Source organism: Eulemur rufifrons, chromosome 20, assembly GCF_041146395.1.
Source record: "Eulemur rufifrons isolate Redbay chromosome 20, OSU_ERuf_1, whole genome shotgun sequence".
NCBI lineage: Eukaryota > Metazoa > Chordata > Mammalia > Primates > Lemuridae > Eulemur > Eulemur rufifrons.
Genome location: NC_091002.1, coordinates 24555485 through 24623804, shown reverse-complemented (window position 1 = coordinate 24623804; position 68320 = coordinate 24555485). Strand labels below are relative to the sequence as shown.

The 68320-nt window shown below is 55.4% G+C and overlaps 3 protein-coding genes across 3 annotated transcripts; all 3 read left to right on the top strand.

Moving 5' to 3' along the window:
- Window positions 1–2811: 2811 nt before the first annotated feature.
- On the top strand, window positions 2812–14285 carry BPIFB6 (BPI fold containing family B member 6). Its single transcript, XM_069496248.1, has 15 exons — window positions 2812–2911; window positions 4166–4265; window positions 5330–5434; window positions 5911–6060; window positions 6229–6292; window positions 6766–6826; window positions 7597–7688; window positions 8148–8324; window positions 9369–9422; window positions 9800–9976; window positions 10704–10771; window positions 12278–12323; window positions 13113–13176; window positions 13556–13632; window positions 14253–14285. Exons 1-15 carry the CDS (start codon window positions 2812–2814, stop codon window positions 14283–14285), a joined length of 1368 nt encoding a protein of 455 aa, XP_069352349.1.
- Window positions 14286–21484: 7199 nt separating this feature from the next.
- On the top strand, window positions 21485–37364 carry BPIFB3 (BPI fold containing family B member 3). The gene is made up of 15 exons (XM_069496115.1): window positions 21485–21602; window positions 22550–22706; window positions 24722–24826; window positions 25211–25351; window positions 26589–26652; window positions 28108–28168; window positions 28917–29008; window positions 29141–29326; window positions 30963–31010; window positions 32827–32997; window positions 33783–33850; window positions 35042–35084; window positions 35882–35945; window positions 36470–36546; window positions 37335–37364. The coding sequence occupies exons 1-15, from the start codon at window positions 21491–21493 to the stop codon at window positions 37362–37364; spliced, it is 1419 nt and encodes a 472-aa protein (XP_069352216.1). The 5' UTR covers window positions 21485–21490.
- A 7610-nt stretch (window positions 37365–44974) lies between these two features.
- LOC138400797 (BPI fold-containing family B member 4) lies at window positions 44975–67153 on the top strand. The gene is made up of 16 exons (XM_069495879.1): window positions 44975–45080; window positions 46061–46123; window positions 46436–46949; window positions 47888–47992; window positions 48706–48849; window positions 49052–49115; window positions 49557–49617; window positions 50688–50779; window positions 52380–52583; window positions 54120–54173; window positions 56186–56356; window positions 58073–58140; window positions 59734–59776; window positions 61377–61440; window positions 63587–63663; window positions 66846–67153. The coding sequence occupies exons 1-16, from the start codon at window positions 44975–44977 to the stop codon at window positions 66867–66869; spliced, it is 1854 nt and encodes a 617-aa protein (XP_069351980.1). The 3' UTR covers window positions 66870–67153.
- The last annotated feature ends 1167 nt before the right edge of the window (window positions 67154–68320 follow it).

Below are 68320 nucleotides of genomic sequence, written 5' to 3'. Positions count from 1 at the left end.
TCGGCTCCAACATCCCCTGCTCAAGGGATCTCCCAGCTGTGACGGGAGCCCTGTTCTTCCATCCCTGCCCCGTCCCCCTGGTTCAGTGGCATCCCTCACCCTCAGGAGTGGCTGGCTCTGCGGTCGGTGACGTGCATGGCCCCTGCTCCCCCTTTGGGCTCCAGGAGCCCTCAGGGCAGGAGCCCAAACTGCTCTGTTCACTGAGGCAACCATAGCGCCCTGCACAGAACTGGCACACAGTAGGCACTCACTGCGTGTTTGTCAAGGAACGAATGCGTGTCCACTGTGTGCCCAGCCTTGTGGGAGGCACTGGGTCTAGGGCAGGGGCCAGTGTGAGCATGGATGCCTGCTCAGGCAGCCAGAGCCCGTCCCCAGCACCTGCCCTCCTGTGGTCACCGGGCTCCCTGGACACCCTTGTCCTCTGTGCTATTTACATTGGAACAAACTGAAGTGTCACGTGAGCGTCAGGTCTCCTGTTCTTTGGGCCTTTAGATGATTATCTGGGCCTTATTAAACCCTCAATTATCCAGGCAGCTAATCAGGCTCCCGAATATAAGGGCTTCCTCGTCTCAGGGTCGGGAGGCAGGGGTCGGTCATCTGCAGGACGTCCCCAAGCTGGTGTCAAGGTAAGGACAGTCCCCTACCTGTGGAACCCTCCCTAGAGAGTGTCTTATCCAGCACTGGCATTTTACAAGTAAGAAAACTGAGCAGGGAAGAGACTTGCCTGAGGTCACACAGCGAATGGGTGGCAGGGCCAGGGCTTGGATCTGTGATGTCCTGAGCCACGTGCTCCACACCTCACGGTTCCCCCTTCAGACGCTGCAGGACTTGGGAAAGGTCGAGGACACGGCAGAGCCAATGGGCCTCCTCGGGTTCCATCTGAGGCCAAGGGGACGCCAGGGAGGGAACACCCCAGCTGTGCTTTGTAGGAACTCAGCGCTGAGCTGGGCAGCCAGGGCCGGGGGCAGCCGGGAGCATGTGCCAGGCATAGGGAGGGAGGACGGGACTCCTGGAGGAGGAGGACATGAGCAAGGGATGGCAGTGGGGCGGCGGGAAACGCTCCCCATGGTGGGATGGATTATGCGCATGGTCGGGTTCAAACTGGGATCTTTGAGGCTGGGGGCAGTTGGGGTTGCGGGGGGCTTCCTGGAGGAGGAGGCAAGGGCTGAAGTTAGGACTTGAGGGATGAGCAGGTAATGGGTGGGTGGAGGGAAGGCGCTCCAACAGGGAGGGACAGCTCAGGCAAAGCACGGTCAGAAACAAAGCCCTGGCATTAACCGTTTGTCCCAGAAACTCCCACACGACCCTGTTACCCCAAGACACTGATTATTCCAAGAGGGCAAAACCCCCGCCCTGGGTGACCCCAGCGCCTGGCACGAGTTCTGGCCTGGGAATGGGGAGTCTGGAGTGATGCTCAGCGCCCCGCACTGTCAGATGGGGCTGGGGCTGGAGGAGGCCTTCACCAAGCCCCTCCCAGCGCTGTCATCTGGCACAGACCCCACAGCCCCTCTGCGGATGATCTTCAAAGACATTCTGCGCTGGGCGGTCACAGACACGACCACGTGCCAAAGCACACTCGTGTGTGTTCACGGGGTTGAGGAAGCTCTAAGATCTTTTATTTTTAAGCCCAGATAGATAGTTACAAATGGAACAGACGTGAGAGGTCACCCTTTCATTCAGTGAATATTCGTCAAAGGCTCTTTCTACTTGGGCAGGTTTCATCCTTTAGGTCTCAGCCTGGATGTCTCTGTGACCTTCTGTGACCACCTCATCCCATAGCCCGTTCCCTGGCTTCTCACTTGCCTTCCCCCTGACTGAGATTCAGGAGGAGCAGGGGTGTCTCTGCCACGGGCACCTTGCAGCCCGGTCTGCCCGGCATGTAGTAGGCACTCAGTAAATGCCAGGTGAATGAATGAATGAACACAGGCGTAGGCTTGGACTGTGACAGTGGGCGCACAGTAGGGGCCCACCTCGGTTTGTGGATTGGGGGAGCCCTCGGTGCCTGAGCCTCTGTTGGCGACAGTGCGGCCGGGACGCCCCTCCACACAGGCGCGGCTCCCGCGGGCCCCTCCTTCATTCTTTTCAGCCAAAGCTCAGGCCTGAAAGACACACTTGGCCCCTGGTTGGGAGAATTTTAGGTCTTGGTAAGTAGGAGGGAGGGATTCTGGGGGACAGGGGTGGGGTGGGGCTTTCCTGGGAACCTTGAGGGGTCTGGGGTGGGAGGTCCTCGTTCGGTTCACTAGTCACCGGCTGTGAGACCTCCTGTGGTGCCTCGGTTTCTCTATTGGTGAGCTGATGTCTCGAGGGGCCGTAAGAGGCTTGGAGTTGAGATTTCCGGCTGCACGTGGAGGTGAGGCAGAGATGGAGGAGCTGCTGGTGGCACTGGCTGCAGGGCCAGGCGGGGAACACAGGGCTCCCCACATCCACACTGCACTGGGGGCTCCCCGAATAAGGGGGGGGCTGGGGTTCTCTCTGTGGTCCCAGCACTGGGCCACGCTTGAACTCGTGAGAAACCGCAGCTGAATCCCGCCCCCACAACTGCAGGCTGGTCAGAACGCATCGTGCCCATGGGGTGTTCATGGCTTAGAGAGGGAAGTGACCTACTGGGGTGACCCCAAAGGCCCCAGGTTTAATCTGGATCCCCGAATCCCCTGGGAGAGGCAGTAACAATGTCTGCTGGAACGGCTGGAGTCCAGAGGCTCCGGACCCCCGACAACAGGAGGCTCAATCTGCCCCGAGATGGGAGGTCCCGAGGGGACCCAGGGCCTGCTGGGCTGCACCCAATTCAGGCCCCTTGGCACAGGTGGCGCCATGCTTCGGATCCTGTGTCTGGCACTCTGCAGCCTGCTGACCGGCACACGAGCTGACCCTGGGGCGCTGCTGCGGTTGGGCATGGACATCATGAACCGAGGTGAGCTTGTGGCTGGGCGTGGGGCCAGGAGGGGCGCACGGGGCAGGCAGTGGGTAGTCAATGATCATGGTTGTGTGGCCTTGAGCATCCTATGATCCACAGAATAAACTTATGTGCAATGTGTTATTACCATCCTCCCATTTTACAGTGGGAGGAAACTGAGGCCCAGAGAAAATGGGGTGACTTGCCCATGGTCTCCCCACAAGTTAGAGGCACAGCTGGAAATCCTGCTCCCTTGGAGTCTCTCCTTAGCCCTAATGTCAGGTGTTGGTGGCCACAGGTGGGCTGTGGGGGTGACAGACAAAGGTCAAATCCCAGCAACAACTTGCTGTGTGACCTCGGGCAAGTCGCTTGCCCTCTCTGTGTTGCCGTTCACTCATCTGTAAATGTAAAATGTAAAGAAATGTAAAACAGGGCAACCAGTTCTTCCTTGGGATCAAACAAAATGTGAGATTAAAATCCCCTGGGGGAACCTTAGTAAAATTGATTTTCTACCTCCACCCCCAAGTCCATGGCCACAAGGGAAATGGAGTCACATCTAGGCACAAAAGGCTAATGACAGTTCTGTCAGCTCAGTATTTGTCCCCTTTCTGGGCACTAGCTGTGACCATATGGAAGTGTTTCTGGCAGTGTCATCGGGGCTGGGGTCGCCAGGCGGGTGTGGGGGGAGAGAATCTCTCTGCCTCGGGTCCAGAATCTGCAGTTTAACAAGCTCCCAGAGGAGTCCCCAGTCCCCGGGGTCTGGGAGTGGCTGGCCCACAGGATAAAGCAACGCTCCAACCTGGCATTCGAGACCCCCATGATATGCCCCCTGCAAACTGCCCCAGCTGCCTGTCTTGTCTCCCCTGCCCTCCAGCCACGCCGAATGTCACAGTCTTCCTCACCTGCCGCCTTCTCCTGCCCTCACCCTTGTACTTGTGCCCTCTGCCTGGAGTGGGACCCTTTTTCTTTGCTTCCTGGGGAAAATTGCTATTCCCCCTTCACGGACCAACTGATATGTCACCTCCTCCTGGAAGCCTTCCCTGGCTCTTCCCTTCCTGGCCTAAATCCCACTTGTGGTTCCTACCGCTTGTCACTGTCGTTACTGGTGACTCTGGCTTCTCCAAGGAGGCTGGGGGAGGGCAGGGGCTGGGCATGACTCATCTGCGGGTCTGTGCCATCGCCCAGCCCAGGGTGGGACACGGTGACTGGAAGGGGCCTGGGATGCCTGAGCCCATCTCTCCACCTGAGTGTCTCTCTGGACCCCCACGGCAGAGGTCCAGAGTGCCATGGATGAGAGTCATATCCTGGAGAAGATGGCAGCTGAGGCAGGCAAGAAACAGCCGGGCATGAAACCGATCAAGGGCATCACCAAGTACGCAGGGGAGGGGCGGGGCTGGCGGTTCGGGCAGAGGGCGGTGGGGAAGGCTGTGCCCAGACCTGAGAAGGCCAGGTGAGAGAGCTGGCGCCGGCTGTGGGGCCTCCTCCCTGCCTCGTGCTGTCCTGCTATGTGACGTTGGGCAGGTCACTGCTTCTGCCCGGGCCTCCTCAGCCATCCCCTGGGGACAATTCTAGCCCTGTTGTGAGCAGGGTCATTTGAGAAGGAAGTAAGGTTGAAAAGTCAAACATCAACTCCCTACATGCAACATGAGCTCACTGTACGTGAAATTAAATGAAAACATCCTAAAATGGTGGAGCTGGAAAGGTATCAACAATCATCTAATGACAAGAGGAAATCGGTTCCTTTGCAAATGCCATGTGGGGTAGATTGGCAGGGGCTGCCTGGAATGATGCACTGGGAGGGATCTCAGCCACTATCCGGACTTAACGGGAAATAGAACTGTGATCAATTAGCAATGTCTGCCAAGTGCTCAGGATGGGCAAGTGGAGGTCAGTGTGCCACATCTTTGTCATCCTGGTTCTCAGTGGGGGTGACTTTGCCTCCAAGGGGACATTTGGCAATGTCTGCATTGTCACAGTTTGCAGGAGAGTGGGGAAGTGCTACTGCATCTAGTGAGTGCTACTGCATCTAGGTCAGATTTGCTACTAAACACCCCACCATGCACAGGACAGCCTCCCGCAACAAAGTATCCTGCCCCAAATGCTGATAGCGCCACTGTTGAGAAACCCTGATCTAAGCAAACCTCCACGTTTGTTGATGGGAAAATTGAGGCCCACGTAAGGGAAGGGAACAGTCCAAGGTCATACACAGTCAGTCAGGTGTCCCGTCTCCCATATGATGAGTGCTTTCTGTATACAAATTGGTTCAGGTCCAGCCTTTTGTTTGCACTTTTTCATGGTCCCCTGAGGCAGGCTTATCCCTGTGACATGGGATAGGAGTGTACCCAAGGCCCCTCAGCAAGGTGGTGGAGGAGTGGGTTGAGGCCCTGGGTCTCGCATGTTCAGTTCTCATTGCTGTGGACGCCTGTCCCCTCCCAGTTTGAAGGTGAAGGATGTCCAACTGCCCGTCATCACACTGAACTTTGTACCCGGAGTGGGCATCTTCCAGTGTGTGGCCACAGGCATGACCATCACTGGCAAGAGGTGAGTTTGGCAGCAGAGAGAAGGCAGAAAGAGAATGGCCTCCCTGTCTCACCCTCACATGCACATTTATTGAGTACCTACTGTGTACCATCTGGGTGCTATGATCTGAGGTGATGTAGACTTGGTTCCTACTTTTGATGGGAATCAGAGCTGGGCACAATCACAGACTCAGTGATTGGTCTAGGACAGAGGAAGCACTGGGTAGGTCAGTGGAGATCAGAAAAGATTTTGAGGAGGTGAGGACAGCTGAACAGGGTTTTGAAGGATGTGTAAGAGTTTGCCAAAGCAAGAGGGTGGGGAAAAGGCTGGTTGTTTGACCTTGGGCAGGTCTCACTCCTCCCCTTTTCTGTCCTGTGAGGGTGGTCCCCTCCCCTTCCCCCCCTCTCAGAGATGCTGAGATTGTGAGCAAGGAGGAGGCAGGGACAGTGGTCACGGTGGCAGAGCTGCCCACAATGCCTGCCTGCCCCACCCTCCAGCTTCATGGGAGGGAACATGGAGATCATCGTGGTCCTGAACATCACAGCCACCAACCGGCTGCTGCAGGACGAGGAGACAGGCCTCCCCATGTTCAAGAGCGAGGGCTGTGAGGTCATCCTGGTCAACGTGAAGACCAACCTGCCTAGCAAGTGAGGGGCTCTGGCTGGGGAGGAAGGCCGGTCCACATTGCTCCACTCCTAACATCCCACTTCCTGAGCCACTGACCTCCCCTTAACCACGTCCCTCCATGTCCTGTGCCTAAATTCCTGCCGCTGGTGCACCTGTTCGCCCATCCTCTGGTGCCTGTGTCCGTCTAGCATGCTGCCCAAGGTGGTCAACAAGTTCCTGGACAGCACCCTGCACAAAGTCCTCCCTGGCCTGGTGAGTGGCCCAGACAAAGCCTGCAGCCCTCGCGGCTGGGATGGCTTAGACCAGGGCTGGCAAGTGCACTTCCTTTTGGGTGCTGACCCTGATTGATTGCTAGTGGCTGGGAAGGGTTCTGAGGCTGTGGCTGGCTCAGTGGGAGAAAGCGCCATGATCATCTAGTGATGTCTGCCATGAGCACGGGAGGAGGGAATGACAGCCTGCATGTTACAGCTTGCCAGCCCTGCTTAGACGGCCAGTCCCTGGGGAATGAGTCCTCGCCGATTTGGCAGACTTTGATTCTGGTCAGGAGATCTGGATTCTGGTTCAGGCTCTGCTATGGACTTTCTGTGTGACGTGGGGCCTCAGTTTCCCCACCAGTCCCCATCCCAGCAAGGCTGTTGGGATTCCCCGTGGAAAACCATGCAGTTGTGCGGAGCGAGGCCCTCCACACAGTCACCCTCTCATCCCAGTGCCTTCTCTGCTTCCAGATGTGTCCAGCCATCGATGCGGTCCTGGTGTATGTGAACAGGAAGTGGGCCAACCTGAATGGTGAGTGTAGCCCCCGCCACACCTCGGCCCTACACGGGGACACCAGGATGGATGGATTTTGAGGCCCTGCTCCCCATTCCAATGCCTGCTTCCTGCCCAGCCTCGGGACTCAGGACCCTGAGGTCAGGGTGTCCGCCCCGCACTGTCCAGATGGGAAGCCCGAGGCCCTGAGGTCTTGAGGGGCTCTGGGTCCTCCCTCCCTGCCCCCACCCCTGGCTCCATCCAGCACCCCCAAACCCCAAGGACAGCAGCCACTCTGTGCTCTTCTGCAAACCTTGTGCCCCGAATTGTAATCCGATAGTGGCAATGCCCGATTCGCCTTTGCTGGGGGCATCTGCTGCTTCCATTTTGGGGTCCACAGGGCTCCCCAGTGTTGGGGAGAGGAAACGTCAATGTCTGGGGCTGAAGAAAACTCACTCATGTCCCCCACAGTGTGGCCTGGGAAAGCCACTTCCTCCTCCGAGCCTCAGTTTGCGCATCTGTAAAGCAGAGCTGATAACCCCACCCCCGCGGGTCTGTTGCGAGACCCAAGCCGTGACGGCCCGTGGAGAACTCTCACGCCCTGTGCCGGCAGCGCCATGTCATTTCCCGGGCTGGGCACTGTGGCCTCTGTCCTACAGATGAAGTTACAGAGGCCCAGAGATGCTAAGCAATTTGCCTCGGGTCACACGGAGGGCCGGGGTCAGGTGCGGCTGGCTGGCACGGGCTTCTCCGGGCTGCACCCAGGGTTGGCGACTCTCTGAGGGTTCCGGAACCTCCTTTTCGCACAGACCCTATGCCCGTGGGCCGGATGGGCACTGTCAAGTATGTCCTGACGTCCACACCCGTCACCACGGCCAGCTACATCCAAGTGGACTTTAGTGTAAGTGCCGGGGACCACCAGGGGGCTGGGGGCTCAGGCTCCCCGCCTGGGTGGGGGGTAGGTGGGGGGTAGGAGGCCCCTCAGGCCCCCACCAGGGTGTCCCCGGGCACCGGTCTCTCCCACTCTCTTCTCTGAACATAGACCTCGGGTGCCCAGCTGGTTTCTGGGGCTGCCAACTTCACACTTGTGTTTCCCCCAAGGCCGTTTGCTTCTCCTGACCAGGGGCTCCCCCAGTGGTTCATGACTTCATGACTGACTTCCTTTTCCTCTGAGGCCTCAGTCTACCCACCTGTACGCCGGGAGGGTTGGGCCACTGTGGCCTGCCCTGGCTCTGACAGTTAGTGACTTGCTGACCTGGGGCTTGCTGTGAGCCCCAGGGGGTTGGAGGACTGAGACGCCCCCCTGACCACAGGCCCTCGGGGGCCGAGGGTGAGTGTGTCCTTCCCGGCTGTCCCGCAGCCTGTGGTGCAGCAGCAAAAGGGCAAAGCCATCAAGCCTGCCGATGCTGGGGACGCCCTCCAGTTCCCCGAGGGTTACGCTGAGGGCTCGTCACAGCTGCTGCTCGCGGCCGCCTTCCTCACCGCAGAGCTCACCCTGCTGCAGAAGTCCTTTGATGTCGACATTCGGGATACGATGGTGAGCTGTCCAGGCCCACCCCCCGCTCTTCTGCCCCCGTAGTGACAGTCCCTGCCTACTTTGTCCACTCTGGGGATTATCCTGGGGTTGTGGGCGACACTAAGCCTGGGAGATGCCGGGACTGATTTGGGTTTCCATCATGTTTATCCCACCATCCACCATCCCTCTGTCCATGTAACCACCATCTACTTCTCCATACAACCAACCGCTCCTCAACCGACATCTCTAATGCCTTGGCCATCCATCACCTTCCTTTTATCCAATCACTCTCCACCCACCTATCCAGCTAGCTACCATGTATTCATGCCCTAGGTTCTAGCCTTCCAACTAGCATCCATCCATCCCACCATATCATCCACACAAGGTCTAGAACAGTGCCTGCCGTCGAATGAGTGAATCTATGCACCTGCCATTTACCATCCAAGCTCCCCTACACCCACCCAACTTTCCATTCCCCATCCTCCTAGTCATCTACTCATCTGTCCAATCATCCATCCCTATGTCCATCCACCCCACTGATCTATCCATTCATCCTCCCATCCATCCACTCACCAGCCATCCATGTATCTTCCCATCCAACCTCCCACCCCATCAATCCATTCATCTATTTTCCCATCCATTTATCACCCCATCCCACCATCTTCCCATCCACCCATCCTCCTCTTCATCATTCCTTTCATGCATCCACCTTCCATCCACCCATCCATCCTCCCACCCATTTTCCCATCCATCTATCTGTCCCTCCAGGAATCCATCCACCCTCACCCCCTCTCACCGATACATCCACCTATTCTCCCATCCATCTTCTTGCTTTTTCATCCAACAACATTTCTCAGCCTTTGACCTTGTGCTAAGACCTATGGGTGTTGGAATGTGTAGGATGTCGTCTGGGCTCCCCAGAAGCTCATTATCTAGTCAAGCACAGAGCAGTAAGTGCTGTATGAAGGGAGCCTCGGGGGGCACACACTGTCGAGTGAGAGGAGAGTTTGTTAGGCTGGGTCAGGGAGGACATCAGCGATCCTAACCTTGACTTTTGTTCTGTAGATTGGTGAGCTGCCCCCACAAACCACTGTGACGCTGGCTGGCTTCATCCCTGCAGTGAGTCCCAAATTCCCCATGACCACCGCTCCCTGCCCTGCCCTGTTGCCCTCTGGTCAAAGGGGAGGACTCGGGAGGCATCTTTTCAATGCCACGGGTCCCTCGTCCAATGTGGCAACACCTTGACTTCTCCATAAAGCACTCTTTGGGTCCGGCATAGAAAGAGTTCAACTTCTGTGCACTGTGCTTTCTGTGTTTAAGATAGAACAGCCAAATTGTGTGTTTTGTTCCTTTTATTTCCTGATCGACACATCCTGGCCTTTGTATGTTGTACTTCCTGTGTCCAAAGTAGAAATTACCTATTTCCACAAGGGACTCCTGATTTCAACTGAAGCCACCAGTCTAAGGACTGGCCCTAAGTCTCCTGGTTGCTGCAGGTAGCTGAGGCCTACCCCAAATCGAAGCCCTTGGTGACCAAGATCAGGATATACAAGCCTCCCAAGCTCACCCTGAATCCCGGCAAGAGCCTGCTTCACCTGCACGGCACCCTGGAGATGTCTGCTGCTCGGCGGCGGCGGGGCAAGGCTCCGGTGTCCCTCTTCGTCCTAGAAGCTGTGAGATCTGTTCCCCATTTGTTCCCAACCTCGTGGGTATTCGAGGCTGGAGAGTGGGATTTTAGTTGACAGTCAAGTCACAGATTGGAGGGTTCTTAGATAATCTCAGTTGCTGGTCCTAACCTCCCAGTCACTGTCACGATGTCTGATCCTTGGCTCTGCCATGGAGCCTTTGAAAGGCTGGCAAGACCAGCAAACCAAGGGTCTGTGGCCGAGTCCTGCCTTTCCATTTCCTCCCCCTCTCTCCCTCCAACAGTCATTAGCATCTGCAAAGGCAGTGCAGGGTTCACCGAGGGACTATGGGAGCCTAGAGATCCCAGATCCAGTTTGGGGAAATCACAGAGGACTTCCCAGAGGAAGTGATAGCTGGCTATGTTTTGAAGGTTGAGCAGAAGCTGGCCAGGGAAGGGGTTGATGTTGGGGAGGCTGGGGATGGAGGACAGCCCAGGCAGAGGTTATAGCATATGCGAAGGCCTGGAGCAAGAACACGGTGTATGCAGGGACCTACAATGCTGCCAGGTATTTGGGGGGTTGCTATCCTAGCCCAGGACAAGGAGGGATGAAGAGCCTGGGCTGGGTTCAATTCCCGAGGGTGGGAGGGGCAGAGAGGAGGACGCCTGCTTTGTCTTGGCAGTGGTGGTGGTGCTGAAGGGTGGTAAAGTCTCTGGCTTGCCCAGCCCTCATGGGGGGACCCACTGCCTTCTCTCTGCTCCCTCCCCAATGCCAGCACTTCAATCTGAAAGTCCAGTACTCAGTGCGGGAGAACCGGCTGCAGATGGCCACCTCTCTGGACAGGTAGGAGCCTGGTGCCCCAGGCTGCTGTCCCTGTACCGCTGCATGGGCATCCTTAACACACTTAGCTTCCTGCCCCAGCTCTCTCCCTGATCCTTCCACCACAGCCACTAGGCTGCTCTAGTCACTATCCCTACTATCCCTGCTCTAGAACCCACAATGGCTCCCCATTGCCTGCATGATCTTTTCTCAAATCTTAGTCTGGCACTAAAGATCTTTCTTAAATTCTTCCACTTCTACCCCTCACTCTTCCACTAGGCTCTTTCCCAGTGGGTCTGGTCATGGGCCCATGCACTCCTTTGCATTAATGGGCCTTTGCCCATGACATCCAAATGTCACCTGAGAGTCAGGGCCCAGCTGAAATGCCACCTCCTCCAGGAAGCCTTTCCTTATACCAAGAGCAGCTAACCTGTATGGGGCTCTCTCTATCTGTGAGGCACCGAGTATACACATTGTATTCATCATCCCACTTCATTCTTACACTCTGGGAGGAGGGTGCTATTAACATTCTAGCATTATATTCAGTCACTCATGAATTCTTGTATTTGCCTTAATGATTAATCTGACTCGTATTATGTCAGGATTCTTTCAGTTGCAAGAGACAGAATTCCACCTTTAGCTTAAGCCTCAAAGGGAAACTTTTGGCTCCTATAACTGAAGACTCTAGGGGTAGGTCTGCCTTCAGGCATGGTGGGATCCAGGCAGACAAAGTCCTCAAGAATCTGTCTCCCTCCTCCCCTTGCCTTTGCTCTCCACTTTGTTGGCTAAATTCTCAGGCAGCCTCTTCCTGCAGGGCAGGAGAGCATCCCAACAACAAGAGAAGCCTTTTGTCCAATGGTTCTGATGAAATTACCAAGGCCTGGGGCTAGCTTGGGTCACATGACCAATGCTGAGCCAATCACCATGCCTGAGAGATGGCCTGCTCTGATTGGCCAGGCCTGGGTCATATGCTCACCTTAGAGGCGCTGGGCTCAGCCCCACCTGGATGACTTGGGATGAGCGTGGAAAAATGGAGGGTCTGTTACTGGAGTAGCCAGAGGGGACAGGTAGAGCCGCCAGGTGCCCATCGCGTGGCCTGTCCGCTGCCAACATGCATTGGTGCCTACAGGAGGCTGTGTGGGCTCGGGGCGCAGGGCAAGGGGCTCCTACTCCGTGTCCTGGAGGATCTGAGACGGACCAGCTGGCTGTAAACCTCTGCATAGCCGGCCTTGGGCAGGAGCAGCAGACATGACTGGGGGTCCCACAGGGATGAGTCAGGACCAGTGAGAAGAGATCAGGCGAGTCTAGTGGTTTGAGCCGTGGGAAACAGAATGGGCCGAGATGAAGGTGGAACGTGTCCCGTCATGGGTAACATGCGAGCAGAGACTCACAAGCACCTGATCTGAAGCTGTAGGGACTCCTGATCGGGGAGGAGTTGGGGTGGGTGGGAGCCCCTTCTCCAGGGCCAGGGCCAGTGGCTCTGACCATTCTTTCCCCTCCACCCCCTGCCTTGCTCCCCCTCTCCCACAGATTACTGAGCCTTGCCCGGAAGTCCTCATCGATTGGCCCCTTCAATGTAAGTGTCCCAAGTGCTTCTGCCTGGGCTGGCTTGAGGGCAAGACTGGGCCCGTTTCCCTTGAGACTGCAGGAAGAGGCCCTGCAACGGAGGCAGGAGGAATCGGGCAAGGCCACTGGGAGGTTTGGGGCTCCTGTCCTGCTGTGTGAGCTAAGGAAGGTCCCTTAGCCTCTCTGGGTCCCTGTTTCCTTTTCTGGATAGAATCTGGACCTCTCCCTGGAGTGAAGTTAACAACATTGCCTTGGAGAGTGGCAGCCCGGGCTGGCCTTGGTAGGCCAAGCTGTTGTTTTTATTAGACTCCGCAGTTTCAGGGCCCAACACAGAACCTGGCCCCAGCAGGTGCTAAGAGTAGTAACAACAACAGCACTTACTCTGTGCTGTGTGCTTTATGCAAACTCGTTTCATCCTCACGGAAGGCTGTGAGTAGGCGCTGTTATATTTCACTGAGGGACAGAGAGCTAGGGTGGGAGGTACAGAGAGGTGGTGAGTGAATGATCAAAGCCACTGAGTTTTCTGTAGGAGCAGGAGTGGCGTCCGCAGAGCCACTTCTTGTCTCCTGCACCTTGACCCAAGACTCCAGGTGTCACCTGAACAGCGACTAAGCAGAGGCGAAGGGCACAACTCTTCGATGCTAGCTGGACAAACTGTTGATGTCTAACGTCAACTCCTCTGGTCCCCCGGCCTAGCCAGAGTGAGGGCCGAAAAGATTTGTTGAATTGGGTTGGACTGGATTGAATTGAGTTAAACGATGGAATGTGGATGTTCTCTCTCTCTCTTTCTCTCCCCCAGGAGAAGGAACTAAATGGCTTCATCACAGCTTATCTCCAGGAAGCCTACATCCCGGTCGTCAATGGTGAGGGCTCCACTTTGGTTTTACTGGTGCCAAGAAGCACTTGAAGCAAGAAGGGTGACCTCAGAGCCCCGTCGCTGGCTCCAGACAGGGGAGGCTCAAAGGAAGTAGATGATCATTGCCGAATCTTTGAGGCCAATGGAGTCTTACTGTCACCTGCTTGGGGACAATGGCCTCTCCCACCGTTTGGGCTCTGACTCTTGACCCCACATCATGAGTGAGATTACCTGGGATGTAAAAACATGCCAGAGCAGGGTTACTGGCCGTTTGCCTGCACAGCCGGCAGACATCACGAATCAATCAGTGCACTATTGCCCGCAACCCTGCTCCTCAGTCACCTGCAGGGCAGTCAGGCTGAGACGCCCCTTACTGTGTTTCTCAGATGCGCTCCAAGTTGGGCTCCCACTCCCGGACTTTGTGGCTATGAATTACAACCTGGCTCAGCTGGACATAGTGGAGGTGAGGGGCGGGGCTGGGGGAGGCCATGTCAATCAACACTTTCAGCCAATGGGTGATGAGCAAGAGCCTGCCTCTCTCAAACTGGAGGGAGTGGGGCTGGGGAGGGCCGGTGGCCATCAGTATAATCCTGCCAATCCGTGAGCAAGGCTGCCCCTCACAACCTTGGCCAGGGGTTCCACAGAAAGAAACTTGAACTCTGCTTCTCTCTTGCTCTGCTGCCTTGGGCAAATTACTTCGCCTCTCTATGCCTCCATTTTCCTGTGCTTAAAATGGGATGTTAATCTGGGCGTTGACCTCATAGAACTAGTATTATGATTCATTAAGCAAATTCACCTAAAGGCATACAATAAGTGCTCAATAAATATGAGCTTTTTATTGCATGCCATGCTTTGAGCTGGCAGGTAGGGGTGCTTGTGCCCACTTGACAGTTGAGAAAATTGAGGCCCAGAGAGGTGAAGGGACTTCCCCAGCATCACAAGGCGGGTCTACTTCAACCTTTGCTTAAACGTCACATTGGTTTCCAGTTCCTGGAGAGGGGCCCAGTTCCCTCCCATGCCTGTGCCTGGGTGGCCCTGATCATTGCTCCCCTATTCTCACCCTGGCCATTTGTCCCCTGCCAGAATGCCCTGGTGCTGGACTTGAGGCTGGACTGACCACGGCAGGACGCCCTGCCAGCCGCCCACCCACCACCGACCCGCACGATGGAGGAGCCCTGATTGGAGCCAGGTGGGCCCGGGCTGGGGCCTTGGCAATAAACAGGAGAAAGGCCCTTACAAACACGATGCTCCAGTCTCTTTGTTTGTAGTAAACTGGTGTGTGGCTTTTCTTCCCCTTTGGTGGATTTGGGGGTCTGGAAGGCATCTGGTCACAGCTGGGGGCGGCCGTGAGCACATGTTGAATTCCTGCCAAATGCCATGCTCAGGGCTTACTTGTCCCATCTCATTTAATCTACACAATAACCCGATGTTGTCATTCCCACTTTACAGATGAGGAAATCAAGGCACAAGAGGTCAACCCCCTCGTCCAAGGTCACACAGGTTAACAAGTGGCAAAACTCTTGCCACCTTAGCCATGTGACCCCAAATCTTGGTGACTTGAGGATGACTCTATTCACAGGGAGCCTGTGCCCCCAGGAGTTCTCCTCATGTCACCTCCTTAAATCCTCCAAACAGCTGAGAGAGATAAGGACTGTTCCCATTTCACAGATGAGATTGACTGAGGCTCAGAGAGGTGGGACGACTGGCTCGAGGCTACCTGGCAGGTCAGGGGCAGAGCTGGATTGGAGTGTGGGCTCTGGAGCCAGCCTGCTGGGGTTCCAATCCTGCCTCTGCCTCCTCGCTGCTGTGTGTCCCGGGCAAGTCACTTCACCAACCTGAGCCTCAGTTTCCTCACATGTAAAGTGGGCATGAGGGCAGTACCACCCCGGCAGGTTGTTGTGGGGTTTAAATGAAATCGTACAAAGTGCTTAGTGCGGTGCCTGTGCACAGTAAATGCCCTGCTGGTGTTGGCCGCAGGTGGGGTTTTGAGTCCGAGAGGGACGTGATCGGGTGTTTCTGTGTTGCAGTGTGGGAGGTGGCTGTGTGGCCCTGGGCCGGTGCGTGTGTCGGTGCGGGTGTGGGTGGGCAGGTGTCAGGGTACGCACGGCCCATGGCGCGGGCGGCCTGCAGGGAGGGTCTGCGCAGACACGCGGGGCCCGTGGAGGAAGACTGCACGGCGTCCGTCCCTGCCTGTGTCTGTGTGTCCCACTTCACCCGCAGGTAACCCGTCGAGGGGGTTTCCACGTCTCATGTTCACGTGACAGCCAGCGCCCTGACATTGGCACATCTGCCCCCCTCGCCTCCCCTGGGATTCACACGGATACTGTTCTTTAAAGTGACTCCTTTTTAAAGTAACTGTATGTTTACATGTCATCAAGTTAAAAATATATCTCAAAATAAATGTATTCTAAGTGGACCCTGAAAATCAGCATCATGTGCTAGAAGGTTAAAAAAAAAAACCCCACAACTTTGAAAAAAATACACATCGGGGTCTTCTATGATCAGTGGGTATCCCAGCCCTGGGAGTTATCGGGGTGGTGGCCGTGTGTCTGTGTGTCTGTGCACTGGTGTCTGCGTCCTGAATGTGTCTCTGTGGGCTGAGGCTTTGGATGTGGGGGGGTCTGTGTCTGGGCACAGGCGTGTGTCTGCAGGTGATGTGGGGTGGCCCGAGGCCTGGTCAGGCGCCTGTGGGGTCCTGGCAGGTTCACCCCGTCCTAGCCATGCCCAGACCGTGCCACAGAGAAGGGAGGGCCGTCCCTTGCCTCAGCCCGGGTGCCAGGGCCATGCCCTTGTCCCTCACCATCAGCCCTAATCCCGTCACCCATCATCTCCCGGCTCTGGGACAATGGCAGCCTTGAGGCAGACCTGGCAGGCACAGACAGACGCCTGGGTAATCCATGACCCTGGGCATGCCAGGGACGCCCTCCGCTCCCCCAGCCCTGCACTTGGATGTTCACACAGCGCACCTGTGGCTGGCGAAAGCTTTCCTGCCACCCTCCCCAGCCCCAGTGTGCAGACGGGGAAACCAAGGCATGTGCTGTTAGAGTCGGAAGGCCTGGGTTCTCGCCAGGCCTTGGGTACTGTGTGGCCTTGGACAAGGCATAGCTTCCCTCTGAACCTCAGTTTCCCCATCTGTGCAACGAGAAAGGGTGTGGATGCTCTGAACTCTAACCTGATTTCAACAATCTTTGAGTGGTGAGTTACTCTGGATTCACCCTGGGCAGAAAAGGGGGTCTGGGCCGGCGAGGGAGCCCTCCATGGTGACCCCACCTCTCAGAGAGCTACGACGGAAGTTCTGTCCCCCAGGCCACTGCTCACCTCCAAGACTCCCCCAGCCCTAGGTGGGGAGACAGAGGCTCGGAGAGATAAAGCGACCTGCCCAAGGCACATGGCGCACTTGGAGCTGGACTTGAACCCCGTCTGCCTGAGTCCAGTGTCTGCCTGAGTCCGAGTCTCTTCCTGGCTCCTTCACACCACACTCAGCAGTGGCATGCAGTGTCCTCCTTTAAAGACACTGATGCCCAAGGTCACAGGGCAAGAGGGGAGCAGAGCCAGGTCTCGGCTACTGACTCCTAGGGACCTGCCAGGCAGCCTGACCTGGGAAGAAGGAGACCGCACACCATTCCCCACACCTGTGTCCCCTCCCGTCCCCACCTGCCCTGCTTCTCCCTTCCCTGACCGCTTTCAGCCCAGGACCCTTGGGAAGGCCTCCCAGGGACAGCGCCATCCTCTGAATTTCTCGCACCCTTGGCCACCCTTCTTGACACCCCACAGTCCATTCCCAGGACATCTGTCCTCACAGCCAGGCCAGTCAGGTGAGGGTGGGCACCTTTAATATCAGTACGCTTTGCAGATGGGGAAACTGTGGCTCTGTAAGGCAAGTCACTCAATAGCAAGTGACAGAGCCAGGATTTGAACCCAGGAATTCCGGCTCCAGAGCCTTCACGCTGGGAGCTGAGGCCCAGGGGTATTTCTCCCCATCAAGTCCCTCCCCTGCCCTAGTGCCCTCCTTGGCTCCCATCGCCCTCGCCAGGGCTCTCAAAAGGGCTGCACATCACCGCGGCCCTGGACTTGTGCAACATGCCCCCCGCCCCGCCTGTGGAGTCGTGGTTGCCAAAGGAGGGGCCCGAAGATACACACCTTAATGACTCTCCTCCATGGGCCGGGCCAGTCCCTGGCTGTGGTGCATGAGGGGACATAGGGATGCCTGGGGAGCTGGTGGAGGTCAGGGTCCCCTGGGGGAGGGCGGGGGGCTGGAAGGAAGACAGGAGATGAGTCTGGCAAGAAACTAGGTAGCATTTTCCTCTCCTCCAAGAGGCTGGGCTGGGTGGTGGTTAGGGTGGTGTTAGAGTCAGGTGGCCCAGCTGGGCCTCGATATGTTCTTGGGTAAACAGCGTCCCTTTGCAAGATGGGGAAGTAACAACAGTACTGACCTCACGGGGTCCTTGTGGTGACTGGACGTGTTCACACCTGTCAGGTGCCTTGGACACATCTATTGTGCTCAATCAATGCCAGGTGCCAGCTTCCCCCCCCCCTTCAAGCAGATGCCTTACGAACACTGGGGATACCCGGCGCTGGCGAGGCTGCGGAGCGGCAGAGGTGACAATGTGCCATGACACGATCTCTGGGGAGAACCATGGCCGTAGCCAGCGCAGCTAACCGTGCGCACACACCGCCGTGCTCCAGCAACTCCGCTCCTAGCTCTTTACCCGAGAGATGAAAAAGAAAGACAAGAATGTTCATAGCGGCTTCGTTCCCAACAGCCGACACCTGGGAAGCCCAGCTGCCTAGACAGGAAATGGATGAACAAACTGTGGAGCATTTACAGAACGGATCAAAGAAGCACAAACCACCACCTTGCACAGCACGGGAATGGGTCTCACAGACGGGAGCGTGGAGGCCACGCACGCAAGAGCACACCCGAGATGCACTCACGTGACCCTCGGGACACACTGGACTCAGCCGTTGTGTTAGAGGTCAGGACAGTGGCTACCCCTGAGGGGCAGTGACCGGAGGGGATACGACGGGGGCTTCGGGGGCTCCACTTGTAAAAATTCACCGAGCCGTGCACTCGAGATCTGTGCCCCTTCCTATACATGTTTTATATTTCAATAAAAAGTTTAGTTTTTAAAATGTGTGGTGTGGTTGACTAACCCGCCCAGGGCCTGAAGTCAGCAGAATGACATTGCCGGGCTGGGGGTCCAGAGACTAGCGAGGTAAGCAAGGGGAACACCCCCCGCCTCCCATCTCACCTGGCAGGGCCTCACGTCCCGGTGCAGGAGATGCGGGAGACAGACCCACAGACACACAGAGACAGCCTGGCATGTCGTAGACGCCCAGAGGAGCTCAAAAGTGGCACCTCATACGGCTTGAAGGTCAGGGAGGCTTCCTGCAGGAGGAGGTGCCTGAACCGGTACCTTCAGAAGAAATGCACATAAAAGCCAAAGTCTGTAAGTTCATATAGTCACCTGCAGGGCCTCATCACACCCCTCCAGCCACACTGGCCTCCCTGCTGTCCCCAGAACACACCCCTGAGGGCCCTTGTGTGGGCCAGGTACCCATCTGACTCCGCCCTCTTCACCATCAGGTCTAGAGCACCCGCTCCGACACGAGGCCTTCCCTGTCCACCCGATTGCAGCCAGCACCCCTCCCACACTCTGCTTATTTTTGTCATTAGCTTCGGACTAACTGTGTCATGCGCTTTTATGTCCCCCCCAGAGATGCCTGCACAATAGCCACACAAGGGCAATCACGTGAAATGTAGCAGGTCCAAATTTTGGCGTGCTGTAAAATGGATTTTGCAAACTTGGTATGAGAAAAAGAAAGCAAAGTATCTCACGAATAGTTTCATGTTTGATTATATGCTAAATGTTCTTTCTACCTTTTTTAAAAATGTGGCTACTAGAAAATTTAAAATTGCATTGTAATTCTGCTGGTCGGCTCCTTCTGGGCAGGGGTTTCTTTTATTGATGGCAATATCCCCAGCATCTAGCAAACAGTAGGTGCTCCATAAATGCCTGCTGTAGAGTAAATGAATGAATTTCTCTTCACTGTCATCTGGACCAGCCTCAGAAAGGGAACTAAGCATCCTGCTCTGGAACGCTGGGGACCTGGGCCTTGGGAGGTGGGGGTGGAGCTGGTGGTCCTCCGCAAGTCCACCCAGGGTCCCTCTCCCCAGGCCTGTGGCCATCTCTAGGCCAGGCCTGTGCTGGGGGCAGGAGGGTCAGATGACCCCATCCTCCCATCCCTGGGCCTTCACTGGGGAAGGGTGGGGAGGGGTAGGGTAGATCTGTGTCCTTGGGGGTCTCTTGGGCAGCCCTGGAGGGGACCCAGTAGGTGGCTGAAGGGGGTGGCAGAGCCCTGCCCCCAGCTGGGGAGGTGGCTGCCGCTGCAGCCCCCGCACCTTCATCCCCAGCCCCGGGCACTGACCCGAGTCCCCCCACTCTCCCCCCAGAAGGAAGGCTTAGCCCAGGCCCTCGGGGAAAACCACAGTTTGCTTCTGACATGACACACTGATGGGTTCCTGGCAGCTGTGGCCCCTTTGTGTCCGCAGCTCTGCTATGGGCATATAAGTGCCGCCCCTGGGCTCAGGTGGGTGGAGGAACCGAGGGAGGCCGGGAACCCCCACTCGCCCCTTTGGAGCTGCAGGAACAAGCGGGTAAGGCAGCCTCTGGCAGCTCTGGCCTCGTCCTGAGCCCCACCACTGACCCTGCGACCTTCTGCTGCCCCATCTGAATAACGGGCACAGAAAGAATTCACCCCGGGAAGTGACTTGAGGGGACCTGGAGGGTAGTGGGAGAAGAAAAACCATTTATAGATCTGGGCTCAAAGAGGGGCAAAGCCTTGCTGTACAAGTTCACAATGGGGAGGGGTAGACAGGGGACAGAATCGTCCTTGGGACAGGGTTCGAGGGGTGCCCATTTTTCTCTGAGCCACAGAACCTGGCTGGCTTCTCATCGTGGGGTATTTCCTTCTGTAAGAGACCCGGAGGCCACAGGGAGCCACTCTGGGACAAGTCTCAGGGAAAGAAGACAGATGCAGCCAGGATTGCTGCTGGTCCCTATGGTGCCACATGGCACCTCTGCGCAAACGAGGAAAAGGGGCCCTCTTTGTGCAGACGCAGCCTGCGCCGGGGCAAACGGCAAGTGAAGTGCTGCTGGACTTCCCACCCCTGCGCCTCGGCAGGACCCCTTCCACACGCAACCACACACAGAGGCCCTGGACACAGTCCCTGCCCTCCTGGAGCCTACAGAGATGGCACATGGGGACACAAACACAGACTGCATAATTGCAAATTGTGATAGGCACCTTAAAGTAAGCATCCTGGGTGACGTTTAGTGACGGATGGGTTTCTTTAGGCAAGGTGAAGGAGGGAGGCCTCTCCAAGGAGGCAGGAACCGGAAAGATAAGGAGTCAGCCGTGCAAAAACCCAGGAGCAGCCTTCCTAATAGCAGGAACTGCATGTGCAAAGGCCCTGAGGTGGGCCCTGGTGTGTTCAAGGCTGAGCAGATCAAAGAGGCAGGCGGGGACTTCGTGGGTAACGGCAAGGAGCCTGAGTTTTACCGGAAGGGCAGTGGGGAGCCACGAAAGGGCTTAAGTGAGGGTGACAGGCAGGCATAGCTGGATGTGTGATTGGGAGGGCAGACAGGGACCCCCATAAAGAAAAATCCCACTTCATGAAACTAGCAAATTAGCCATTTTCCACCTGCCAACTCGTTCCCTTTTTCAACAACATTTGGGATGGAGGTGGGGAAAGAAGAGGGAGGTGGGGGAAGAAGAGACAGATGGGACGTGTCAAGTCTGTGTTGGATGTCCCCAATCAGATGGGGTGGGGGAACCTCTACAATGGCCTCCTGAGCCATGGGAAAGCAGGTCCAGGACACAGAGCTCCTGTCCCGCTGTCCTGGAAGGGAAGGCCCCGCTGCAGCTCTCGCTCTAGACACCCGGCCAGGCTCACTGGGCCGCAGAGGACTGACTTTTGAATCAGATGGGCTCAGGCTCAAACTCTGGCCCTGTCACCGATTAGCTCTGTGGTGTTAGTCAAGTCCCTGCCCCTCTCTCAGCCTCAGTTTTCCCATCTGTGAAATGGAATTCGATGAGGGAGCGGCTTGGGCAGTGCCTTGGAGGCTGAGTGCGTTGGGAGCTGCAGGGCACTGCGGCCTTGGGGAGGAGAGGGCTTCCCTGGGAGTGAAGCTGGACTCGGGCCGTGCCAGGTGGGCGGCAGGGAGGTGCCCGGGCTGATGGGATCAGGGAGGGGAAGGCTTGAGCACGGGAGTGTCTCAGAGGTCCTGCTTCCGCCCCTTCCAGCTGTGCAGCCAACGATGCTGGGCGTGTGGTCCCTGCTTCTGCTCTGGGGCCTGGCGACTCCGTGCCAGGGGCTGCTGGAGACCGTGGGCACGCTCGCACGGATCGACAAGGATGAACTTGGCAAAGGTGAGCCCGAGGTGGGCAGTCTGTGCGGGGTCCGCTGCAATGTCAATGACCCCATCCACATGCTTAGAGGATCTGCTTTAAGAAGAGATGGGAAAAGTTTGCGATTCTCAGCTGCTTAGAGACGATATTCCCCTGGGACGCTGGGAGGTGCGGGGTGCTCAGGAGGTTAAAGGTTTGTTTGCAGGCTGAGAGCTGGACTGGGTGACGTGGGCTGAGGCTGTGTGGGGACTGTGTGTGGCTCAGGGATAGGGACGGGTGGGCTTGAGGAGGTCCAGGGGAAGTTGCAGGCTGGTGTCTTTGTCCCACACTTCCGGGGTGGGGGAACTCTCCTTGGCATCGGTGCTACAGGGCCCAGTGGCCCTTGGTGACAGTCTCAGGGATGGAGTAGAGCAGCTGTGAATGGGAAATGTGTCACGGAGGCCACTCTGGCCTGCCCCCACCCCCACAGGGCGGTTCCTTCCCTTCTGCCCTTCCCACAGTCTGCACAGAGTCAGACCAGGGCTGTCCCAGAAGGGCAGGGGTCACCTCCTCCAGCTTGATCAAGCCTCTGGCGGCTACGAGCTCCCCCTCCTTTGCTCTCTTGGTGCTGCAGGGAAGCCCAGGATTGGGAGCCCAAGTTGTAATACTATTGGCCCTAAACCCAATTTGCTGTGTGACTCTGGGCAAGTCTCCGCCCCTCTCTGGGCCTCAGTTTCCCCATCTGTAAAACAAAGGGATTGTCATGGGATCACTCACTCATACCACAGATGCTTACTGAGTACCTCCCCCGTGCCCAGTGGTGAGTGTAAGAAGCTGTCATGGCTCAGTGGCTTCTACCATTTGAGTGTAACCTCTGGGTTAATTGCATTGAAAGAGAGGTCTACTCAAGCTCAGAGGAACAAGGCAGGTGCCATGGTCCTGGGGTGAGGTGGGGGTTTCTTACCTTGCTGTCTCTTCTCTCTCTGCAGCCATCCAGAACTCGCTGGTTGGGGGTCCCATTCTGCAGAACGTGCTGGGGACGGTCACATCTGTGAATCAGGGCCTCCTGGGCTTTGGAGGGCTGCTTGGAGGAGGTGGCCTGCTGGGCCATGGAGGGGTCTTTGGTGTTGTCAAGGAGCTCTCTGGGTGAGTCCGTCTCGAGGCCTTTTGAGCACTGCCTGCTGTGTGCAATACAGGAGCGCTTGTTTTGTCCTTCCTCCAGGGAATGGAGGGAAGCTTGACCCTTTTTAATTTGTTGGCAGCCAGTGAGGGTGGTGATCCAGGTCTGAAAATAGTGACTCCACTACATGCCTGGCAGAATGAGAATGGCAGCATGCCACTGGGATTGAGGTTTCCAGCTCTGGGGCCAATTCTAGTTACTCGCGGTGTGACTTGGGGCAGGTTACTCAGTCTCTCTGTGCTGATCCAGGTACCTGCATGGCTCCGTCCCTTCCCACCCCCCTCAGGAGTCTGCTTAAGAGAGCCCTGTCCTGACTGGCCCTGTCTGAGCCCCGCCCCCGCCTTCAAGTTCTCTGGGCGACATGTCACTCCCCTGCACACCACAAATGTTACGGGTTTGCTTTTGTCTCCCCCCCCCCCCCCGCCTGATTATAATCCCAGGAGGTGTAGAGTTTTTATCTGGGCTGTTCACTGCCGTGTTCCCAGTATCACAAATGGGCTTCACACATAACGGATGCTCAAAAGTGTATTTTTGATTGCACAAATGAGTGAAATCACACAATAGCTAACATGTGTCACTTACCAGCCACCCAGCCAGGGTTTCTGTGTCTGGCACTGTGCTATGCCCTGTGGATGGGTTATCTCACTCGCTTACCAACCGCAATGAACGGGTGAGGAGATTGCGGCCCCGGGCAGCGAAGGGCAAATGTGTCTGTGTGTTTAATCACAGGCCGGGGGACACCCGTCCATGGCTGGTGGAGAATCAGGGCAAGGTCAGAGGACAGGCCCCAGAGAAGGCTGAGACCCAGAGTATGGGGAAGGGTCACTGGACGGGAGGAAATGGGGTGCCGGGAGCAGAAGAGGGGGGAATGGCTGTCCACACATCTGGAAAGTGGGCTGGTGAGTGTTGATGCTGCTCTGCTCGAGGCCCACTGTGTGTCACTCTGTGGTAGGTACTGCCAACAGCCCCATTTTACAGATGGGGAAACTGAGGCACAGGATAGCATTGTGACGCCCAAGGTCACATAATCAGTCAGTGGCAGAGCTGGGGCTTGAACCATCTGGCTCGTAGAGGCTGCACTGTGAGCAGCTGCTCATGGGGCTGTTGCCAGGACAGTGGGCTCACGTGTGTCGAGCAGCTAAAACAGAGCCTGGCACACAGTGAGTGCTGGGTAAATACCATTATTGCTGTTATTACATTCAGTCTCCCTCCCGCTGTGCAGTCCCCTCTCTGGGTGAGACTGGGCTCTCAGACATGAACCTGACAGTGTCCCTGCCTCAAGGAGCCCCCAGTATGTGGAGGAGCCTCACAGCAACGATCCTGTGAGCTCAGGGCAGTGATGGGGGCAGCCCAGGCAGGGTGGGGAGCTGCTCAGAGGGCATCTGTCTGGGGCAGAAAACTAGGAAGGAAGGCTTCCTGGAGGAGGCAGACCCTAGCTGAAATCAGGAGAGCTGGGAGGAGTCAGCTTGCTGAAGGGGCTTGCAGAGTGGAAGGAAGGTCATGGGAAGGGTGTTCTAGACAGAGGGAACAGCCCGGGCAGAGACCCAGAGGACAGAGAAAGTAATGAACTTCTAGGAGCCAGGTTTGAGAATCCACTTGGGTTGTGTTTGTGTGAGTCTGGGGGAGTGTAGGTGGGGGGCAATGTCAAGGTCAGAAACCAAACCAGGGCTGAGGTCGTGGGGATAGGGTGGAGAAAAAAATTTAATTCATGGAGGCTCCAGTTAGGACGAGAATATTTATTGAGCATACACTGTATCAGATTCTGCACCTACATTACCTCACTTGTCTTTCCGACATTCCCATGAGGTGGGCACTAGTATTGCCCCACTTTACAGATGAGGAAACTGAGGCCCAGAGAAGTGAAGTAACTGGCCCAAGGGCTCAGTGGTTCTGTGGGTTCGAGGTGGGATCTGTCTGGGATGATCCGGGCACCAGGGGGGTGTCTGGGAGTGAGCAGTCGGCCCCGGGACTCCCATCCCAGGCTGAAGATTGAGGAACTCACGCTGCCAAAGGTGTCGCTGAAGCTGCTGCCGGGGTTCGGGGTGCAGCTGAGCCTGCACACCAAGGTGGGCCTGCATGGCTCTGGGTGAGTGTGCCCCCGGGACCTCTACCCTACTGCTTCCCACCCCACTCCACCGCCCCACTGGGAGCCCTGCTCTGTTGTCCCCCTACCCTATTTCCTCCCACCCTACTTCCTCCCCAAGGGACTCCCCATCCTCCTGCTTCCCCCCAGATCCCACCCTAGTACCTCTTCCAGGGGACCCCCACTCCATTGGCCGCCAAGGACTTCCATCTCACTCCCTCCAGACCCCTACCCCACTGCCTGGGGCTCCCCGGAGCGGTGGGGGAAGAGGGCGCAGGCAGAGACCTGCAAAATGAGGCAGGGAGGCGCGGGTGGGAAGAGGGGCGTGGCCTACCGGGGTGGGCGGGGCCTGGCAGCCTGGCCACGCCCCAGCGTCGCGTCTCGCAGCCCCCTGGGGGGCTTCCTGCAGCTCGCTGCGGAGGTGAACGTGTCGTCGCGGGTGGCGCTGGGCGTGAGCCCGCGGGGTACGCCCACCCTCATCCTCAAGCGCTGCAGCACGCTCCTGGGCCACATCAGCCTGCTCTCGGGGTGAGTCCACCTGGGCGTCTGGGGGTCTCCCCGGAGCGGCCGGCGGGACGTCCTGAACTGGGTCCAGAACGGCCCGGATAGAGCGGTCCGGGTTCATCTGGGGTCCCTCCATCTGTGGAATCTCAGTCCCTGCTCTCAGCACGCCAGAGACCCTGCTCTGCCTCAACTTGGTGTGTGACCCCAGGGGAGCCCCCTCCCCAGTCTGGGCCTCAGTGTCCCCACCTGCATAGGGAGGGGCTGAATTTGATGATTTGGAAGGCACTTTTACATCAGACTGCTCCTTGGGGCTGTTCAGGACATGGTGGCGCTCCCTACACTTGTGTTGAATTGTCACTTCCATGGGACAGTGGAGGCCTAGAGAGGGCAAGGGACTTGCCCAGGGTCACACACAGATCAGGCAGGGACGGGACTGGGCTGGTCTCTGACTAGGTCCAAGGCTCCTCCCAGCACTCTGCACCCAGCGGCAGCCGCACCTGCTTCACACCTGTGTCTCCCCCGTCAGCCTCTCCATCCCAGCCCCAGTCCCAGCCCTCTCCCGTCTTTGCTGGAAGGCTCTGAGCAGTGACAGGTCATGGGACAGCCCTGTGTTGGCTCCCGGGCATAGGGTGAATGCGGCTGCTCCTGTCTCCAGAAGGGCCTTGAGAAGGGGGTGCCAGCAGGGTCTCTGGGCTCCATCTTGCTCCCCTGGCTGGAGGGGGCCTTGGTGGGGGTGAAGCCCAGGACGGTGTTGGTGTCCTGTGGTTGTGGTCCTGGGGTTGCCGCCCCTTCCCCTGCATCCCCATGGTCTCCAAACAGTCCTGAGCCCATCTACACGCACTTCTCATGCTCAGGCCACCCTCATTCATCCATTCATTCATTCAACAAATATTTATTGACCTCCCCGACCCCCAGCCAGGTGCTGTTCTAGGCCCAAATATCACTTGTCTACAAATGTTAGGGGAGACAAAGGGGAAGACACTTATAGAGCACAGATTGTATACCAGACGCGCACACTCCCCTGTGATCTGGGCAGCAGCAACTGCATATGGCGGGCATTGTGCAGATGGGGAAACTGGAGCCGTCCCCTGGGTGCCATGGCGAGGTGCAGCCAGGGTTCAGCTCAGGTCTCCAAAGCCCCAGCCACCCCATCAGGAGAAGGGACAGGAGAAAGCCAGAGCCCCATTGCCCACCTGCCCCGCCACCTGGTGGAGCCGCCCCGACGCGGCAGCTGCACCCTCATGCGTCTCACTCTGCCCAGGCTGCTGCCCGCGCCACTCTTTGGGGTCGTGGAAGAGACGCTCTTCAAGGTGCTGCCGGGACTGGTGAGTGTGGGGGCAGAGGGCCAGCGTGCCCTCCCCAGGGGCTGTGGCCCTCCCCGCCAGTTTTGGGTAGAGCTGGGCGCCAGGCAGGATTAGGCTGTACTTCCCTTCCACGCCCTCCAGGTAATCCGGTCCTGGCCTGCTCCTGTGTCCCCAAGGTGCCGCCTGCCAGTCTGTGGGTGGGCTGGCACCATCCTCCCAGACCTTGGAGCCCAAGTGCACAGCTCCAGGGGGCCTGAGTGACCCGCTCCCACACCTGAGTCTTTCTCACCCTGTGCTCTATTTTTGCCACGTGTATTATTAATGACTTCATGTTCTTTAAATTAGCTTGAAACTAAAATCAGGTCACTTAATGATTTTAGAGTGAGCCCTGTGCTCTTGAGGAAGCCCATTTGGAAGAAGCTCTGCAGGGGGAGGGGCCCCTAGGCAGGGCCATCCCAGGCGGATTTCAACCACAGCGTGTGGGTGCCATTAAATCACAGCCCCTGACTTGGATCTCTGGGGCAATGGGCCGGAAGCTGAGTTTTGCGCAACACAAAGAGGTTTTTAAAATAAGAGTTCATTGCCAACATTTAGAGACTGAAGATTTCTCTTAAAAATCCGAATTTCTGGTTTCTCTTGTGCAACCAGCCACCCTGGCCGCCTGGCACCTCCCTCCTGCAGGTGGCAAACAGCTAGTGCCAAAGGGGGCCACCCCCACTGCCACCACAGCCCCCTGGTCCCCTCTTCCTATTTCTGTGACTTGCCAGACCCCAGGAGCCCTGGAGTTTGGGGCCGAAAGTTCAAACGCCATAGCCCTCTCTTGTCTCTCTGCAAGCGGCAGGTCACCTTTCTTCTCTGGCCCCAGCTGCAGAGCGAGGGCTGGATTGGGGACTGGGCCATCTCTGAGGCTCCCGTGTCAATGTGTGATGGGGCTTGGAGTCTGTGACTCCCAGACTCGGGACTCTGGAAGCCAAACCACCTGCTCCCTGTCCTCACAGCACAGGGTTTGCTGTAAGCACGAGGTGGTGTGTGCCGTGGACACCCGGCTCCAAGCCTGACTCTCCGGGTGGAGAGGAGGCACCCCCTGTGGGTCTTGATTCTAGGGCTCCCAGTTCCCACCTGGGATGGGGCGGTGTGACCTGGGAGGGAACTGCAGCCATCTTTGCCTGCTTAGGGGGAAGGCCTTGTCCACACGCCACAACTGGCCTCTGAAATGTGTCCCCCCCCCGTTCCCCCAGTAACCTTTGGGGTCCCTAATGGCGTTCATGTAACCAAGGGAAGCGGGCTTGGGGCCCCCTGAGCCCTCCAACACCTCCAGCTCCAGCCCCTCCCCTGCCTCCCACCAATGTGTCCCCATCTGTCTCCGCATTCTTCCTTGCCTCGGTCCCCAGCACCACCCAGCAAAGCATTCAGAGAAAACGCTGTGTCCCCTGCAGCAAGCTCCTGTCTTCCTGTAACATCTGTCTCCCCCGACAGCTGTGCCCCGTGGTGGACAGTGTGCTGGGCGTGGTGAATGAGCTCCTGGGGGCCGTGCTGAGTAAGTTGGGGCCATACCCCCCTCTCCTCCCCCTCCCTTGTTACCCCAATGGGGTGGGGGCACCTAGGGAAGTAGGAAGGGGCAGAATCCCAGGACCTCGCACTTCCTCCTCTCGGGGACAGGCTGCCGCTTTGAGGGGACCCAGTGGAGGAGCCTGGGCTGAGGGCAGTTCAGCAGGGCGTGGGGACCCAGAGCCGTCAGTTCTGCAAATGTTGGGTGCTGCAGGCCAACACGGAGCACCTGTGTGCACCTGGCCCTGAGAGAAACGGGAGGAAGATACTGTCATTACCTGGTCCAGAGAGCTTAAGTAAGGAGGCCAGGGCCCCACAGCCACAGCGGACCCCAGTCTCTCTGCGTCTTACGGAGGAGACCCGGGTGCCTTTTCTGCCCATAAAAGGGCTTTGGGAAAGTATAAAAAGGCATAACCGGGAACAGGATAGAAAACCTGGGGCAGAGGTGTCCACGTGTGGTGTTACGTAAGAGAGGCGGGCGGCAGTGTGTTAGTGGCATCAGCTCTGGAAAGCAGGTACGCTGGCTTTGCGCCCTGTGACGGTGTGGCCTTGGGCCGGTGACTTCCCCTGTCTGAGCCGCAGTTTCCCTGCCTGTAAAACGGAGGTGGCCGGAGTGCCCGAGTGGCCACTCAGCAGGGCAGCAGGCACTCAGCAGGCACTGCGTAAGTGGGAGCGGCGGCTACCGCTGTTGGAGCCTGGGCTCATGGGGTCTTTCTCTCCCGTCCCTTCCCACGCAGGCCTGGTGCCCCTTGGGGCTCTCGGGTCCGTGGAATTCTCCCTGGTCACCCTGCCTCTCATCTCCAACCAGTACATAGAGCTGGACATCAACGTGAGTGCCCGTGGGGCCCACTGCCGCTGGCGGTGGCAGGGGACATTGAGAAGGACGGACAGGGCATGCGGGGTCGAGGGGGTTGGGTGAGCAGCCCCGAACCGTCCTCGGCCCTGTTTCCTGCCCCTGCAGCCCATCGTGAAGAGTGTAGGTGGCGACATCATTGACTTCCCCAAACACCCTGTCCCAGTCAAAGTGCCCCCCAAGGAGGACCACACATCCCAGGTGACAGTGCCACTGTATCTCTTCAACACCGTGTTTGGGCTCCTGCAGGCCAATGGCGCCCTCAACATCGACATCACCCCTGAGCTGGTGAGTGTGGCACCTGGGGGAGCTGGGGCAGGGGCTCCCTGTCCCGCTGTGCCTGGGCAGAGCTGAGCTGACCTAGCCACATCATCACCACCGATCAGCCTTGCCGAGCCCGCTTCTCTATGATTATAATAGAGGAGTTACACTGCTGCTGCCCACTCCTGTACTTGGGGAGACATTGCTGGTGGATAATGGCCCTCTACTTGGTTAACCCTGAATGAGACCTCTGAATCCTCAACTCAGCACTCCAGGAACTCACTTTCCATTGGTCAGAACTAGCATATGAAATGTAGCCCACTTTCCACCCCGGCACCAGATGAGATCCTCTAGAGTCGAAGACCAATTTTATACTAAAATGTGAATGGCTAACATTCCACCACTTTCTCAAGAGCATATTTGAGTTGAAGAAAAGAAACTAGGGTTGGCCTGTACCAAAGGTCACTTGGACATTTATTGTGAAGCCTCTGGGACCTCCCTGCTACCATTGTGGCCCCTCTCACAGCCTGGTGGGTCTGGAAGTTCCAGCCCCTAGAAGCCCCAGCCAGAGGCACTTTCTTGATCTCAGCCCGTTCCAGAGGCAGTGAGCTCTGAGCTACTTGGACTCCCCACCTGTAGCTCAGGTCCAAGGGAGCAGAGGTTGGTCACTCACTCCTTGCAAGCGGGGATCAGAGCATGCTCCGAAGGCCTCTGGGAGGTTGGAACAGGGCCCTGAGGCAGGAAGCAGGTGTCTTCTGGCTGGGAGCAGTCATGGCCAGACAGAGACTCCGAGTGTAAGAACGTGACTGTCTGGGCAGCCTGTGGACATGGGTATGTATATCTGAACCTCAGAGCACACATGTCAGTGCTGTCCGCCCCCACGGTGTGTGCTGGTGAGTGTCTGGGAATCCTTCTCCCCGGAGACAGGGTGTCTGCGTGTTTATCCTGCGTGAACAGGTCTGTGCTGAGAAGTGGGTGCATCTGGTTCAGGGGGGTCTCAAACGTCAGTGCTCCGGAAGGCTGGGCTATCGTTGATTAGCGGCCTGGTCAGGCGGTAGCGAACTGGGGACCCTGTGCCCCATTTCTCAGGCAGCTGCCACTCAGCTACCCCAAGGGGAGAGGGTACAGGCCCAGTGTGACCAGATTTTCCAACTTTTTAGCCAGAAACCAGAAAATGTATATAAAGCCTCCTGATATATAAATACTAGAAAGAAATTCATAGTTTTTGAAAATACTGTTTTGGTAAAAGGCAGAAACGTCTGGGGTCAGATTCCGAGGGCCTCCAGATTGGGAGCTCTGGCAGAGCGATTAAAAGGTTCTGAGATTAGGCTGCCCAGGTTCAAATCCTGGTGCCACCATTTACCAGTCGTAGGACGCTGGGCAAGAGCTTCAGTATCTCCATCTGTAAAATGGGACAGTCGTAGCACGCATCTTTGAGCTATCGTGAAGGTGAAATGAGTGAATGCACACAAAGCCCTTAGCATGCGCCTGGCATGTAGTAAGTCAGTAATCACTGGCTGATAGGACAAACTTGGGTGTTTGCAGCGATACATGTGTGTAATTGGCAGGGGCGGGGGAGGGGTGGGCAACACTGTTCTGTGTGTGCCGAGGGATTCTTGTCCTGTGTCTGTGTTCACTAATACTCTCTCCCATTTGGTCTTGGGTCCAGGTTCCCGTCCCATTGACAACTACAGAGCTGGCTGCTTTGGTTCCTGAGGTGAGTGACCCTCTCATGGGCTTTGATCACTGTAGCTCTCTCCCAAGGAGCCTGAACAGACTCCAGAATCTTACTCAAATCAGCTTTCCAGGCAACTGCAACTGAATGTTGAATCCAAATTCACACTAAAATGTGAATGACTAATGCCTTATTCTTTCCGGATAGCAGATTTTGCCTAGAGAGGAAAGGACCAAGGTTTGTCTGCTCCAGAAGTCAACTGGGCATTTGTCCTATGGCCATTGCTTCTCTGGCAGGCAGGCAGGCAGGCAGAGGACAGGAGATTCTTTCCAGACTACTGAGCCTCCTCCCTCCCTCATCTGCCTTACTGCATCATAGTCTTCTCTGTCCCCAGAGAGAAGGCTCAGGGCACTGGTCTTGGAGAGGGAAGAAGAGGGAGAAGAGTTGGGGAGGTTTGACTAGTGGGCATTAGTACATGACTTCAGGGTCTGGCCTTGACTTTTCCATTCATTCAACTGGGTCTGGACCAGCCGATTTCCAGGTGTGAGACCATGAATTCTTACTAAAGTTGAAATGACTGCTACAAGCTCCTTATGTAACAGCAGATTCTGGTAGAGGTTGGAGAGAAGCCCAGAGGGCCTGGGCTCTTACCAGAGAGCATAGAGGGGGCAGCTGAGTTTGGGGGTGCAGTGGATAACTTCCGCAAGTCCTTGAAGGAGGTGATTCAAAGAAGCCTTGATGAACGAGGTGGCTAAAGGGCACTGGAGTCCCAGGGCAGGAACGAGCTTGGGGTTAGACATTTGGAAGAACTTCCTGAGGGCAGGAGTTGTAAGATGGTGGGAGGGACTTGGGGCAGGCAGAGGTGGCCAGCGCAGGGATCCCTGGCTGAGCAAGCCAGGCCTGTCCCTCCAGTGCAGGGGGGCTGGTCTGGCCTCTGGAGGCCAAAGCCTTTGATCTCCGCTTGCTGGCCTCGCAGGTCAGAGCCCAGCCCCGGCCCTGAGCCTGCTTCTGTGCCTTCAGGTGCTGTGAGCACATGCGGGTGGAATCGGTGACTCCCGTCCTCGTGATCCTGCAACTCGGGAGTCTGGCTGGAGTAACTGGTCCCCAAATCCCAGCACTCAGGTGTCCGGAGGGCCACACTTCCGTGTTCTAAGTTCATGTGATTCCATGGTCCCCATCACCTCTTTAATTCCATGGTGTTGTGATGATGAGACTCAGAATTTCTGGATTGCGTGATTCATTCAGGGGTCAACTAATATCACTGAGCACCTACTGTGTACCAGGACCCATTCTGGAACAGGGACATACCTGTACCTATGGCTGTACAAAGGGCAAATGGTGGAAACAGACAGAAGCCTCTGTATACAAGAGGCGGCCACTCTGCTGGGGTGACAAACAATGAAAATAAACAAGAAGATGAACAGTGTCAGAGGGACACTGGTTCCCTGGGGAAGACATTTCCAGGCAGAAGAAACAGCAAGTGCAAAGGCCCTGAGGCAGGTGGGAGGGACAGCCAAGGGGCCAGCGAGTCTGCACAGGGGAGAATGGGGACAGCAGCGGGAGGCGAGGAGGGGTGGAGAAGAGGGCAGGGATGATCACATGGGGCCTGTGGGCCTCGGCGAGGGTCCTGGCTCTGCATGAGACAGGGAGTCCGATTGGCAGTTCCGTGGGTTGGTGTCTCCCTATCTGAGCGTCAGCCTCGTGGGGGCCCAGACAGGCCTGTCTGGTTCACGCTGTAACCTCAGTGCCCGGCATGGTGCTGGTGCCCGGTACCTGCTTGGCGAGTGTTGACCAGCTGATTCTAATGCTGGGGCATCTAAGCTGCCCTCGTGCCCCTGCCCTGCCCCTGTTTCTCCAGGCCCTGGGGAAGCTGCCCCCAGGCCGGCACCTCCAGCTCTCGCTGTGGGTGAAGGAGGCGCCCACAGTCACGCTCCAGAACAAGAAGGCCTCGGTCTCCATCCCGGCCAACATCCACGTGCTGCCCTATGTCCCTCAAGGGACCCCCGAAGCCCTCTTCCAGCTAAATGGGGTGAGTGGCCAGGTGGGGAGGGTGGCACGCGGAATGGGCTGCCCTCTCCAGGCCTCGGGTGCCTTCCCCCCAGTTTCAGGGTGGGAGGCCCCACGTGACACAGCACAGGAAGCTCCTCCCCCACGATCTGGTCTGAGCCCTGAGCGCCCACCTTGGCTCCTGCCTGCCCCCTCCTTGCACGTCTGCCGGGCCTGTCGGCTTGTCCTCTGCTGCCTCGGGACCTTGGGAACGGCCCTGCATCCCCCCCACCCCCGACTCTGCACACACCTCCTCTGGGCCTAGGCAGGTCCCTCCCCTGCTCACTCCCTTCCCCACCTGCCCCTGGCCAAGCACCTGAGCCTGACACACAGCGCCCTCCTGCCTCGCCCTCTGCCCGCCGGTCCTTGCACCCTAAGCCTCAGTTACCCAGGCCTGGCAGGTCCTACCTCCCTGCCCTTGTTCGTGCAGGGTCTGCCTGCAGCACCGTCTCCCCCCTTGTCACCTCACTGGGGAAGCCACCCCTGCCGCACTGCAGGCTGCACTGAGGGCCGCTCCGAGCTCCCGCAGCCCTAGAGCGCCCTCTCATACAATCCCAGTTGCCCTAAACTTGAACACTCTGGTTCTAGAACACCAGAACCTTCCAATTACCTCCCCGGAGCCCAGCACAGCCCGTGGCACGCAGTAGGGCCCCAGCAAGGGTCAGTGGAGGGAACACAGAGCAGAAATCCACCTGCCGGCCGAGGCAGACCCGCCCTCCAGCTCCCTCTGCTGACTCGGGGGTAACCTCTGCTTGCTTTGCCCTGTAGGTTGTGACCCTAAGTGCCCAGCTGGCTCCCTCGGCCACCAAGCTGCACATCTCCCTGTCCCTGGAACGGTAAGTCGGGATCCTGGGGACAGGATCTGATTTCCATCTTTAGGGGCCACCTCCCACTTACTGAGCATCAACTAGGTTCTGGATGTTTTTCCAGCATCTTCTCTGCCTTCAGGACCTGCCAGGGAGGGGACAGTGTTGGCCCATTTTACCTGCAGCTGGGCTCACAGGAGCGGGCTGCAGAATGGGCTTCCTCTGCTGCCTCCGTCTGCTCAGAACCTGGCTCTGGAGCTAGACCTGCTGCCGGGGTGTGGAGCAGGCTTATGTGATCACTCCTGTGCTGTCAGCCCCAGAGGCCACCGCAGAGACAGCTGTCCTTGAGCGTTGCACATGCTTTGTTACTCACACAGACTTGTCACTTCTCTAATCTACCACCCTCACCCGTGTGGGAACTTGGCATCATGATAGTCTTAATGACCAAGAGGATGGTGTTGATGACAACCCTTCGCTATGCACGCCCGGCACTTTACAGTGTGCCAAGCACTCCGCGGGCCCCGCTCACACGGCGGGCTGGCCCCGGAAGCAGGTCTGCACTCGGGACCTGGGACTGTCCGTCCCTCCCCTGGTGGCAGGGGCTTTCCCAGGGGTCCCTGCGATCTGTCTGTCCTGAGCCACAGGCACCTAGTGCTCCCCTGACCCCGTGTCAGCATCCCCTCAGATCCTCAGGCTACTGCTGCCAGCGCACGGTCCCACTGCTGGCCCCTTGCTGACCTTGGCAGAGGGCCCTGCCCACCGCTCTGTGTGTCTCCAGTTCACGCCTCAGCCCTTTGGGAGAGAGAGACGCACACCCAGGCTCTAGCCCTGAAGCTCTGTTTGGGCCAGCTGTGATCCATCAGTGGATTGCTGCCTTTAATGAGCGCCTGCTGTATACAGGGCACTCTGTCCAGTGCCCAGTCGGGGGGAGGATCATTCCTCCAAGGGTTCAGCGACCTACCCAGGGTCAGACAGCTGGGGGTCAGAGGTGGTGGTCACGATGTTTCAGAAGGGAAGTTAGGTGCCTCCAGGTCCAGTTTACAGGTAGGAAAACCGAGCCCCTGAGTCATGGCTGGATAGAGGCAGAGCTGGGCCTGTAACCCTGTTTCCTGATCCTGGAGATCCATGGCTGGGACAGGCCGGGGTGGGTGGGAGGGGCAGGGCTGCTCTCAGCTGAGAGCGGGGCTGGGGGTCCCCCAACTTCTCTCTTCTCTCCGCCAGGCTCAGTGTCAAGCTGGCCTCCTCCTATTCCCGTGCCTTTGACGTAAGTTCCTGGGCAGGTGAGAAGCGTGGTGGCGGTGAGGGGCTTCGGGTGTTGGGGGGAAAGTGGTGGCCGTGAGTCGTGGGCCGTATGGCTGAGCTGGCCTCGGTCTGGGCCCTGCCCCCAGCAGCCAACATCCGGAGTGGGCACACGTCAGGGCACGTGTGTGCACGTGAGAGACAGTCACCTCAGGAAAGTGATTGTCACCATCTTCCACATCCTGGACCCTCACAAAGTTGTGAGTGTCTAGAACCTCACAAGGGTAGAAACTTCTGGAACTCCACATGAGGAATTGGAGGTCCTCATGTGGAATCCTGGTCCTCAGAAAGGTCCTGGAACTCAGAAAGTTCTGTTTCAGAGCCCACAGGGCCCTGAGGTTCCTGCTTCTCACAGAGTTCTGAGGTTTTGGGAATCTCACGATGGGCTTAGGTTCTAGAACATTCTAAGGGCCCCTAACCTGATAGGAATCTAAGGTCAGACCTCACAGAGTTCTTCTGGAGCTGGGCATATTTCCTTCCCTCTTCCTCAGGCACTGTCCCCTCCATGCCCCACAGGCTTTTCTTCTAGGAAGGCACCTCTTCCAAGCTCATGGGCCAAGGGGAAAGCCGGCCTAAATCACAGAGTCCCTTTCAGGGTCCCTAGTGGACAGTCCACCCCCGTGGGCCCTGTGCTCACCGAGAGCTGTGTCCACAGGCCTGGGGGAGGCCGGGGCAGCCAGGCCTCCGGATTTCCCTCCCGGGGAAGGGGGCGCTGCGCCCTGCGGGGCCACAGCTCCGAGCATCCTGTGTGCTCTGTTGCAGGCGTCCCGTTTAGAAGAATGGCTCAGTGACGCGGTCCGGGCGGTATACGTGCCGAAGCTCAACGGTATGGTGGCCTGTGCTATCCTCTTGGACACACGAAGTGTCTGAATGTGGGATTGTCTGTTGCCTCTCCCCATTGTTCTGATGGGGACACTGAGGCCAGAGAGGGGTTGATCCCCATTTGTAAGATGCAGAAACTGAGGCATCAATGTTTCCATTCAAACAATGTAGATTAGCGCCTACGTCATGCCTGGCACAGGGTCCCAAGAGCTAATCTGACCTGGATCCTGCCTTAATCTCCCACAATCCGGTGGAAAATAGTCGTATAAATAAATGATTAGACTATAGATGACCCAGAGTATTCAAGGGATTGACGGAACCTCTAGGAGTCTTTGCTGAGGGGAGTCACTGACAAAATACAGAAAAGGGACATATTTGTTCGGGTGTAAGAGGCTGAGTAGGAGTTTGCCAATAGGAAGCTGAGTCCCTAAGAAGAGAAATGGCTGGCTCAAGGAAAGTGGTGGAACAGGGTCAGCAGAGTCCAAGACCCCCCACATATCTTTGCTTTCAACTATTCCCTCTTCACAGTGGCCTTGGGTATTGGAATTCCCCTGCCTAAGATTCTCAATGTCAATTTTGCCAATTCGGATCTGGAGATCATAGAGGTGAGTTTCCCATGCTGATGTGGCCCACATGAGCCTTATGCGTGTCTCTGGAGAGCCCTGCTTGAAACTCATGAGAGGGATGCTCTGCCTCATCTTTTGGTCTGTCCCTGCACCATTTTCTAAGTTGCTCAGAGGATTACAAATTGGTAAATATGTGACAGGTGTGCTACCACTCCTTCATGACTTGCCCATGGCAGACATTGTCAATCAATCACAGAGTTCTTTCCTCTCGAATTCAGACACACATCTGGGCTGTAGAACGGAACCTCAGATTCACTCACAGAGTGGCAGTTCCCCTGGCCCAAGGGTAGCAAATACATGAGCCATCTCTCCCTTATCCCGTGCCTGTGGCAGACATGACTAATAGATTATGATACTTTTTCTTGCTGAATATTGGCACAGCCTCACAATCTAACCAGCACAACTTTGGGTCTTGGAATAGCTCTGAGCAATGGGCAGAGCAAAGAGTTTCATACCCATTTCTCAGATGAGGACCCAGGCTGAGGGAGGTCAAATTTCTGGCCCAAGGTCACACAGTAAGTTAGTGGCAGAAATAGCACTTGAACTTGAGTCTCTTAAGTCCTAAAGTCAGAACCTTTGTCCCACCCTGGATGTCATTTACCCATCATTCATCCTTTGTTCATTCATTCATTTCATGAGTGCCTGCTGTGTTCAGGTACAGTGCTAACCCCAGGGCGGGGGGACATAGATGGCTGCGAGATGGGGGTGTGACAGGGCTGTGGGGCACAGGACACAGAGGCCTGAGCGAGAGCTGCCGTTTCTTGCAGAACGCCGTTGTGCTGACCGTGGCATCCTGAGGCTGAGATGGCTGCCACCCCCCCTGTTGACTACCAGATGCGTCTGCCATTCTGCCTCAGTTTCTCTCCCAGCCTCTAGCCTGCGTTGGTGACAGTATAAGCACCCTGTGCACCCAGGTCCACCTGTGCCCTCCAGCCCTGCCGCTCTGCTCCCGTTTGGGGCTGGGAACCGCTGGACTGGCCGTAGAACTGCTTCAGAGAGGGCTCCGGGGCCTCAGTAGCGAGTCCTGAGTGTTCAATAAACCACTCCTCTGTCTCGGCCCTGGCTGCTGTGTTCCCCCGGCACATAGGAGCCGCCTCGCTCGGCCTCTGCCCCCAGGGCCCTCCCCAGCGCCAGGCAGGAGCTCCTGGAAGGTGAGGGGACTTGGGGCCTCGTCTTTGTAGCTTTGAGCCCCCAAGTGACCTTGTTGACTGGGGCAGCCTCTGTGTCCTGTCCTGCCTTCCTCGCCTCCCGGCCTCCAGCTCTCTGTGTCTCTCTCCGCTTCTCTCTCTGTTTCTCCAAGTGCCTCTGTCTTTCACCTGTCGCTCTGAGCCTGTCTGAGTCTGTGTTTCTCTCCGTCTCTGACTTTGGGACACTTACTAGAAGTGACATCGGAGCTGAATTCTGAAGGGTAAATAGGAGATTTCCGGGGAGAACGGGCGCCGGCACTCCAGGAAGCAAGGGTGGGTGCGGCTGGGCCCTGCCCCGGGAGGGCTCCCTGGTGGCTGCACATCAGGCTGGGACACTCCTCAGAAGAAACTGAAGCCGGGGCAGGGCCTGGCTGGCCCAAGGCCACACAGGGGCAGAGTTGGGACGAGAGGCTGGGGGTCCTGCCCCTGGTCCTGGCTCCTCCCCACTGCTCAAGGTGGGCCTCTGGTGAAAAATGGCCCCACGTTGGCACTCAGAGGTGGCCTGAGTGAAGAGGTGCCAACGAAGTTTTGGTAACTGGCTCCGAGGGTTGGGGGCTGGGGACAGGCAAAGGAGAGTTGGGGTCACCTGAAGGTCTGTTCACCACTCATCCATCCACCCATCCATATTTCCTCCTTCCTCCCTCCCTCCCGCCACCCTACACTTATTGTCCCTGCCACCTGCCAGGCCCAGCGCTGGGTGACATGTTGGGGTTTATCTTTGACTCCTTTCTTCTAGTGTTACTGAGTCCCATAGTGGTTAAGTGTGTGGCTTGAGTTAGTGGCCTGTGCTCAACTCCCATGGTGGCCGCTGGCTGGCCACGTGGCCTCAGGCTCGTCATTTAACCTCTGAGCCTCCTTTTCTCCGTCAGTAACTTGAAGATGTTGTAATAAGGTTATGAGGGTTAAACCGGCACCCAGGAGGGCGACTTGACCGTAAGAGGCACCCAGTTCCTGTTAGCTCTTGTTACTGCGGCGTTCTCCCCCCTCCACGCCTCGTCTCGTCCCTCCTCTCCGCCCACAGCCCCAGCGCACCCTCCCCGTCCCTCACGAGGAACGGCCCTCCCTCCCTCCCACACTCCTCTCTTCCAGCCCGGCCTTGACCTTGTCTGCCTGTCTTGCTGTCACCGACAGCCACCCCCCCCGCCCCCCATGGCTGGATTCTCAGCGCCAGCAGGAAATCATCCGAGCTCCTAGGTTTGGTGTTCAAGGCTGCCTGGCCTCAGCCAATTTCTCCTCGTGCTTAGAGAGGGAGCAGAACTGTCTCTGAGCCTCAGGCTCCTCGTCTGTGAAATGGGAATATTATAGTATTCGCTTGTGGGCAATTTGCGGGTTAAACGAGACAATCCTTGTAAAGTACTGAGAAGCGTGCCTGGCCCAGGGTAAATGAGCAGTTACGTGCAGCCAGGCCTTTGCACAGCTGTTCCCTCTTCCCGGCGCATACCCCGGCCCCCAGGTGTGCGTGGCAGCCTCCTCCCACCCTCATACTGGGCATGCGCAGCGTCCTGCCGCCCCGTACTGCAGGCCGGTCCAGTACTGTATTCGCCACGGCGAGTGGTCGCTGCCTGGTCCCCTCTTCCTGTTCAACCAAGAGCTCCTCAAGGTCAAGGACAGTGTCTGCTTCATCAGGATGAGTCCTGCAGCTGCACAGAGTAAGTGGTGAGAGCGGCTAACCTCTGTTGAGCACTTACTGTTTGCCAGACACCACGTGAGATGCTTAATATCCCTCAGTGCGCTTATTTCCCAGCGCCTGCCATGGGCGGTGTTGTCACCTGTTTTACGCGTAAGGAAACAGGGGCCCAGAGAAGTGGCATCAGACAGCTTCCAAGTGGCAGAAGCAGGGTTTGAACCAGATCCGTCCGACCCTAACTCCAAAGCCTGGGCTTCCCACTGCTGTGCTGAGAAGGAATCTTCGCTGCCTTTATCGCACGCTTGCTAAATGCCGGGCACCGCCCTAGTGCTCCAGGTGTTATGTTATCCACTCTTGAATCAGCCCTGCTCTCTAGGAACTGTTTTTACTTTCATTGCACAGTCGAGGAAACTGAGGCACCGAGAGGTTGAAGGACGTGCCCAAGGCCACACAGCTAGGCAGTGACAAGGTCAGAATTTTCTTTATTATACTGTATTTTTACTGTAAGGGTCAGGATTTGAACCCAGTAGCCACCCCTTCCCCCACCTCGACTCTGGAGCCCAGGCTCTGAGCCTCTGCCCTTAGGGTGGGGGACACAACAAGACTGCTGGGAAGCCCCCGAGTCCCCCGGGCAGCTCTCTCGGCCCTATGGGCTGACAGTTCATGAGGGGACAAGCACTGAGTGGGGGGTTGGTGGTGGGTGTGGGTCTGTTTCCTGATCTCAGCAGCCCTTGTGTGACCCCTTCGGTCCCCCACATGGCCCCCTGCATGGCTGAGTCACCTTCGGGATGTGTCGCCTCCTTGGGAATCTGGATGTCCTTCCAGCCCTCCCCCCGCCAGGTCCCTCCAGCCCCAGACAAAGGTGCTCTTTGGACGCTAAGCCCAGGTGATCTCCCCGGCGCCAGGGCTGCGCTAATCCTCTCAGGGTGGCCAGGGGACCGGCCGGCCTTGTGGCCACCAGGGCCTGGCTGGCGTTAGGACTGAGGACAGGCACAGAGCCTCAGGTGGCTGATGACGGCCACCTTCGTGTGTGCACCGCCCCCTGCAGTTTATCGTGTGCGTCTGTGCCCACTCCTGGGCGTAGGGAGAGGCACCTTTGCCCTCTTTGCACTTTATTTCAATTTACTAAGGTGATATATTTGTTTGACAAGCATTTTATCACACTTGCTAAGTGCCAGGCAATGGGGGACCACAAAGATTTTAAACGAGGGAGGCCCAGGAGCAGATTTACTCAGATAAGTATGATCATTTTGAGATATTTCCAGTTTCCCCATTTTGCAGAAGTGGGGCACAGAGAAGGAAAGTTTGGCACAAGTTTATGCTCGTAGCAGGTTGGGCAGGATCAATCGCTAGGCAGTGGCAGCTTTCACCGAGGGAGCCCGAAGGGGGACTGCTATTTACTGAGCTCTCCTGAGGCTCCAGGCACATCCCAGACATCTCCTATGTAACCCTCAAAACCCTGCTGGGGAAGTGCAATTACACCCATTTTGCAGGTGGCCAGACTGAGGCTGGGAGGAGAAGTGGTTGTCCAGGCTGAAAGGGCAGATGGGATGTGGGAACGCAGGTGTGTGTGACTCTCAGGGTACCCACCCCAGGGGCCCTTCCAGCCCCCACAGCAGGTGACAAGGTGGCCCAGATCTGGGGCTGCAGCTGCTTCCTCATGCCCCGCACAGCCCTCCCAGACTTGCTGCCACCTGGAGCCAGCAGGGACCCAGGGTGATGGGGAGAAACATACCACCTATGAGCCCTACTGGGTGCCGGGCCCCATTCTCAGGGCTCTGCGGGCGGGGACGGTCTCAATCACCATCTTACAACCAAGCAAACAGCAAGAACTGGCAGCAGGATCCAAGCCCAGCAGCCAGCTCCAGAGCCTTAACTGTTCCATTAATGCACCCGCTGCAGATGGGGAAACTGAGTCCTGTAGAGGGCTGGCCCAGGAGCACAGAGGAAGCCAGCAGTGACATCGGTGCAGCGTGGCAGGACTTCACATTGATGACTCCTGCCTTAGGAGCCCCCCCACCTCCAGGGAGGAGGCAGGAAGCATCTCTACGTGGAGTTTGGGGCAACCACACGTTATTCCCAGCCTGACTTGCGAGCAGGCCGTGGCGGGGTTGGGGAGAGAGAGGGGCCCCTGCCTCTTAGAATTAGCAGACAGGCAGGGAGGGGGTGGGCAAGATGTGGCATCGATTAAACACAGAGGGACCTGGGCGGGGGCTGGGGGAGGGAAGGATGAGGCCTCAGAGAGCACCCAGTCCATGGAGAGTAAGAGATTCACTCACTCACTCATTTGCTACGCTGGCATCTGGGCCTGTGCTGGCCTAGGAGTGGGGCACGTTCCTGGTTTGCCTGGAGAAAGGACACCTCGGTCTGGGCACCAGGGATCCCTGCGTGATCCAGAGGAAGGGCAGTGGCTGGGGAAGCTTTCCGCAGCAGCTGACATTTTGACCGATGGAGTCTGGAGAGGGCATTGTAGGTGGCAGGGGTTGCACGTGTAGGGGCCCGGAGGTGCGCTGGCCGGCGCGGTGGCTCATGCCCGTAATCCTAGCACTCTGGGAGGCCGAGGCGGGAGGATTGCTTGCGCTCAGGAGTTCAAGACCAGCCTGAGCAAAAATGAGACCCCATCTTTACCAAAAAGAAAGGAGGAAAAAAAAAACCAGCCAGGCACTCATGTGCCTATAGTCCCAGCTACCGGGGAGGCTGAGGCAGGAGGATCGCTTGAGCCCAGGAGATGGAGGTTGCTGTGAGCTACAATGACACCGCTGCACTCTACCCAGTGTGACAGAGTGAGACTCTGTCTCAACGAAAAAACAAACAAGGCAACTGAACACCCCTTCTCGCAACCCCTTACCCCTTAAAAAAAAAAAAGATAGAAAAAAAGTAGGCCGGGTTGGGGAGGGGCGATGATGAGCGGGGTGGGAGGATGACCAGCTGTGTGAGGGGAGGAGTGGGATGTGAGTGTGGAAGGCCCTGAATGCCAAGGGAAGAGGTCTGGGCCGTGTCCCCGTGTGTCTTGGAGGGGCAGCTGGGAAAGGGCAGAGGATACCTTCTGGGGCAATTGAAATGCTCCGTGTCACGATGCGGGTGTGGGCTGTGGCTCCCTGGCTGTATAAAATTGTCAAAACTCAGCAAATGAACGCTTACGATCTGTGCGTTTCACTGTATGTGAAGATCTAAAGTAAAGGAGCAACGTTGCACGCATGCTGAAGTGTTTCCGGGCAGTATACTGATGTCTGTGACTTTGACATGCATAAAAAATAAACGATGGGTTAATGGGTGATGCAAATATGACAGGCTGTTAATGGTAGGTGTGGCTGGCCGGTGGAAGGTGACAAGTGTGTGAGTGTGCACTGTACGGTCTTCCAACTTGGCTGTGCGTGTGACATTTTCATAATGAAATGTTTGGGGGGAACATTCTGCATGGCCAGAAAAGCGCGTCTTGGGCACCAGCCGTAGGTTTGAGGGGTTGGATCCGTATCCATCTCCCCTGATCTTCAAGTCAGGCCTGTGAGGCAGGTACTATACCCATTTAACAGATGGGGATAATGTGAGGCTCAGAGAAGAGAAGTGGCTGGCGTAAGGCCACACAGGGAGTTGGGGGCTGAGCAGGGTTTGAACCCGGGTCATGCTGAGGTGAGTCCGGTCCCGGGCACCTCCCGTCTGTCCAGACCAGCTGGAACGGGCAGAGCCTGCCTTAGGGCCAGAAACCAGACACATCTGGGGACCTTTCCAGTTTCCTCTTCTGGGGGGCTAACTGGGGTCTACAGGAATGTGCCCAGACCAGGAACTGATAAACCCCAGCTCATGTGACACCGTCTGGAGCTCAGCGTAGCTCTTGGAATCAGCCACAAACCGCAAGCCCTTGTGGTTTTGGGGCTCAGCACTTGATTCGCAGAACAAATCTGAGTTCCGGTCTCCCGTAATTACTTGGTGTTTCCCTCTCTCGGTCGGGCTCAGACTCTGGCTGCTATATAAGACTGGTGTGTGACCAGATTTGGCCAAAAGCAGAGGGCCCGACGAACGGGACCTCTTAGGACTCAGCTGCGGGGACCTCCTGGGGGTAAGGAGAAGCCCTTTCCTGTTCAGTATCCAGCCAGCTAGACATCTGCCAGGGCGACCCCTCTCTGAACGCAGGTGTCTTGTCTGTAGCATAAGCCTAGTCAGGAGAACCTCCTGGGGATCAACAGAAAGGCCCAAGTCATGCCAACTACATGTGGAGCAGAGCTGCACTCATCTTTCCCAGGAATGTCGGGTACCTGGGACCTTTGCTACCTCCCTGAGTCTTCTCAGCTGTTTGCTGATGCCAGGAACCCCTCCGCTGGTGCCCACTTTTTAACTGAAGGGGGTGATCCCTCTTTGAACACAGAGCTCTCTGGGCAGAAAGGTTGGGATGAGGCAAGGAAACTACAAAAAAAAAAAAAATTCTTGCACATATTAGTCCCTCACCTTCTAGTATAAATGAGTGTCTCCACTACACTCCTGGGAATAGTGGGAGTGGTGAAAGAACTTGAGGGCTCTGTGAATGCCAAGAAACATGGAAACAGGGAAAAGAGAGGAGGGTGCATGAGTGGAGGGAGCTAAGGCCAACAATTTTCTTTTGGCCCAGACGGGAGGCCATGTTCTGCACTGGTTCTCTGAGGCTCATAAATGGGTAACCTGGGCTGAGGGAGTGAGAGAAGTGGGCCAGGGCATGGAGGTGGCAAAATAAAGTTTGCTGGGAGCTGGTCAGCTCATTCTAAAAGGCATGCTTCACCCCTCCAATCTCAACACATTCCCCACGCACTTCTTGGGGGTCTGAAATAATAGTCCCAAAATGATAACAATCACTGCTGTTTGTTGCATCTATTATGTACTACATGACATGTTTGTGATTAAGAAGCAGAGGTTCAAAAAGGCAAAGTCTCTTTCCTAAGGGTTAGAACCCAGACAGCTCTGATCCAGAGCCCTTAATCCTAACCACATGGTATGGAACTGATTTCTCCAAAGAGATGGGAAGGGTGTTTGCTGGCTGGCTGGGTATGTGGAGGGGTGGCTGGATGGATGTGTTGATGGGTGGATGGGTGGATGTGTTGATGGGTGGATGAATGGATGGAAAGATGGATGGATATATGGCTGGCTGGCTGGCTAACTGTTTGAATGATGGGGGGATGATAGATAGATGGGAAGATGAATGGCTGGCTGGCTGGATGGATGGATAGGAGGGGAGAATGAGTAGATGACTAGATGGCCGGTGGGAGAATAGATGGGTAGATGCTGGAGAGATTCCCCAGAGCCTGCCTGCTACCAGCTATTTGGTATTTTTGTTGGAATCCTCATTACCCCTCTCCCCGAGGCTCAATTTATAAACCCCATCTTGGGCGATCAACAGACATCCGTGTTCTGGGACAGTTTGGTTAATGGGTCTGCTTTGTGTTAACAGATTCATTTCAGTTTGAAAAATTCAAAAGGTGGTATCAGGAATTCTGGCCCCTGCCCCACTGTGTGACCTTGGTGGGTCTCCCCTGTCCCTGGGTCTGCTGGCGGGGGGCAGGGGGGCCGGTGGCGCCCAGCCACGGCCACCTATGTGCTGCCCCCGCTGCAGGGAAGCAGCGCCAACATGTGGACGGCGTGGTGTGTGGCTGCTCTGTCCGTGGCGGCTGTGTGTGGCATCCGTGAAGAGACAAACACGGTCCTCAGGGTCACCAAAGATGTGCTGAGCAATGGTGAGTCCAGTCCTGAAGGGGACTGTGGGTGCCATGGGGAGGGCAGGGCGGGCCAGCCAACTCCATGGTACCCAAGGATCCACCTCCTACTGGCAGATTCCACATCAGATGGCTGGATGACTTATTCTCCCTGGGCCTCAGTGTCCCCTTTTCCTCTTGGCTGCCATTTCCTGTGCACCTACTATGTGCCAGGCACCATGCTGGGACTTTATATTCATTCTCTTGAGGCAGTTGAGGGCAGTGATTAAGAACTTGGGCGCTAGAGTCAGCCTTCCTGGGGTTCAAATCCTGACTGTATGACCTTAAGTCCGTGACTTGAGTTCCCTGAGCCTCAGTTTCCTTACCTGTAAAATGGGTGTAATTATGGTCCCCTCACCTCAGAGAATTGATATGAGAGTTAAATGAAACGACCGTTTGAAAACTTAGCATGGTTCCTGGTACGTAGAAGGCCCTCAAAAGCGGGTGCTATAATTATTCCTGCCTCCCATTCTTAGGAACTCACTTTTGTCCTCTGGCAAATGAGGACACACTCCCTACTTCGATGCCCATCCAAAGTTATCATAAGAATAAAAAATGAGATTATTTCCTATCTGCGGTCTCTGAGTACTTTACGGGCCTTGATTTCTCTACCCATCAAATGGGGATGATTATTCTGGCCTTGGATTATTTCCTAGGAATCAGGGGAGATAATGCACGAGGAAGTAGATTTTTTAAAGCTGTGAAGTGTAGCGCCCTTTGGCGGGAGGGTGATGCAGAAAACCCGTGACAGTGCGGCTGAATGATGTCAAAGTCCAGCTACGGCGAGACGAGCAAACCCCGGCAGACAGACAGCTCGCCAGGAGAAGTCTCCCCATCCCACCTCCGCGCTTTCCTGCGGGAGAAGTGAGGCCCAGAGAGCTGAGCAACGCTCGGAGGTGGCACCTGGGGCTGGAGGTGGCAGAACGGGAGGGACCCGGGCTGACACCTCTGCCTCTCTGCAGCCATTTCGGGCACCCTGCAGCAAAGCGATGCTCTCCGCTCGGCCCTGAGAGAGGTGCCCGTGGGTAAAGCCGGTGGTGACGGTGGTGGGCCTCTCCTGGGGGGTCTGCTTGGTGGAAGTGGGAGTGGAGGTGGTGGGGGAGGTGGTCTCCTGGGGGGCCTGCTTGGTGGTGGGGGTGGCGGGGGTGGCAGTGACCTGTTGGGTGGAGGCTTATTGGGTGGTGGTGGTGGCAGTGGTGGGGGGCTCCTGGGTGGTGGTGGCGGCAGTGGTGGGGGGCTTTTGGGTGGCAGTGGCGGGGGTCTTTTGGGTGGTGGTGGTCTCCTGGGTGGTGGCCGACACCATTACGATGACTACAGAAGCGTTGAATTCCCCCGAGGTGTTGGTGGCGTTCCCTACAATGACTTCCATGTCCGTGAGCCACCCCCCAAATATACCAACGGCAAACAGCTTGGCGGTAATTACAAGTATGGTCACGTTGAGACCAGCGACAACACCGCCCAGCTGGGGGGCAAATACCGATACGGCGAGATCCTTGAGTCCGATGGAAGCATCAGGGAAAAGGGCGACTATCGCGATGCCAAGAACGCATACGGCGGCCACAGGGGCCACGGGCGATACAGGTCAGCCGAGGGTGCGGCGACTGTGGGCCGGCTTCACCGGCGAGAGCTGCGGCCCGGAGAAATCCCGCCTGGGGTAGCCACAGGGGCGCTGGGCCCTGGTGGCTTGCTGGGCACTGGAGGCATGCTGGCCGCCGACGGCATCCTGGCGGGCCAAGGTGGCCTGCTCGGTGGAGGTGGTCTCCTCGGTGATGGAGGACTTCTTGGAGGAGGGGGTGTCCTGGGCGTGCTCGGCGAGGGCGGCATCCTCAGCACCGTGCAAGGCATCACGGGGTAAGGAGGGGCTGGGCTCCCCGTCAAGCCCCCAAGGAACCTGCAAACAGGGTGGTCACTCCCAGAAGCTGGCTTGGGACAGGGAAGGTCTTCAGCACCCTGCACGCCCCAGGGCTTGGCCTTAGGACTGGGCGTCTTCGGAGTCCCAAGTTACATGGTTGGGGGCCCCTGGCATGAAGCAGTTCTGCAGTGGAGACCCGGCTCCACCTTTCATATTCGTGTGTGACTTTTGGCCATGCTTCTAATCTCTTTGAGTCTCAGTTTCCTCATCAGCAGAATGGCCATATCTATAGTTTAAGTGGAAAAAGCCCAAGGATTTAAATTGTACATACACATTATAATTTCAACTATGCCTAGCCTCTTCCTCATAGTCAATATGGAATTCAACAAATATTTAGAGTTCCTACCATGTGCAGGACAGTGTGTTGACACTGGGACATGACCCAGTGCTTAGCCAAGGAAAGACGCCCCCTGTCCTTTGGGAGCTCGCAGGACGATGGGGGACATGGGCATTGCTGAAAAAGAGAGTAATCAAATGTAACAGTAGTGAGAAGTTCAAGGGGAAATGCGAATATGTACGTATTACAGGAGAGGTCACCTATCTGGGGAGGTCAGGGAGGCTTCCTGGAGGAAGAGGACTTTGAGCTGAAATCTGAAGAATGTACAGGAGGGAGCCAGGCAGAGAGGAGCAGGGACAAGTAGAGGGAATGGCATCTGGACACGCAAAAAAGCTTTGAAGGAAACATGGAAATGCAAACAGTGGGTTACAGGTGGTGGCATTTCTTGCCTTCAACTTCTCTGTGTTTCCCAAGTTCTGTCCACGAACCTCAGGTCTCTTTAGAGTCAGAAGCAGAGCAGGAAGGTGTGGGGGAGGGCGCCCCCGGGCGAGCGGGTGGCAGTGGGACGGCCGCCTTCTCACTGCTCTCCGCCCCGGGCAGGCTGCGCATTGTGGAGCTGACCCTCCCTCGGGTGTCCGTGCGGCTCCTGCCCGGCGTGGGCGTCTACCTGAGCTTGTACACCCGCGTGGCCATCAATGGGAAGAGGTGTGTGCGCGCCCCTGGCCCTGGAGGGGTCCCCACCACCCTGTGTCCTAGTCTCTGTATCTGTAGGAAGACCTAACGTGTTGCCAACACGTGGCTCACACGCTTGGACTCAAGGTCACCTGTCAGCAGTGAAGGCAGCTTAGCGTGGTGGTGAAGAGCTGGGAGGCTGGAGTCGGGTGACAGCCTGGGTTCAAATCCTGACTCTCTTAAAAGCTGCGTGACTTTGGGCCAGTCCCCTAATGTCACCGAACCTTAATGTCTTCGATGGCCCTGGGATAATAAGACCACCTCCTTTTCCAGGTGGCTGTGGCCGTAGTGAGGGACAACAAGCAAAATGCCTCCCTGAATGGGGCCTGCCACGTAGTAGGTGCTTCTTACAGGACCTCAGAGGGTGGACTTTGCAGCAGTTTGTCCCCATAGATTGAGGTCCTGTCTACCAAGCTAGGTGATCGGGCGGTCACCTTGGAAACCAGAATGTATACTGAGCCCTGCTCCCAGCCTGGAAGTGCGCATAGGCTGATGGGGAGATTTGTTCACAGACGACTTGAGGGATCGGGGATGACTCCTGGTTGGGGACCCCTAGAGACGAGCATGGGGCAGCACAGATGGCAGGAACAGCAAGGACGTGGGAGGAGTGGGCAGGCCTGGGCAAGGGCGAGCTCCTGGTGGCTGGGGGAGACTCACGGCCTCCCCGGCCCCTCGGCCTCCTCCAGTCTTATTGGCTTCCTGGACATCGCGGTGGAAGTGAACATCACAGCCAAGGTCCGGCTGACCATGGACCGCACGGGTTACCCTCGGCTGGTCATCGAGCGATGCGACACCCTCCTGGGGGGCATCAAAGTCAGGCTGCTGCGAGGGTGAGTGCCAGCCGGCAGGGGGTGCCTTGGGGACGCTGGGGTGGGCTGTCTCTGGCACGGGGCCGGGCACAGCAGTGACGCTGCAGGAGCAGTGAGGACTCACGCGGAGCCACCTACGCTCCCACCTCTGGCCCTGGCCTGGCACATCCAGGGACTGCTCCATGCCTGGGGTCTCGGCTTCACCCCGCTCCTGTCTCCTTAGGCTTCTGCCCAACCTCGTGGACAACCTAGTGAACCGAGTCCTGGCCAACGTCCTCCCTGACGTGGTAAGAAGCTGTCCCGGGATGGGGAGCAGGGAGAAGGCTTTCCCCAGACCCAGCGCCCCAGTCCAGCCTCCATCCCTGGGGGTGTGCGGGTGGCCTAGACGGACGGAGGGAGCCAGGGGCTGGGGCATGTTCTTGGGGGCCTGGGAAGGACCCTGAAAACGTGAAGGGACGGATTCGTGCAGGGATGGTGAGGGGAGTTTGAGAGCCGCACAGTTCTGGGTTTGAATCCCAGCTTGGGCGCTTCCTCGCTGTGGGACAGATCACGTCACCTCTCTGCATCTCGCTTTTCCCATCTGTAAATGGGAATTACGGGCTGTGGTGGGGACAGTGCCCGGCACGGAGCGAGCGGCCAGCAACATCAGCAATCGTTATTGCTACAGTGCACCCCTCCCCCAGCTGCCTGCAACGTCACCAAAACCGTGTGCCGTTTCTCCCCTGCAGCTCTGCCCCATCGTGGACGTGGTGCTGGGTCTTGTCAATGACCAGCTGGGTCTCGTGGACTGTAAGTCCTTCCCCCTTTGCGACAGCTGCCAGTGCCTGCTCTGGCCCAGCCCCAGGAAGGGCACTGGGGACGCTGCCATGTCCCGGAGGAGGCCCAGTGCGGGGGCGACAGACCTGCCCTTGGGCCCTCGAAGGGTGGTATGGCTAATGCCATGAGAGAGGTGCCCCCTGGCCTTTTCTCTCGCCCCCAAACATCCCCCAAAGTCCTGGAGGTTGTTCACAGGGGGCCAGGAAGCTGGGTTTGAGCCTGGCTCTGCCCTGGCAGCTGTGTGCACTTGGAAGGACTCTTCCCAGTGTCCTCATCTCTAAAATGAAGGGTTTGGTGCCAGCACACAGAGGGACTGGAGAGCAAATGGCAGGAGACACCATAGAGACTGAACAGGTTCTCAGAATCAGGCTTCGACTCCACCTCTGGTGCTGGGTTTCCGAGTGTACATTCCTGAAAGCAAAGCTGCTCCACAGGGTCGTGCAGTTTGTGCACTGCACGATTCCAGGGACCTCCTTTCATGTACGGTGTAATGGCAGCCCCTCAGATTGTGCAGTGCGTAGCTCCTACAGCTGTGCAGGACAGTCCTCTCTGGTGGAGTTCCCATTCCTCTGGGACTCCACGTGGTTTGAGAATGGCTTTCCCGGACAGGTAAGACTCTTACTCTCATGGCCAGAGATGAGGAAGGAAGAGCCCAGGAGGTGGGGCTGTTCATTGCATACAGTCAAAGAAATGCCAAATTCAACAAAGCACCACATTGTGGAACCCTAAATTTCTTCCCTGGTGCACAGCGCTTCACAGTTTACAAAGTGCATCAACATCCAGGATATCACTGTGCTCCCCCCCCCAATATTGTCCCAGAGGTTATAGTAAACCCATTTTACAGAGGAGAAAACTGAGGCTCAGAGTGGTGCAGTGACTTGCCTGAGGTCACACAGCAAGGAAGAGGCAGAATGTTTTCTCTCTGTGGTGTCTGGAGCTGGAACCTAGGCCCCGCCCCCATACCCCCGGGCACAGGGTCCAAGGAGGGAAGGTGTCTGGGTGGGGGAGGGGGACCTCCCTCTGACCCCCACATTTGCCTGCAGCTCTGATTCCTCTGGGCATATTGGGAAGTGTCCAATACACCTTCTCCAGCCTCCCGCTTGTGACCGGGGAATTCCTGGAGCTGGACCTCAACGTGAGTGCCTGGGCTTCGGGGCAAGGGCAGGGGCCTCCTCCCCAAAGGCGGGTGCCAGTGAGGGCTCCTCGGGGCTTCTGCTGCGTGCCTGGGAAGCAGTGTTGGAAAGGAACCGCTTTCTGGTTAGGTGAAGACCTTCTAGCAGCCGCGTCAGAAAACATAATCAGAGCCCACAATGCCCCAGCGCTTGCTGTGTGCTAGGCACATTCCAGGTGCTTTATGCGGATTAACTCAGCCTATCCTCACAGCAGCCATATGAGGGAGGCACTCTCACTGAGGAAAACGAGGCACAGAAAGGTTAAAGCACTTGCCCAAGGTCACACAGCTAATAAATGTGGACCTGGGGTCTGAACGCAGGCAATGGAGCTTCTAGCTACTAGGGCTGCCGCTGTGGGCTTGGGTTTGCCGGAGGAATGTATCTGGCACTAGTGAGGTTCCAGTGAGCATTTAACAACCGGCTCTCCATGATTTAAAAAAATGAAAGTCCTGATTTATAGCATTTGCTGATTTCCATGGTATAAATATTGTACTTCCACCACGGGCAATTTCAAGTGACTACCATGACGTCGCTGAACACAGAGCTGGGAAGAGATGCACGGAATCAGGTCTTGAGAACTAGTCCGAGCTGGCTGCTTCAGCCCCGCTCTGAATCTGGCCCTGACTGTGCGTGGGGCAGATACATCCCTGCTTCCCCTGGGCGCACGGACATGGCCGTCTCCTCACTTGCTCCGTCAGGCACAGAAGCGCACGTGCACACCCACGCCCCGTGCATGCATGTTCACCTATGCACACAGGTAGATGCATGCCTGGAATACTCAGAAACGTACACCCATTCGAGAGAGATTTGTTGGTTACCTGCTGAGTGCCAGGCTCTGGGCTTGGTACAGGAGGGACAGTGGCAAACAAGACAAAGTCTCTGCCCTGATGGAGATTATAATCTTTTGGAGGGGACAGGCCATAAAGAATCACTCAAGCAAATATGCAGTTATAAATCATGAGCGCTGTGATAAAGGACCCGAGGCTCTCAGAGTCTGAAGCAGGGGGATATGCTCTATGCGTGGAGCCAAGGCGGGCTTCCTAAAGGAGGTGGCACTGGAGCTGACACGAGAGGAGTGTGAGGAGGGAACAGCCTGTGGGAAGAGCCCATGGTGGGTGGGGAGGAGGTGGGGGGACTGGCAAGGCCCCGGTGGCTGTCCTGCAGAGGGAAGCCGAGGGCTAGAGAGGCTTGAGATGAGGCCGACAGGGTCCCCTGAGGCCACGGAGAGGACTGCGGTCTTTAGAGAGTAGATATGCCAACGTGCATTTTGCAGATGCATAAACATGCTAATTCATTACGGCAGGGCTGGGGTCGGAGAGAATCTGTGACCTATCGTGGCTATAATTACAAGGGACCATAAAGCAGGAACTGCAAGAGGTTCCATTCCATCACCAACTGAAGACGAGTTGGGGGCCATAAATGAAAGAGCCACTCAGACCCAGTGGGTTTAACCAAGGAGGGCTTCCTGGAGGCAGATGCAGGCCTCACTCCAGCCTTCAGCCTCCCTATCCCCATTGTCTCCCTACGCCCCTCCCCAGGACCCCTTTGCTCTCTTCCCCCCAGACCCTGGTTGGGGAGGCTGGAGGAGGCCTTGTTGACTATCCCCTGGGGCGGCCAGCTACGTCTCCCAGGCCGAAGATGCCAGAGTTGCCCCCCATGGGTGACAACACCAACTCCCAGCTGGCCATTTCTGCCAACTTCCTGGGCTCAGTGCTGACTGTTCTGCAGAAGCAAAGGGCGCTGGACATTGACATCACCGACGGCATGGTGAGTCTGGCCCCGCCCAGGGCGTGAGGTGGGCTGGGAGGTACAGAGCTGCCCATGGACCCTTCAGAGTCCCCAGGCTCTCGGGAATTTGCTGTAAACTGAGAACTATAGACAGTCCACCCCTCGACTCATCTCCGACTCACAGGAGGACATCAATTATGTCAGTATCTGCCAAAGCGTGGTGCCGGGGAGGATTTCAGGGGGTCCACAGACACGGCATTAAATGACATCAAGTCACATGATGAGAAAGATGCTCCCTATACAATCCTATTTAATCTTATTTTAATCCTTTTTAAAGAGCATAACATATATTCACATAGATTTTCCTCTATAAATGTTGAGAATCTCTTCATTTGATGAACATTGATAGATAAGTAACTAAAAGATACATTAGAAGAAAATGACACCCTTTGGAAGGCTCCAGAGTCGTTCTCTCCAAACTTTTTGTTTTGAAAAATTTCAAGCCTTCAGAAAAGTTGCAAAATAGTACAATTAACGCCCATAGATCCTTCACTTAGATTTACAAGTTAGTATTTTGCCACATTTGCATCATATATATCTATCCATCCACCCTCCTACCACCCACCCACCCGTCTAGCCATTCTCTGTTGTTGAACAATTTGAGGATTTTGAGACATGCCATTTTGCTCCATTTTGCTCCATTTTGCACCGGGTATCTCCTAAGAACAAGGTGTTCCCCACGAAACCACAAATTGTGTCAATCTTTGATTCCATTAACAGGAAAGTCTTCACTTCCTCTCCTGTACCTTTAAGTGTCCTCTCTTTGACTAAGAGAGAGCAGAGCTCAGGCCCAAAGCCTGCCACAGGCCATGGTACCCATGCACAATGTAATGGCGCTGTTTCATTTTTTTTTTTTTTTTATGTATTTAAAAAATAATTTTTGCCAGATAATTTCTTTCTATTTTTAGTAGAGACGGGGTCTCGCTCTTGCTCAGGCTGGTCTCGAACTCCTGACCTTGAGTCATCCACCCGCCTCGGCCTCCCAGAGTGCTAGGATTACAGGCGTGAGCCACCGCGCCCGGCCGCTGTTTCATTTTTATTGCATTTGGTTTCACGGTTGTCATATCTTTCTATTAAGTGGTCCTGGTTTTCCACTTTTTAGTATTTGAGGTCTTAAACAGTAAGTGAATTTAAAGAAGACACTAAGTCAATAATAGTACAGGCAGTTCAGGAAGAGGGTAGGAGTCATGAATTTAGTGGACAACAGGTTATGCAAATGGACTTAGCATGCTCACCTTGTTTTAATAAAGAAATACATTTTTAGAGAAAGATCCAGGGCCTGCCTGCTCCACTTTGCCTAGGTGAGCTTAAGCGGCTGGCCCAGGACATTTAACCACAAGCCAGCTACCTAAGTCTCCATGGTGACCTAATGGACAGGCAGAGCCTCCCAAGGGGTCCTTAAGGGAGAGAAGATGCCCCGCTGGGTGTCTCAGAGCAGGCAGGAGTGTAACCGCTGTGTTAGCCACTCCTGTCTCGGCAGCCCCCGGGACTCACACAGCCCTTCTTGTCCCCCAGTTTGAAGAGCTTCCTCCGCTCACCACGGCCACACTGGGAGCCCTGATTCCCAAGGTACGTAAGGCGAGTGGGTTCCCTGTCTTCAGCCTCACTCTCCGTCTAGCTGTTCTAGGAACCGGGTTGGAAGACACTGAGCACTAGGGCGGGGTTCCCTCACCCCCCCACCCCCCCACCCCCCCACTTGTGAATGCAGTGACGGGACAAGGAGGCCAGACCCCCGTGGTGGGGGCACAGAGGTTTGAGGGGGAAGACCCTGAGTTCTAGCAGTGCACTGGCCTGTGCAGGTCTCATCCTGGCCTGGCTACGCCCTCGCTGTGTGACTTTGGGCAAGAGTCTTAACATCTCTGAGCCTCAGTTTCCTCGTTGGTCAAAAGACAATGCAAACACCTATCCCATGCTCAGGTTATTCAAGGAGGGTGAAGGAGATAATGAGTAAAGACGCCACCAGGGGCCAGGCACACTCGGGTGCGGGGTAGGCTGAAGGGGAAGAGCAGCTCTTTGAAGCAGACAGACATGGTTCAGCACCATGCATCGGACAAAGGATTCATCTCACTGAGCCTTAGTTTTCTCATCTGGAAAATGGGTAACAATCTCACCTCACCGAGTAGCAGTGAGAGCAGGCATTTGACAAATGTTAACTATTATCATTTATTGTTGATAGTTACAAAATTTTTTTTAAGAGCAAATGTGCTCTTGTCCTATTAGTGGCCATATACAGTTGGGACAAAGGCCTTTCTCATCCCAGGGCTGGTCCCATCTCTGGTTCTGGCCCGTACGTTACCTTGCAGCTGGCAGCAGAGAGCTCTGTACCTAGTAAGCGTCGTACCGGTGTGAAAGTGGCTGTCATCCACAGCTGTTTTGGACATGTTTCATCTCCTTTCTGCCTGATCCCCCTCTAGGTCTCAGTGGAATTCAAAGGATCTAGTGGGTGGAGACCAAACTCAACACGTGGTCACTAGCGCCCTCATGTGGTTATCTAACATAATAACAGAGGCAGCTGCAGCAAGACCCCTCAGTAGACTGGACCTTTTATTTATTGCACCACTTCCTATGTGTACTGCACTTTACAGCTTACGAAATGTTTTTTAAGAATCCACTATTTCATGTGGTTCTAATCATCGCCCCCATCCATGGGACTAGAGGTGACAAGCATCCCATTTTGCAGATGAGGAAACAGAGGCTCAGAGAGGTCACACAAGGGGGCAGTGGCAGAGCTGGGGTGGAAGAGGGACTCAGGCCTTAGTGGCGCTGGGTCTGCAGCAGGGGGGATTCAGGCTAGACACAGAGGGACGAATGCTGGAGACCCAGGCTGGGGTGGAGTCACCAGGAGAGGTGACTTCTTTCTATTCCTTTTAAAAGCAACTTTGTGGGTTTACCCATATATTTATGCACATTTAACATATTTAAGAAGAATATTCTTTAAAGTATATTTTTTTGGGTAAGTTGGTTATTTAGTAAATAGAGCAAACTGGTTATTTTGTGAATTGTCATTTAGTAAATTAGCTTTCAGGGAACGAGTCTGCAGCAAATCTCCAGCAAATGCAGGCAGGTGGGGCGGATGTGCCCCCCTCGGGGACCTCCCCGGGGAGTTTCCACCCCAGAAAGGGTGTCCAGAGGCAGGGGGAGGGGAGCAAAGGGCCCGGGCTGTGAGTGAGACAGACCTGGCCTTGAACAGTTTGCCTGGCATTTCCCCCTGAGCCTCAGTTTTCTCATCTGTAACATGGAGAAAAAATACCCCTTGGAGTTTTGTGATGATTGAATGAAATTAAGAAACGTCCATTTAGCACCTGGCCCAGCACCCCCAGGAGACCCCGTTTTGCTCAGTACCAAGTTTTGAGCCGTTCCGCGTGTCAGGCATTGAATTTTGCTGGCATTATCACACAATAACCCTGTGTGAGAGGATTGGAGAGGGCAGCTCCTTGCCCACATCCCACGGGGGGTGGGTGGCTTTGCCTGTGGTTTGTAGACCTCAAGCAATGTTGGATCTGAAGGTACCTAGCGTGAGACCCCCTGGGCACCCCGCACTGCCGAGGGCCCCGCCCACCTGGCCTGGTGCCCACCCACAGGTGTTCCAGCAGTACCCCGAGTCCCGCCCGCTCACCATCAGGATCCAGGTGCCCAACCCACCGTCCGTGATGCTGCAGAAGGACAAGGCGCTGGTGAAGGTGTTTGCCACCGCCGAGGTCATGGTGTCCCAGCCCAACGACGTCGAGACCACCATCTGCGTCATTGACGTGGTGAGTGTCCGGAGGTGCGGGTGGCCCCTTGCAGACAGAGCCCTGTGGTCTCCTGGAGCCCGCAGACCCTTCAAGGCCCCACAGTCCCCACCATCACGACGGTAGGCCAGCTTTGGGGCCGGAGGATCTGGTTCAAATCCAGCCTTTACTGCTTCTAGCTGTGTGACCTTGGGCAAGTCACTCCCCATCTCTGGGCCCGATTTTCTCCTCTAGCACAAGGGCATGGCCGCAGGGCACTGAGAAGATGCTCAGAGCAGTACCTGATGCACCATAAAGGCTCCAGAGTGTTGGCCATTATTATTCCCACAGGTGGCCTTGGCCATTCTTTCAGCAACACTTACCGAGCACCTACCATGCCTACGCTTTCTGCTGGGTGCGGGGGGAGGGGGAACAAGACAGACGGTACCTGCTCTCTTGTCCCTGGTACCTAATGGGGCACAGATACAAATACAACAATTCCCACATTATTTCACAGAAAGGAATCCTGTCCTCTTAAAAGGCAGATCATGTTACTCTCCTGCTTTCCTCCAATCCTGAAATAAAAGCCAGTCTCCTAACGAAGTCCTTCAATATCATTCTCTGGTCACTTTTCAGCCCCTCGATGATCCTCCTGTATATCAAACATGGTCCAACCTCAGGACCTTTGCGCATGCTGTTCCCTCTGCCTGGAACGCTCCTCCCCCAGAGAGCTGCATGGCTCACTCCCTTCCTTCAGGTTTCTGCTCAAATGTCACCTTCTCAGAGAGACTTTTCCAGATCACCTGTCTAAAATGTCCCCTCCCCACCCCTCCCCTCCCATCTCTCTCTCCTCCTTTCTCTCCCTTGCTTTACTTTGCTTGTAGCCTTAACCTGACATCATTATTATTATTATTATTTTTGAGACAGAGTCTTGCTCTGTTGCCTGGGCTAGAGTGCTGTGGCGTCAGCCTAGCCCACAGCAACCTCAAACTCCTGGGCTCAAGTGATCCTCCTGCCTCAGCCTCCTGAGTAGCTGGGACTACAGGCACGGGCCACCACACCCAGTTTTGGGCATTGTCAGATAAGAGACTGAAAGTGTTGATTCTCACCCAGGAGTGGGAACCGCTGTCTGCTGTCTACTGATCAGCCTCTACTATGAGCATATTTTCCATCAAAAGCCCAAACATTTGTTTGAGCCAGCTCAGAACGCTGCCACAACCCCCACCAACCCAGGGACACTGTCCTGACTCCCACCCCCAGCTCTGCCTGGTCTGGCCCGACCACTCCAGCCTCGTCAGCCCTCTCCCCTCCTTGCCCTCTGGCCCCCCCTCCATCCCCATAATGCCAACCTCTTTCCTGCCTCAGGGCCTTTGCACATTCCCTCCTTGCTGTCTGGATTACTTCCCCACCTTCTTTTTTATCTGGCCAGATCCTGCACACCCTCAGTCCAACACCTCTTCTCAGGACGATGCCCACGCCAGACTAGGTCCCTGTCGCATGCATCCCGAGTCCCCGGGCCTTCTCCCTCGTAACACCACCTTAATTTGTTGGGATCTTTTTTTTCACTTATTTATTTTGGGTGGGTGGCAGGGGAGCAAAGAGGGATTTTCCTACAAGTCTTTTACCTGGAGAGTCTGGGCCTTTTCTGCCCTCTATTATGCTCGGGCTTAATGACGCTTAGCACACAGTGAGCCCTCAGCAAGCGACGCCAGCACGTGACGGCAGTGACGTCTCCTTCTTCTCCCCCTTTCCCTCCAGGACACGGAACTCCTGGCCTCGTTTTCCGTGGAAGCCGACAAGCTCATGATTGATGCCAAGCTGGACAAGTAAGGGGCTCTGCTGCCTCGGGTCCCAGGGCAGCCGTGAGGGAGGGATCAGAGGTTTCCTGTGTGGCTGTCAGGGCTGGGTACACCCAAGGGGCTGCAAAGGCGAAAATGGCCCGTGACTGCCAAGACCACGGTCACAGACCAGGCAGTAATAAGAGCAGCACTGGTGACGCTGGTGCACCAGGCTTTGCTCTGGCTACTTCACGTTATCTTGTTTCTCCCTCCCAGTGGTCCCCGTGGAAGTCAGGGCTATTAACTTACCTTTTTAAGGAAATGAAAACTAGGGCGTAGAGCAGTGGACTTACTCACTCAGGGCCACACAGGGGCTGTGGGCCAGCCCAGGTCTGCGTGACCTGCCATGTTGAATGTCTACACCCATGAGCTTTGGAGACAAGCAATGCTGTGTCCACTGAATGTCTATGCGGACTTGGCCAAGTGACTTCACCTCTGAGCCTCAGTTTTCTCATCCGAAAATGGAGATTATAGTCCTTGCTTCATAGGATTCGTAAAAATAATAACTACTGTTTATCAGATGCTTTCTATGTGCCAGGCATTGAGTGACGTCCAAGACGTGTCTTCATTTAATTCTTGACATCAGTATACGGAAATAAGTACTATTATTGTTCCGTTCCAAGATTAAATGAGATCACATGTAAAATTTTTAGCATGTGCCTAGGGCATCGTAAGTTATTCTTTTACAACCAGTGTTTATTAATCCCAACAATGGGAGTTACTCATAATACGCTACAGATCAGAGCCACCCAGGAGGTCCCCAGGGGTGATGTTCCACCCGAGGCCTGGATGGGGAGCAGGGCCAGCCGCGAGAAGAGCTGGGGAAAGCTTGTCCCGCCCGAGTGGAGCCGCGTCTTGGCCGAGAAGGCTCCTTTGTGTCCCTCCTGCTGGACACCGAGCTGATCCTTATGGACATTCCCGCATGGTTTCCCACCGTGGGCGAGCGTGGTCTGGCCTCTCTCAGGGAGGGCTGTCAGCTGCAGGTGAGACTCAGGTGCAGCGAGACTGAGGCCTTCACAGTGCCCGGCGAGACCTTGAACCCAGGCCTCAGGCCTCCCTTCTCAGAACCGCACAGCAGCCAGGAGTCGGGGTCAGGGCGTGAGGCCTGGGCTCGCCTGTGCTAGGGCAGTGGCCACGGTGAGCGACCCCGGAGCCTCAGGGTCCCCCTCCACTGGATTGCTGCAGGGATCACACGGCGGTGGCAGTCACTCACGCACGCGTGGCACGGGCCATGCAGCGAGCCAGGTTCTGCGCGCTGCACACGAATGCCTCATTTAGTCCCAGCAGCCACCCACCGTGCAGATGAGGAAACTGAGCCCTAGAGAGGTGAGGTCCTTTGGCTAAGGTCACACAGCCAGTGGATGTGAGCCTTACCCACATGGCAGAGAAGGCTCGTAGCATCGTGTCTGGTGGACAGTTAGTGCTCATGCGTGAAAACCAGGCTCGTTCCTATCACGCCCGCCCGGATCGGGAGTCTGCGAGGGTGTTGGGGGACTGGCCTCCGACAGGCTGTTGCAAAGCAAGTGCCATATGATTCTCAGGCCATCGCCGCTTCTGATGGGCTCTTCTCTTCACCCGCAGGACGAACCTCAACCTCAGAACCTCCAACGTGGGCAACTTTGATGTGAGTCCCCCGCTCAGGCCCCAGGGCCAGGTCTTCCGGGAGTGAGCCCAGGAAAGGTGTCCCGGGCACGGCAATCCCGGGGGGCTGGCTGGGCCTGGGGAGGCTGGGAGTCCCAAAGGCTGGCATCAGTGCAGCCAGGCCTCACTTTGCAGAGGGACAGATGGAGAAACTGAGGCCGGCAAAGCAAGCGAGGGGCAGAGTAGAGACAGCATCTCCCACTCTGCCTGTGGTGCGGCCTCATTTGAACTGGCTGCGCCGCGGGTCCCCTGGGCCCAAATCTCTCCACTGCAGGGTGAGGAGACCGGGGGGCAGCGGTGTCCTGTGGGGCCCCTTCCCCCTGGAGCCAGGAGCCCACTGACTCCTGTGTGACCTTGAGCAGTACCAGCCTACTCTGAGCCTCAGTTTCCTTGTCTGTAAAACAGGTTTGGATTCATTTCCAACCTCCCATTCTAGAACTCTGCTTTTCTAAGGACCACAAGTCTGAGATGCTCGCATTCTAGGATTCGGCCCTGTTTCATCTCTGTGTTTTTTCTTGGGTCCCCCACCCCACCTAAGGCTTCAGAAATACTCCTCTTTTTATAATTCTTTAAAAATGAATTAACAACTAAACAGATGCTTGCTTACTGGGATGAGCTTGGGCGAGATTTCTGCATCTGCAGAGAAAGTCAAACCCATTCATTGAATTGCTTGTTTTTGTTTTTTTTTTTTTGCTTTTCTAACCCCAAAAAAACTGCAGCCTGTGAAGTTGGTTATCACCAGGTTCATTTTATAGGGAGAAAATGCCCCAGTCTTCACAGCTGGTTAGGGCAGAGTTGGGGTTAGAATTGAAATCTCCAGGCTCCGAGTGGAGAAAGGGGCTGACACTTAGTGTGAAATTGTGAATATCTGTGGGGCCGCAGAGATGTGCATTAGGCACTAAATGAAGCTTTTTTCTCTTTTAATAAACTTTTCTCGTTTAATCCACACGATGTTCCCGTGATGTGGGCACTGTGATTAACTCCATTTTCCAAATAAGGAGGCGAAGCCCGGAGAGGTTAAGTGGCTCGCCCGAGGCAGCGCTGGGAAGTGAGCGCGGTGCCCCCGCCGCCGTGTGGGTCCGAACGGCAGGTGTTTTACATGTAGGAGCTTATAGTTGGTTTTATAGCCACCCTGTGAGGTAAGGGTTGTTCCCCGCACTTTCAGAGTTGGAAAGTGAAGGAAGCTCCACGGAGGCTGAGCTGGCACGGGATTCTGGAGTGTTGGCGATGGGGCCCAAGGGCCTTCCGTGACACCATCGTGCCATCAGGGCAGGCCACCCTGCACCCTGTGCTCTGTGCTTGCCGGGGAGGAACGAGGCCTCCCTCAGTCCCTGCCTCACAGGGGCCTTGGACCAGCGCTTGCCCGCTGGGGGCCTCAGCCTCCCCATTTGTGCAATGGGCAGGTGGGCGAGGGGCACCCGGGGGCTGTCAGCTGAGTGGTTCTGGGATCCCAGGCGCTCTGATTACTGGAACCCCGAGACTCTCCCAGAGCAGCTCTGCATCTTCATCTTGGGCCCTGGGGCCCTTCGGAGCTGAGCGAACCCCTCCCCCGGCTGGGCTCAGCCTTCATTCTTCCCCCGCAGGTCGGCCTCATGGAGGTGCTGGTCGGGAAGATTTTCGACCTGGCATTTATGCCCGCGATGAACGGTGAGTACGGTGCCCGCACCTCTCCCCGGGCACGTGGTTTGGGGACTGGGGTCTGCCGGTGTGTTGGGTGTGCTGGACGCACAGCGGTACCAGCTCCAAGTATTTCTGAGAGCTCCACTGGAAGCTTATTTACGACTCCGAATGCAAAAGTTGCCCCCATCAGCTTTCTTATTTTCTTCTTTCTTGTTTGAATAATTGTTTTGTTTTTCTGATTATCTATGAAAAGTCTAATTATATATGAAAATTTTATGTGTGCAAATTTTGGAAAGTACAGACAAGTTTTTAAAAATTTCACCTCCCAGAGGCAATTAATCTCAACATCTACATATTAATATATTTCCTTCCCAACTCTTTTTTCTCCATTTTTTTAATATGGTGAAGATTTTTTTTTTTTTTTTGAGACAGAGTCTCACTCTTTTGCCCAGGCTAGAGTGCCGTGGCGTCAGCCTAGCTCACAGCAACCTCAAACTCCTGGGCTTAAGCGATCCTCCTGCCTCAGCCTCCCGAGTAGCTGGGACTATAGACATGCGCCACTATGTCTGGCTTTTTTTTTTTCTATATATATTTTTAGCTGTCCAAATCATTTCTTTCTATTTTTAGTAGAGACGAGGGTCTTGCTCTTGCTCAGGCTGGTCTCAAACTCCTGACCTTGAGCGATCCTCCTGCCTCGGCCTCCCAGAGTGCTAGGATTACAGGCGTGAGCCACCACGCCCAGTCAATATGGTGAAGATATTTTCTGACTACTACACATGAATAACTTCTGGAAAAAAGTTCAATCAGTGCAGATGAAGCCAAAGTTGCCCTTACCAACACTCCCACCCTCCTAACCCAGCACCCGCCCCCCTCACAGCCACATCCAGTTAGGTTTTCTTGCCCAACTTCATAAATAGAACAGACTGAGCATGCTTGATTCTCAGTGGCATCTCAGGAATGTGATCCGGAAGGCTGCTTGTGGAACCGTGGGGGTCACGGGGGGGCCTGGCGCAGCTGCTCGAGCAGCTGGGGACCCATTGTGTTTGGGAAGCCCAGCTGGAGCCTCCCTTGCTATTCTGTCCCACCCTTGCTCACTGGAAGAGAGGACGACGGGGAGGGCTGGCATGTCCCAGCTGATGTCGGCAGCTGAACCAGCTGGGGTTCTTTTGGAGCAATCTTGATGGCAAAGGGACCCATCGCCAGAGGAGGCTGAGTCTCAAGGACCGGGAAAGTGCCGGTTCCCCAGTGAGAGAGGATGGGGGCTGCCGTCAGAGCTGGGCTGGCCCGGCCTGGGAGGCGAGAGATGGAGACTCGGTCACTGAGGGGTGGTGTGAACTTGGGGGCAAGTCCTTTAATCTCACTGAAATGCAATTCACCATCTGCAAATGACAGATTAGACTAGATCCATGATTCCCAAAGTAGATTCCATACAACATAGTCCCACAAAATGCCCTGAGAAAAGGGTTCCCTGGCCAAGCAAGTTTGGGAAGTGCTTACTATATTCCTGTGGGCTAGATTCACAATGTGCTCAGCTCTCTGAAAAGTCCTGCTGAGCCAGGAGTCTGTTTAGCTTCACTTAATCCACTCACCCTTTCCTCCCCACCCCCTTCTGCCTTTCCTCTCTTTCCTCCTGCTTTCTTTCTAGAACATTACTTAGCAGGTCTGCTTAGGCTCTGACAATCTGAGAGCAAGCTGCACACCCCATGGCAGCCATCTGCTGGGGTTCCGCGTGCATCCTTCCATTCCTTCACTCTGCAAACACTGGTCCCCTCCTCTGTCCTGGCCAAGGGCTGGGTGATACTGGGGACACAGTCCTTGCCTGCAAGGATCTTGCAATGCGGTAGGGGCGACAGGCACAGAAACAGAGAATTAATATTTTGTGATTTATCTAGTAGAGTTCAGGGGTGGGTGGGGTGTGGCAGGAGCCCAGAGTTGCTTGGCCTGTGGTCCAGGGAGCCTCGCAGAGAGGTGACATCTGAACAGAGTCTTGGGAAGGCTCAGAACTCACGAGGGAGGCCAGGGTGAGGGAGCGTGCTCCAGGCATGATGAACTGCAAGGACAAAGGCCGAGAGGCATAAAAGAAATTGCCAGTCTTCTTGCAAATACTGGTGGCTTCTAGGGAGACTAACGCCACTGACCATGCCTGACCAATTTTTGTCTATTTGTTTCACAGCTGTGCTGGGTTCTGGCGTCCCTCTCCCCAAAATTCTCAACATTGACTTCAGCAACGCAGATGTCGACGTTTTGGAGGTAAAAGGGGAGACTGAGCTCTGTTCTGCTTCCCTCCCTGCCCTTTGCTCGTTAACTTTGGCCACTGCAAACTGTCAGGCCAGAAATTGGGAAGAGGAAGAGAAGGGGAGGGAAAGGGAGGGAACAGAGGCCTCTTCCTTCAGAGTATGGGGCTGCGGGACCAAGGGGCAAAGCTGCTACGAATCTTTAAAGGAAACTCTCATGCACAATCTCATTTAGTCCTCACCGCAGACATCATTGCTCCCATCTCACAGATGGGAAAACTGAGGCTCAGAGCGACAAAGGGCTTGCCCAAAGTGGGAGTGGGATATAGTTCATTGGAAAAACTTTTACTGAGCACCTACTGTCTGCCAGACACTGTGCACGGGGCTGGGGATACAGCTTTGAACAAGTACAGTCTTAGCCCTTGCAAAGCTCTCCCAGCCCAGTGGGGAGACGGACCTTGGGGCAAATATTCCTGAAGTAATTGACTAATTAGAACCATGACAGGTGCCTTGAAGTTCAAATGCAGGGGCTCTTGTTTCCACTATAAAAACCACCTGTGCTCAGTATCTGACATTTGGAAAATATAGAAAAGATTAACCAAACACATGTGTATCCTCCTATACATGTGTGTGTCACCCAGAAATTGCCCCTTAGAACATTTGGCTGCTTTTCATTCCAGTCTTTCTGGAGTTTTATTTTTAAACATGGCTTTGCTCAGGGAGTCAGTAGAGCATTGGGGTTAAAGAACGAGGGCTTGGAGCCCAGTGGCCTGGGTTCAAATCCTGACTCAGCCAATTTCCAGCTGGGTGACCCTGAGCAAACTACTTAACTTCTCTGAGCCTCAGTTTTCTCCTCTATAAAAAGGGACTAATCATAGTACCTGCCCCGAGGGCTGCTTTTAGGATAAAATGAGACTGTGCAAAGCTCCTCGCATAGCCCTTGGCACATAGTAAGCATTCTGGAAGCATCCACCATTATCCGTATCATCATTAGAATGAAGGGCGCTGCAGTGAACATCTAGGTACACAAAACTATTTCTGGATTCAGGATTTAGTTCCTTGGAACATATCCCCAGGAGCGAGTGAAGGGCCTTTGCGTCAGATCAGCAATTTCCTTTCCAAATGGCTGTGCCCATTTGCGCTGCCATCAGCAGTGTGGGGGGCACCCACGTGTTCACACTCATGCTAGGCTTGGACCCTAGCCCAGGGACCACCCCACACCACGTTAGGGGAGCAGTCAAGGGGGGTGTACAGTGACCCTGGATGGGCAGTGTCAGGGCAGGGGTCAGATGCAGGCTCTGGGACGGTCCCCAGGGGTGCCTGTCCCGGTTCCATCTCTTGAGCTCCTGTGGGACCTCAGCATTGCTCAGAGCCTCAGTTTCCTCATCTGAAAATGGGGAACAATAATACCTTGTATAGTTCGTGGTGAGAAATTAAATGAGATACAGCATTTTATTATTAAGTGTTATAATTCATTTACACAAAGGGGTTAGTAAACACGCACAGAATTGGCACAAATTTATCATCATCATCATCACTTCTATTTACTGAGCATGTTCAGTGCTCCACGCACTGTTTTACATGGGTTTAGCCCCCCCACAGCCCTGGCTGCCAACTGCCCTCACACAGTAGGCGAAGGGCCTGAGTATCAGCGAGGGTGAGCCACCTGCTCAAGGTCACCCAGCCTGGGAGAGGCAATAACATGAGACAGCTCAAACCAGTGGCCCTCGATGGGGCTGTCTTGCAGCCCTCTCCCCCAGGGCCTCTTTGAAATTGGAGATGAATTTTACCTTCCTAAAGTATTTGCATATCAAAATATTATAAATGACCTATGTTTTATTTCTCCCTTATATTTCTGTAAGGGGATTATACTGACTTTAAAATATCTGTATAAGCAGGTCATATAACCTATGAATTTTATTCCAGAATAATGAAGGAGGTAAGACAAATGCCTGTATTGAAATGTAAAATGGGTGTTGGGTTTGAAGAGTTTAAAGAAAACCTCAGCCCCTTGCGTGGTCTTGTAGGCCCTCTGTGAATTATATGGATGTAGCCCTTTATTTTAAGTTGTTTATTTTGAAATCACTTTAGACTTACAGAAAAGTTGCAAAAATGGTGCAGAGAGTTTTTTCCCCAGCTTCCCCCTCATGTTAGCATCTTACAATGACCCCAAACCAGGAAATTAACACTGATGCAAAACTGTCAACTAATCTACAGATTTCAGTCTGCAGTTTCCACAGACTATTATCCTTCGGTCTGGTGCAGGATTCAGCCCAGGACCCATCTTGCGTTTTGTCCTCACATCTCTTTAGAACCCTCCAATCTGGGACACTTCCTCACCTCTTCCTTTTGTTTCATGACCTTCACGTTTCTGATGAGTCTGGCCTGTTTTGTGCAATGTGCCTCAATTTGTGTTTGACTGATGTTTTCCCATGACTGGATCGAGACTGTGTATTTTTGGCAAGAGCCACAGAAGTGATGCTGTGCCCTCCTCAGTATCTGACTTATTCCTGGAGGTGGGCACTTCAGCCAGTTGATTAAGGTGGTTCCTGCCAGCTTTCCTCACTGTAAAATTACTGTTTTTCCCTTTGTAACTAATGAGTATCGTGTGGGGTGCTGCTTTGAGACTACGCAAATATCCTGTTTCTTGGGGTTTTTGGCACCCATTAATGGTTTTGCCTGAGACAGTTATTACTGTGCTGTTAGCCTAATGGTGATATTTTATTTCTGTAATTTCTTTTTCATTTATTAGTTGGAATTCTACTATAAGGAAGAGCTGTCCCTTCTCCATTTATTTGTTTATTCTTTCAATTATTTATTTATGTCATTATTGACTTGTGAATATTTATTTTGTTCTATAGGCTATAATTCCTTACTTTTATTATTTAATTTGTTGAAGATCTTTTTAATTAAGAAAACTGGATTTTGGAAGACTGTGGGGAGGGGCTCAGGCTCACTTCTCTTACTTTGGGAAGAAGGAGACAAGTGGTAGGGAAGGAAGTGTCTTGCCCAAGGTCCTCTTTCCAGGGCAGGATCATTATGGGGCCAGGAGATCCTCAGGCCACGTGACCCCTCATTGCTGTTCAGTTATGCTTCCCAGAAATGTGATGCTCTGATCCAAAGACAGGTGAGTGTCTAGCCAAGGTGTAGCCAGAGCCAACCCACCCACTCACCGGGCTCTCTGTTCTGCCTTCCAAGGACCTTCTGGTGCTGAGCACATGAGGGACAGAGGCCGAGACGCTGCTCCAGCTGGAAGAAGCCAGAACCAGCTCCCGGGAGGCTTGGCCTGGACACTATCTCCCCGCCTCAACGACCTTCAGCCACCACAACAGGTCCCTCCCCAGCCCTTCAACCCTCTTCCCACTTGCCCCCACCCCAGAAAGGATCCAGCCACTACCCCGTTGGCAAACAATCCCATCTACCTACCTATGGTCAGCCCCCATGGGGGGAGGGAAGTCACCTTGGGCGCCGAGGTCTCGCGGACCCCAGGCTGACAACATGCTGCGTACATTATACTTTCAATAAAAGATTCCACTTCTCCTGCAATTGGGGCGCGTCTCCATGAAGGACCCTCCCTCAGGGTCTGGGTGTTTTCTTCCCTTCTTGGCTGCGCCTGGGCACCTGGCAGTTGTAGCTACAACTGGCCAGAGGATGGTCCCTCTGCAGGACAGGGAGGGAAACAGCCAGTCTCTTCATGTTAAAAACAATCACAGGACATTCGACAGAGAGGTTCCCCTGCAACAGAATGGCTTTGTACATCACTAATCTCAACTCTGGCATCAAGAGGTCATTAAAGAGCAAGAATTTTGGAGTAAGTAGTATGAGGTTCAAATCTCAACTCTGTCTTGGTTATGTGATTCGATGAGTAGCCTTTCTGAACCTCAGTTTTCCCATCTGCAAAATGGATAATAATAACAATAATTACACTCTAAGGTGAGTGGAAAGATATTAAATAAGATCATTTTTTTACTGAGGTGCTTACCACTGAGTCTGGCACACAGTAAGCGCTTAATATGTGCTCACTGTGGTGAGTAATAGAGTCAGCTAATTCCTAAGTGTGAGCCTTTGAGACCCACTCTGGCCAGAGGTAAACCGAGGACAAGGAGGGGCACTTGGCCTGTCCCTTCATCAAGATAGTACCCGGGGTCCCTCCCAGAGCAAAGGCAGGCCACGTCTATGCAGAGAGTCACAGGGCACATTCAGGGCAGGTTTAGGAGTTATTTGATCTCAGCTTCTAACCTTGAGGGTGTGCAGAAATATTTAAGTCCCTTTCACACAATTAAGATTTTTTTCCTGCCTTTTTTTTTTCATGTCTTGTTTGTTTTCATTTATGTAACTCTCAGGCAGCTAAACTATTGGCTTGTCTGGTTTAAAATTGGGTTCCTGGCTGCATCATGCATCCATCCATCCATTCATTGCCTACCTGCCCATGTTTTAGGCATTGGGAACGCTCCACTTGACAAGGGACACAGGGCTTCTGTCCTGGCGAAGCTTAGATTCATTCTAGTCCACAAGACAAAGTGAACAATAATAAGTAAATAAATAAATAGAGACTATTTTGAGATTGTCTTGAGGGCTGTAAACAGAATAAACTGGGACACATATTAGGGACGGAAGGGGGAGAGGCGGGAAGCACCACTGCACGGTCAGGGAAGGCCTCTTTGAGGAGCGGA

What these genes read in the sequence shown, in the direction of transcription:
- BPIFB6 (XM_069496248.1), top strand. Translation starts at nt 2,812, where the DNA reads ATGCTTCGGATCCTGTGTCTGGCACTCTGCAGCCTGCTGACCGGCACA. An exon ending in AAGACCAACCTGCCTAGCAA is followed by an intron (nt 6,061 to 6,228) that starts GTGAGGGGCTCT and finishes GTGTCCGTCTAG; the next exon opens with CATGCTGCCCAAGGTGGTCA. An exon ending in GAAGTGGGCCAACCTGAATG is followed by an intron (nt 6,827 to 7,596) that starts GTGAGTGTAGCC and finishes CTTTTCGCACAG; the next exon opens with ACCCTATGCCCGTGGGCCGG.
- BPIFB3 (XM_069496115.1), top strand. Translation starts at nt 21,491, where the DNA reads ATGCTGGGCGTGTGGTCCCTGCTTCTGCTCTGGGGCCTGGCGACTCCG. An exon ending in ACATAGAGCTGGACATCAAC is followed by an intron (nt 29,009 to 29,140) that starts GTGAGTGCCCGT and finishes CTGCCCCTGCAG; the next exon opens with CCCATCGTGAAGAGTGTAGG. An exon ending in CCTATTCCCGTGCCTTTGAC is followed by an intron (nt 35,085 to 35,881) that starts GTAAGTTCCTGG and finishes GCTCTGTTGCAG; the next exon opens with GCGTCCCGTTTAGAAGAATG.
- LOC138400797 (XM_069495879.1), top strand. Translation starts at nt 44,975, where the DNA reads ATGTGGACGGCGTGGTGTGTGGCTGCTCTGTCCGTGGCGGCTGTGTGT. An exon ending in CAAAGATGTGCTGAGCAATG is followed by an intron (nt 45,081 to 46,060) that starts GTGAGTCCAGTC and finishes GCCTCTCTGCAG; the next exon opens with CCATTTCGGGCACCCTGCAG. An exon ending in CCAACGTGGGCAACTTTGAT is followed by an intron (nt 59,777 to 61,376) that starts GTGAGTCCCCCG and finishes CTTCCCCCGCAG; the next exon opens with GTCGGCCTCATGGAGGTGCT.